General features: G+C 36.7%; 2 protein-coding genes across 3 annotated transcripts in view; both read left to right on the top strand.

Annotated features, from left to right (window-relative positions):
• The first annotated feature begins 1995 nt into the window (after positions 1-1995).
• Positions 1996-32654, top strand: TMX3 (thioredoxin related transmembrane protein 3). 2 transcript variants are annotated; one of them, XR_012633127.1, is made up of 16 exons: positions 1996-2088; positions 2390-2444; positions 6725-6764; positions 8007-8130; positions 11095-11140; positions 12625-12705; positions 14101-14200; positions 14451-14528; positions 16725-16791; positions 20280-20378; positions 22257-22314; positions 23158-23211; positions 23539-23595; positions 27104-27233; positions 28678-28838; positions 29710-29772. XR_012633127.1 is itself a non-coding variant. In XM_074899294.1 (16 exons), the coding sequence occupies exons 1-16, from the start codon at positions 2043-2045 to the stop codon at positions 29974-29976; spliced, it is 1371 nt and encodes a 456-aa protein (XP_074755395.1). In that variant the 5' UTR covers positions 1996-2042; the 3' UTR covers positions 29977-32654. The 2 variants fall into 2 exon arrangements, 1 of the variants encoding a protein (XP_074755395.1); XM_074899294.1 differs by having other exon boundaries at positions 28770-28838; positions 29710-32654.
• A 25625-nt stretch (positions 32655-58279) lies between these two features.
• Positions 58280-60948, top strand: part of LOC141956668 (protein-glutamine gamma-glutamyltransferase 5-like) — a 10639-nt gene continuing 7970 nt past the window's right edge. Inside the window, exons 1-4 of the mRNA XM_074897473.1 lie at positions 58280-58478; positions 59419-59537; positions 60043-60171; positions 60424-60601. Of these exons, the coding sequence (XP_074753574.1) occupies positions 58280-58478; positions 59419-59537; positions 60043-60171; positions 60424-60601 (625 nt within the window). The remainder of the gene's footprint in view (positions 58479-59418; positions 59538-60042; positions 60172-60423; positions 60602-60948) is intronic.

Below are 60948 nucleotides of genomic sequence, written 5' to 3'. Positions count from 1 at the left end.
GAACGATATAAAATGTTCCTTTCTCTTTAAAAGTTATTTAAAGCCAACCGTGAACTGGCTGAGTAAGAGAATTTTTAACAGTTACTTGGCTAGTCCCATTTTCTCATGTATGGATTTTCCACTAAAGGATTGATGGGGTAAATTGTTTTCATTGTCTCAGTCTAGACAGCAGCTAGATTAGGATCAAAACAGATGACAGCTCTTATTTGGTCAGGCATACAGACACCACTATACTAACTGTGGTATACAGAAAATGAAATGCTGTGGAACAGAAATTCTCTGTATTCAGTGAATAATTCTCATAGTTTTTATCCAATCCAGATGTTACTAACTTATTAGTTCTCCTATTAATGGGGGCACGGAGAGGAGGAAAAAAAAAAGTGAAATAGTCTTATCAAGATGTGTAATGCTGCATAATCTTTCAGTCAAGTGTGGGTAGGAAAAAGGTACATGAGTCACAGGCCAGAGTCAGACACTTTTGAATTCTGGTGAGAGCTATCACACACACCCTCATGTCTTGACCTATTTCTCAGCCAATAAACCTGTGATATGGTAGTTGGATTTTCCAAAGAGCTGGACTCTGGGGATCATTTGATGAATCCAACATGCTTACACCCACAAGCATTAAGTGAAGGGGAAGTCTTCACCAGGCCATGTATGGCCTAGTGAGGAAGTTAATGAATAGTTCATATGTATGAACAGTTCATATGTATTGCTAGAGAAGAACATGTATCTACATATGTGCAGATATATGCATGTGTGCACACACACCAGAGCCACCCAAAAGTGAGGCAACTGCAACGTTTGCTGCTTTTAGACCCTATCATTAGAAGAGACTTGAACACTTAAATCAGACGAACTGAACTGTCACTGGAAAGAATCTATCCTTCTCCAACAAAGACCTCAAACACTGGCATGTACAGCTGAGGAAAGTAACTTCAGTATAGAGATGAAAAGCGTATGTAAGAACGTACACTGAAAGAGTCAAACCCGCAAGGAATAATCATAGAATCACAGAAAGGTTGAGGTTGGAAGGGACCTCTGGAGGTCATCTGGCCCAAGCCCTCTGCTCAAGCAGGAACACCTAAAGCTGGTTGTTCAGGACTACGTCCAGGCAGCTTTTGAGTATATCTAAGGTGGGAGACTGGTGGGCAGTGCTTAGTCACCCTCACAGTGAAAAAGTTTCCTGACGTTCAGGGGGACCCTCCTGTTTCAGGTTGTCCCCGATGCCTTTTGTTCTGTCACTGGGCACCACTCTAAAGAGCCTGGCTCCTTCCTCTTTGTGCCCTGCCTTCAGGTACTTACACACCTTAATAAAATCTCCCTGAGCCTTCTCTTCTCCAGGATGAATAATCTCAGACCTGCCTTAACTAAACTGTTTAAAAAAGGTTTCTCAGCTGGATTATTTGCCCTTCCAGAACCTGCAGATCTGTACGGAGACAAGCTACTTGGAGATAGGAATGACCATAACAGGTTTCAAAGAATGAGGAAAGCTAAAGAGAATGATACAGACATTAAGCAGCAGGGAGCAAGACCGTGCTTTTCGCAACCGTGCTGAGGGAGGGTTGCTGAAGTCGCAGTATCAGTAAATCGTACAGGATAAGCTCTGCCCACGGAAGACAGCTGGCAACATGGCAGGTGGTGCGAGTTTTTCTGCTGAAACTCACTTTCCAAGGAACCAGAGCATTTATTTTACTGAATGAGAGAACCTGCCGGGTCCCGATTCTGGAAACCTCTAGGGAGATCACAACGTCCACTCATGCCTCGTCCCACCACCACTGCCCCCTTCACCCCCCAACACCTCCAAGGGCACCTTTCGGCTGCGCAGACAGCCGCCACTCAGCGAGGCACACGCCGCCCTCGGGCCGGGCCGGAGACGCCATTACTCCCCCTCAGGTAAAACCGCCACCACGTCCGCCCCCCCCGCGCGCCCCGCCCGGCCCGGCCCCGCCCCGCCGCGGCCGCCGCGCCTGCGCAGTGGAGAAAGGTCGCCGCCGCCGCGCGCCGGTTCCCCTTCCGGCCGTGCCGGGGCTCCTGACAATATGGCCGCGGCGGGCGGGCGGCGGCTGTGGCTCCTCTGGGCGGCAGGTAATCGGCGGGCAGCCGCCAGCCTCTCCGAGCTGTAGCCTTGGCCCGGCGAGCGGGGCGGGGAAGGGAAAAGCGGTGGGCCTCGGAGGCGGGAGAAGGGCTGGGGGGGTGGCGGGCAGCGCTGCGGCGGGCGGGAGGGAGGTGCGGGACGGCGGGGAAGGCTTGGGGCTGTGGGAAGGCGTTGGAGGCGTGAGGGGAGAGGGGGGAGGGCGCGCTGGCGGTGAGCCTGTCAGCTGGCGTGGGTGAGCACCCCCAGTTTGGTTTGGACATCGCTCACGATACGCTTTTTCTTATCTCGCAGTGGTTGCACAGGTGGTGGCACCAGGTGCGGGTTTTGTGGAGGATCTAGATGAGTCGTAAGTACTGGGGTGTCTTGCCTTACTAAATATTGTTTGTCTTTTTGTGGGGGGGATGACCCCAGCCTGACAGCTTTGTGCAGAGTGTTGTTGTCAAGAAAGCTACGCTGGAAAAAGTGTTTCTCATAGCAGGAATGGCAGAAAGATTGTGGCCCGTGTTAAGTAGCTGCAATTAATGAAGCCAAGGAGCGCTTTCATTTTGCAGTTGCTTTAAAGATGTTATTGCAGGTGCTGTTGCCAAAAACATTCTTAGGTTTCCCTGTTCTTTCTTTCTTTCTTTTTGGTGGAGTAAATGTATGGGTGGATTGATGCCTACCCCAGATAAAAACTGATTGCATTTAACCAAATTCTCCATTAGCTTGCTGCATAGCTGTCACAGGGAGTTGGGAGAACGAGTGTAAGTGTGTTCATGCATGGCCAGAAACGGAAGAGAGGAGGCCTGTAGGACCAGTTCATGGCTGCTTGAAGTGCCAGTTATATTCCAGTGTAAAAATGTGCTTTTGCCACAGATTTAGCTCTGAGACTGTGGTGGTGTTGAAATGAATAGTCCTGCCCTTAACTTGGTTTTGGAGTGTTATTGTTCATGTACTGCCTTGCTTTAGCAGTTTGATGGCTGTGTACTTGCAGTTCCCAATAAAAATGAACTTTCCAAATTTTTTTTTTTCAAATCAGCAGGTTGATCTGAAGGGCTACAAAGCAGCATGAATATTAAAATTGAAATAGAATTAAAATAGAAGGTATAGAACATATACTAGCTAGTAGAGGAGGAGAAGGTGGCATTAGATGGCTGCTTTATGATAAATTGAAACCAGTCAAAAGCAATGTCTTAATGAGGGTTCTGCCCATGATAAATTGCATCATAGAGCTAACTAGTTAGAAAACCATTCATTTTTTAATCATGTTGCTTATTCAGCTAGAGCAGATAATCATAGGAACAAATGAGGTGCAGTGAAGTTATGGGGAAAGGAATGGGAATGTATGGAAGGGATACTGAAGAGAAATAGATCGGCATCTCTGGTGTTTAAAGTGCTGATTTTCAGAGAACGTTTCAGAAATGCACCTTATATTTTCAGGGACTGAAGATAAAGAGGCTAAGTAAATAAAATAGCCTATATCTGTGCTCCCGCATAGTGTTTCCATATAATTTTTCCACAGGGGTGAATTTAAATATAATTGCTGTTTTGGAGTGAAGAAGCGTAATTCTGTAGTTGCGTAACTTTTTTGAAATAGCAGATAAAAGAAAATCCTGTTTTACAACACTTGGATTTTTCAACTCCAAAACTACACAGATGCCTGTATGTGCAATTGGAAATAAGAATTAAACGGTGAGTTGTTCAGGACAGGTCGGGGGGTTTTTTTTAGCTAATTGGCAAATGGTGAAAAAAGTCAGGAAAACAGTTCTTTTTAAAAGCATTGGGAGCAATGACTGGCAAATGTTTCAAGTTTTCCCTTTTATAGATACCTAAACATCATTGAGTTCTTGCTGTTGCTGAAAACTTTGAGTTATATTTGAATTGTGTTAGCTGCAAACAGTACCTGCTGGCACAGGGTGCAGGTCCTTTTCCCAAGCTTCCAGGGTGGTAGGAAAACAAGTAACTGAGGATTGCTAACAGAGGTGAAAACTACCAGTATCACCCAACTGGCCTGTGGAAGGGATGCAAAATAGGAACTGTGGTTCTTATACACTTATGCTGATCTTAACTGCTGGCTGCCTCAGATCAGTACTTATTTTGTGACATTTGCTGACTTGTTCCTGCATGATAACAAAGCAGATAAATAATCTGACAAAAAAAGGAAATATTTTTCTGTCTGTTAGGATGCACTGGTGGCTCAACCCAGGATCAGAAGCATCAGAAACAGTGCAGGGAGGTTGAGAAGGAAGCAGGGAGGAATAGAAACAGCAGCTGGGTTGGTTTAAGGCCCTTGGAATTGAGGCCTTGGTTTTCAGTTTTGTTTCATGCTGGTTTCTTTTAACTGCTAATGATTAGCTGAGGTGCATGGACTAAGTGGAAGTTGAGGCAACATTTGATCAGGTAGTGCCAAGTGTTGAGAAGTTGTACATGTTTGAGACAAATAATTTTGATTCAGGGATATGCAACATCTTATCTTTACACCAGTGTGATTGTGCTTCTGTCAGCCGACAGAGGATTGTGTAGGACAGTTAAAAAGAGACACTGAAATTTTATACTAGAAAATGTATTTACAGGGCCCAGAAACAGCACCTTCACAAAATGCTTAAATACCCATTTGTACAGAGAGTTCTGTTTTTCTTCAAGAGTATGTTGAACTTTCTTAATATAGTCTAATAATTTAATCACTGACATTACCAAAACTAGAACATATTTAGATAGTTGGTTTTTGCCACACTCCAGATTTTTGTTTCTGTGTAAGTTGATTAAATAGCTTGTAAATAGCTTAAAATTTATTATTGTAAAAACTGCAGCATTTTTTTTATAATCTCTTAGGCCAAAGTTACTAAATTCCATTGGAATGTTCAGCCTCCAGACTTTTCCTTTCTTTCCTATTTTTCTTTGTTGGTTTTGTAAGCTTTCGTCCTACCTTTGTCGGTGCTTTAATGTTTGCAATCTCCTGTAAAAGTCATACTGTATCAGGGGGAGGAGAACAATTAATTGTAAATTCTTTTACAAACCAAGGGTGGTACACTAAATTAACAGCACAGCCAGGATCTGCTTTCTGCCTCTTGCATCATAACCAATTATTTGACGTTGTTATTGGAAGTTGGAGCTTCGTTAGAGTTCTCAAGAGATGCCAGGTTCTAACTAGTTTTTCCATTAGTTCTGTAGCACTTAGGGTGGTGAAGTACATTTTTAGTGAGGTAGTCAATGAAGCAATTTTGAGACTTAAAAATGCTGCTTTCCAGTAGCAGTTTTAGATTAGTCACTGCAAATACCTTTTCTGTTGTGCAAGCATTGCAACTTTGGTATGCTATCAGTGAAACAAAAAAGGCTTGAATTTGCCAGTGAAATTCTGCAATTCTAAGTTTCAGACAGTGCTGTAATTAGATTATATTCATGATTTCTGAATTATTTTTTTCAAACGGTAGGCCAGCATCAGCATTAGTATTTCTTCAAAACCGTTATGGACCATCACAAATCTATTCAACTTTAAATAAAATGTAGTAAATATTCTCTGACTCTGCTTACTGCCTGTGAGCCATTTATAGGCATACTGCATATTGGGAATTGATGAGTTGAGCTATAACTTCTATTAATTAGATCTTAACATAGAGTGTAGATCACACACTGTGTAATCATATATATATTCATCTTCCGCTATAATGGTGTTACAGTAAGTATGTTGTGTAACGTATTTTATAGCATATGACATTATTCCCCCAGTTCTAGTCACTTTTATGAAACCCATCTTTTAAAAAAAATTAACCTTATATTAAAATTATTGCTTATTTAATTCTCAACACAGAAATAGTTAAGCAATGCAGTAATTTCTATGATCTTGTAATGACAGTAGTTCAGTGAAATGTGTAAGCAACATTTCAAGAAGTACCAAGAAACTTTATCACGTTCTGTTTTTGTTTTAGGGGTTTTAGCATTTAGTGACAGATTTACAGTTTATAAAGCTGTCAGTTCATTAAGATGTTATTTGTCTAGCATTAAGAGTATTCAGTCGTACCTGTGTATCTGTTTTTTGTCAATAACTTGAAGATTTTTATTCCAGTAAATTGGTTTCTTGTGTGCACCTTTGATAAAAGCATAAACTGACACACTTATAGTAGAACGTTGAAGGACGTTAAACTAAAATTGATTTGCTTGTTACTATTAAAGATAATTTAGTTAATCTTAGCTTTACTGATTGTAGAATAACTGTGTAAACCAATGCTCTAAGGGTCTGTATTGATACATAAAATTTCAACTTTTCTAAACTGTCTACAACAGTATTTGATATAACTAGAATGGCTGCAAAATACTTCTTCCCTTTAGATTACATGTCCTAATCAAGTATCTTTTGTGTGTTTTCTGTTTTCTTACTGTTTTTCTGTTGTTTTTTTTTTTTTTGTCTTGGCAAATAGTTAGCGAAACCTAATTGGTACGACTGTGTATGTAGTATCATGTCTAGGGGCAATCTTAATACTGGAAAATACCTATTTCTTCCTTCCCTCCAACCCCAAAGAAAGAAGCAAAACGGAATTCTTTTATCTATAGTTTTATACCCACTTAATTGTAGACTGCCTGTTTCACACTTCACTTCCCATGTTCATTTTCAAGTACATCATGTATTGATTTCATTTTTTCCCCTCCTAGGTTTAAAGAAAACCGTAAAGATGATATTTGGCTCGTAGATGTGAGTATATGAGAAAAATAGGAAGACCTGCTAGTGGAAATCAAAACATAAAATGTACAATGATACGCTCTGTAGTAAGGCTGCTTCATTGTTTGGAAAATTGTTTGTACATGGTGCAGAAAAATTGCATGACAGTAATTCTTCTGACAGGATGATAAGCAATCTGTCTGTACTGTTCCGGATGAACCAGGAATTAGACCGAGTACTGGACGCAGACAGGCTTCATCCTGTATTTTACAGTCCTTAAAGAAGGAAAGCAGATTACCTAATACAGTCTGGAGGTGATCACCTCTGTTCAGAATTCTGGTTATACGAGCTGATTTGTTTTCTAGACATTTAGCACTACAGCATCACATATATGAGAGACTTCTTTTACCTTTCTAACATATTTGGAAAGGTTCAGTGCTCCTTATTTCAGAGGCAAGGAATTATTAAAAAGATTGAGCTTGTTTGGGAGTGAGATAAAATTATTTTTAGCTCACCCAAATACAAACAGTAATTCCCAAATTGTATAATTCAGATTTGTGATTTTTGAGTGGGGGAAACTATATATGCTGATTCAGAATTGATCAGTAATGTCTAGGAAAACAAAATCCAACTTTGTCAAGTTGTGACCTGATCTTGTTATACAAAAACATTGATATCTTCCCTAATAATTTCACTGAGGTGTTGCATCAAGACATAGGCAGAAAGATGAGGCAAAGTCTTGCAATTCTTGGCTGTGAGAAAACAGGATCAATTTTTCAGTGTGCTTGTATAAAAGTAGTTCCTGAAGAACTGAAACCCAGAGGGCAGCTCGGGGCAGTATGTGTACACACACATATATATTGCCCTTCCTTTTAAAGAATAGTGTTCCTCTATTGGCAAATAAATTCATATTCCTGGATGGATTGATTACATGATCTTTTAACTTTCAAAAAAACTGGAAAGTATTCCAAAAGAGATTTAAAAGAAAAGGAAATTTACCACACAGTCTATTTTTAAATAAGAAATTGTATAATGGTAGAGCAGTTGAATGTATTCTTTGCAAACTTGTGCTTTCATGTTAAAAGTAGCACTAATTCTGTTTGTCACTTCAGGTTTATAATTAATTTGCAATTTTATTAAGACTTAGACCACCATGACTGGGAAAAAAGCTTTCTTAATATATTTGAGGGTTAACATAGAATCAACTTCTTTGAATTATTTCTCTTCATTAACTTCTCTTTTTTTTTTTTAATATCAAATGTATTTGCTTCTCAGTTTTATGCACCTTGGTGTGGCCACTGCAAGAAACTGGAACCTGTGTGGAATGAAGTGGGTATAGAAATGAAAAACATGGGCTCTCCAGTAAAAGTTGGGAAGATGGATGCAACTTCCTTTTCTAGTAAGTATGGTTTGGTTAGAGGTAATTTCATTACAGCCTCTGTTTTGAAACTGTTCTTAATTTTTTTCATTAAGTCATTGTTATGTTCTGTATCATAGCAAATGTATGCAAATGGTCATTGGAGAACAATTTCCCAATCTACTTTCTAAAAGTGACAACGTGCTGTGGTATGCAGTTTTTATCACACTTGTTTCTGCTTGTTTAGGGAATTATTCCTGACAAACAGAAGGTAAAAGCTTTTCAAAGATCTGCTTTTGATAGGCTGCTTAGAGCACTATTATACAAGCATCTTTATGTGGGGCATCTCTTGACAGCATCTAATTTCAGGTTTCTTGTATTACTGTTGGACAAGTTCTTGTGTTCTTGCTGTTGTTCTTTTCAGGTGGTAATCAGTCCTTAACAAATTACACCAAAAGTCTCCTGAAAGTCGCTGAAGTCATCACATCAGTATTGAGCCAATTTCTTCCCTATTTCTCTGTAAATGTCTTCTTGAAGAATCAATTTCAGCTACTTTAACGCTTTTTTTTTATGATGCCTTTCATATGTACTGACCTTTTCAGACAAAACCAAAAACTTCAGGTATTCAGAGAAGCAATTTGAGTAGGCATGAAAGGATTGTTGCATGCTTAACAGTATTTTCTTAGTTTTAGCGTTGTTGTCTCTTATAATTTCACTTATGTTGATGTTGAACCAGGAGGATATTTGAGAGAAGGCGTAGGGAGCAGTGGGGCCCAAGTGAAATCTGCATGTAATAAAAACTCTGTTAATATATGTGATGCTTTCAGTTAATACCCGTTAAACCTGATTATTGAGGATTGATATATTTGCATAAAATATTATGCAGAATACTTTTTCCAGTGATATTACAGTTTTTCTGTGCTTATATATAGCAGAATTTGGTCTTTTGAGATCAAAATGATCTTGTCTCAAACACCAATTTATTGTATGTAGCTTTTTCTGTAAAACCTTGTAAGTTTGACCTCATGTTTCATCTTAAAGATACTTATTTACTAAGGAAAAATAAGTCTGGAGAATTAAAAGTTTTGAGATCTTGTAACCAGGTAACTTGAAAATCGGGAATGTTTTTCTTCTCAGATTATTACCCGTTTTATGAAGAATAGAATCTGATATAAATTTTGAAATAGTTTCATGCTTTTATTTTGAAAGAGGAAACTTTCAGCATCTGGATATGAAAAGTTCAGTCAACTCTGCTTAATGTCTTCCCAATCTAAAGATTCTCTGAAATCCAAGTAACTCAGTCTCGAGAACATCAGAAGGAAATGCAGCTGGCCACACTTGTGTAACGAGGAAGGAGTATGAATGGTTGGCTCTGCATACTTTGTGTTTCTAATAAAAATATGAGGTGGTATGAAAAGTCTGAACTATAGGTAGCTTGTCATCAGGGAGCTGAGATCACAGCTGAACATTTTAAGCATCCAGTAAGTGATGCCTCAGATTGCTGTGTGGAATGAGGATACAGCAGTTATATCAACAGAACAGGTACCTGGTGTGGTATGGGTTGAATTTTCATAGGGGTTAGCCTCAGAAGTCTGCCTCTGTATGTGATCAGAGTAGAACTATGTCACACCTGGGGCTAGCATAATTGCTGCTGCTTGCCTGTACTGCATTCTTCATACCAACAAGTGAAGGTGATGATGTAAATACATCGTTTCCATGACATTGAGAAAATTTTAGTAACTCCATGGCTGGGATATTTAAAAAATTATATTAAAAAAGTCTTGTTTTGTAGTTCTCCTGACTCTGCTCAAGAGCTGTACAAGGAGAAGTTAACTGCCTATCAGCACCTCTTGTGATTGAATGTTCTAATACACATTTCAATGCGTTCTAGTTCTGTGTAGTACAGCTGTGAGAGAAAAGGATCAGAAACAAATTGATCCTGTAATGCATATTTCTTATATCAGTCTCCTTTGACTAAGATGCTGGTAGGTGTGCTGCTAGTTTTATTTGTAGTTCTGTGCAATTAGGGTTTTGATCTGGGCAAACAACCTTAGAGTCACAATTTTAAATGTTATTCAGAGCTGTACACAACTCCTCCCACATCTGCTCTGACATGCGGTTGGTAGCTGCAGAACGCTTATATTAAAAGGATTGAGTCTTGTGCATTTTGAGTGTAGAGGTTGTTCTTCAGTAGGGTATTGCACAAATATTGTCACAATTTTAGACTGACTTTAGTCTTTTCTGAAGACTACTTAGTTCAACTTTTGGAATGCTGAATTGACTGGCAAGTGTAGTTTAAGCTGGCAGTTGCTATGTTCACAACTGGAAGGGTGATGGCAAATTGTACCCCTCTAATCGATGGAGCAAGATACAAGGTTTTAAATAAATGTGAGATCGGGGAGAAAGTTTTACAATTGTCTTTGCATTAGTAAGCAGCAGGTAAGTAACTGATTGATGCTAAAATGTCTTTGTGATGAAGTTGATGACTGTAGACATATACCTCAGTAGAATATGCATTAAAAACTTACTTTTTTATAATTACTACAGTATGACACTGCACTTTTGTTGTTACCTGTTACTGTAGCATGAATAGTTAATTGTCTTTTATATTTCTTCTAAGCATTAGTATTTACAGCTCTACGTCCATGACGCTTAATTCTTGCCTCTGATGTTTTCAGCCAATCGTATGTGCATATTAAATCCATACTACTTTTCGGTGAAAACTGACCAAGCATGTCTGTCTGGATGATTCTCATGCCATTTGACTTGTGGCATATGAATTGAGAGTCTATGCTGGGACCCTGCAGTACCTCTGAAAGAGGTCCAGAATTCAGTGGTGTAGCTTCATAACAGCAGTTTCTTGAAAGCAAGTAAAATAATTCAAACTGAACCAAGTGGTAGGTTTTTCATTTATTTATGTGGCTGGAATAGTAAACTGCGTTTAAAAATTAAGGTAGGAGAGCAAGAAAGTCTTGGTTCACTTTGGCATTAACACATTTCTTTCAGGTATTGCATCTGAATTTGGAGTGCGAGGCTATCCAACAATTAAGCTGTAAGTTGATGCTTCCCATTGAACGTCTAACATTTACCTATTGTGCCACTGATTTTGTTAGAGTCAAAAAAAAAAAAAAATTCCTCTCCACCTGAAAAGCCTCAAAACCGAACCAAAAAAAATTATTTCACCATCTTGTTTTGGCATTATCTTTGACTTCTACTGGACTGTTTTGCTTTGAAATTCAGTAATATCAAGCATCTTTAGAAACAGAGTTCTTAATAAACTTGGAATTAATTGCCATTTTCTATGCAACTTTGTAAAAGTGTGTGTATATATAATTATATATTTCAAATACATATATTAAATTATTAAAGGGAATTTCATGCAGCAGTTGATTTGACACATTTAGAGTGATTCAGGCAATAAGTGCATTCCTGAGTCTTCTGTTAACTTTTTGCAGGTTGCTGATTGCTTTTACTTATTTTTAATTACCTCTGTCTTCTCTTCCATGTACCTGAAAGTCTTACGTAAATGATAGTAGTGGTTACTATATAGGGTGAAGTGTGAGAGAAGTTGTTTGACAAGAGAAGTATATGTAAATTTTTTTGCTTCACACAGAGGACAAAATTTATAGGAAAATACCAGTCCATATTATTATGTACTTTTTTATAGCTCATATAGTGTATAGTTAAATAAAGACAGTAATTTTGAGTACTTTTTACTATGAACATACAGGGTTTGTTAGCAAGTTTTTGTTTAAACAAATACTATTTGTAACATACAATAGAACTTGTCAAGTTAGTTTTCTCAAAAAGGGGGCAGAGATGTTTGGCTTACTTATCTTTAAGGATGAAAAACTTTATTGGCATATAGAGGCATAGAAAATTTGGTTTATGTTTACTTCTTTTCCTGTGAGTTCCCTAGACTTAGATGGGTTCAAAAAAAGCCTGTTAGAATTAGTAAAATTGCCTTGAATATTCTTAAAATGCAAGCATGCTGCATCCCCTGTCAGCAGAGAACAGTAAACTGGCCAACGCTTCATGAAGCTTAATTAAACACATGAATTCAGAAGGTTTTGCAGGTCATTTGATACTTCTCAATTATAAAAAAAGTATTAAAGAAGTGTGTATATTTGTCTTTTACAAGGACTAATCCCTGAGCAGTATAAATGCTGAATGTTTGGGATTTGGTTTGGGCGTGTGGTCATGAGCAAATATTCCAAATGAACTGTGTGTTTGCAAAGTAAATGACTGCTGTCATTTAGAAAAAAATAATTGTAAACAAATGTTAATAATTTTTATAAGTCAGTAAATCGGATATGGTGTAAATAAGTTTTTATTGTATAATTGCATTTTATTGCATTGTTGTGTTTTATATTTTGTCGACCACCACTTCTACGTGACTATTTGAAAAATTACCTTGTTTATCACTTGTTAAAAGGTGACTATAATAAACTTGTGAAAACTGAGTAATTCTACATGCGCAGATATAGTTTAGTTGATTTCAACTCTCTTCTCTTTTTCTCTTTCCTATTTATTTAGCTTAAAAGGTGACTTGGCATACAACTATAGAGGACCTAGAACCAAAGATGATATAATTGAATTTGCTAATAGAGTGGCAGGGTAAGTATACTCTTCTGTCAGACTGGTTCTGTTGACTTAAAACCTCTGTAGAATTTTGAGGTGCGTCAGAAATTAAATCTATTTTGAAAAGAATGAGACATTGACATGAAGTGAAAAACTCAGTGCTATACATGTGGTTGCCCATGAGACTGTTGGTGAGTGGCATGGAGAAAGTAAGTAGAGAGTGGCTAGTCACAATCCCTTCTTTACAGTGCAAGAACTAAAGGCTTCCCAAATTAGTGGAAACTATGAATAAATGAAACTCATGGAAGCTACAAACAAGAATACTGGCCTAAAGGTTGGCTGACAGATAGACATCATTGTTAAGGTAGAATCTGTTTAATACTCTAAAGTTATTTTGGAAATACCAGTTTAATATATGCGTGTGCATCTGAAAAGTTGCAGCAGTTGGTGACATAAGGAAATTGCTTTTGCAGAATTGTTCCCAACAGTTTCTGTTGGCTTTTTCTGCCTTTCCTCCTTCCCTACAGTAGCCTGTGGCCTCAAAATGTTACAGACAGTAATCTTCGGGAAGAAAAAAAAATCTCATTTCTTTCCTTCATTCTTAAATATAATTAAGAAGCATTCATGTAGATACATAAAATTAATTATTGTTCAGAATTCTGTAGTTTAGGAGTATCAATGTTTTCTAATAATTTACCGGAATTTTGTAAGATTATTTTAAGACCACATTTCTAACTGCTGTGCTTGCATTCAGAATTTTATCTTTCATATGAGTGAGACGTTATTGTGACTGGGGAGACCTCATTGTGGCCTTTCACTGCATAAAGAGGTCTTATAAGAAAGTTGGAGAGAGACTTTTTATCAGGTCTTGTACTGACAGAATAAAGGGCAGCGGTTTTGAACTGAAAGAAGGTAGATTCATATTGGATAAGGAAGACAGTTTTTTTGCTGTAAGGGTAGTGAGACACTGGAACAGGCTGCCCAGAGAAGCTTTGGATGCTTCCTCCCTGGAAGTGTGCAACCTGATCTAGTGGAAGGTGTCCCTGCCCTTGTCAGGGGGCATGGAACTATGTGATCTTTAAGGTCCCTTCCAACCCAATCTGTGGTTCTGTGTCTGGTAAATGGCATGCGTGTTTACATCATAGCAGCATTTTGTACTAAGATATTAATTTCAAATTTAAGTGTGCTATTTGAGGAACATAAGTTAATTTAGGGGGCATTTTTAGGGTTTTTTGCTTTTAGTTGAAACTTTAATAAGAAATGGAAAAAATTAAATGAATTTGCATATGGGAATTCAGGGTGGTTTTTTTTTTTTTTAAAAAAAAGCCACAAAAAACTGCATGGTGTTTTCTTGGGAATTTTTATTTGTTTGGGTTTTGCAGCTTGCAGAAACTGAGATTTTTCTTTCACTTTCTTTTTCTTTCCTCTCAGACCTCTCATCAGGCCACTTCCTAGCCAGCATATGTTCGAGCATGTGCAAAAGAGACATCGTGTACTTTTTGTGTATGTTGGTGGTGAATCTCCTTTAAAGGTTTGAAGCTTGATTAAATAAAGTTACTTCTTTTGACTATTCATAGATGTAGTTTAAAATATCTTCTAAAAGACTGAAGTGCATGCTTTTAATATTCTCATGGTTTTTTACATTTATTGAACTGTTTTTACAATCTTATTTCATAACCATATTTTCTAATTTCTCTCTGAAGATAAAATATGTCACAAAACTTTCATTTGAAGCCTACGAAAAGTTGAGAAATTAAAAGACATTGTTTGTATTTTTTCAGGAAAAATACATTGAAGTTGCTTCAGAACTAATAGTTTATACGTACTTTTTTTCTGCCTCGGAAGATGTGCTGCCTGAGGTAAGCTGTTCCAGTTCCTACTATTTTCAGAAATGCTATCGTTCTCCTCAAATATATAATTCTGCTGTTTTGATGGCACAGAGATGGCTTCTTACTATGTATTTGACTTAGATAAATTTCAAACTATTTACATGACTGAAACATTTAGATTTTGAAGTCTGTATGGGCAAAGAATACAAACCGAGAGTCAGTCTGTCATTGCTTTATATTGGCCACATTACTTGTTCAGTCGTATTAATAAACAGGAGATATGCGGAACTCAACATCAGCTGTACAGCCTGAGCAAGAAGGTAGATAATTTGAAAGCTCTTGTTCCTCCTGACAGCCCTCTCACAAGCCACTTTTATGAATAGTTTGAAGGTCTGTGGCATGGAGTACCACTGGTACCCTAATAAAAGTTATTTTCATACTTATATCCTAAAGTTATTTTCACCCTGTGCAGTACAGCTGATCAAAACATTAGTCTGCCCAGGAATCAGTCGATCAGTCTACTCTCTGCAGAATGCTCATGTGGCTCTTTGGAGGATTCTGTAACAAGGAAATTATTGGCAGTTAGTCACAAGGGTGGAAAAAATTGCTACTACTGTTGTTAGTCTAACCATTGTTGCTTATGTGTTGAAGCAATATCAGGAGGATTTTTCATTTATTGTTAACTCCTAGTAGGACCTAAGCCTGCTCCATGCCTGATAATGCATGACTTTGAAATTAGTTTGGGATTAGCAGGGTGAGAGCTAACATAATTTAATTTTTTAGGCACCTTCATTTGCCAACATCATAAGTAGAACTGACCTCATTATAAATAGCGTATTGTTAGATTTCCAGAAGTCTTGTATCAAAAGCCACCTCAATCTGAATATTGCTGTTTGCACTTCATCACCAGCTGAGCAAGAAAAGTACTGTTCGCTCATGTAGTGGAAAGAGTGTAAAAAGGCTCAAACTCTCTGAGATTCTCTGATGACAGTGATGTAAGCAGTCAGCTGTTATATCAGCAGCCACTGAATGTAATTTGTCACAAATGTCATTTAAACTGAAGTAGTCATGGTATGCAGTATTCTATGGAGAGAAGCAAAAATGTTATGTATTTGTTGCTATTTGGAATGAGGCTTTGCATGACAGTATTCACTGCTAGACTTTGTTTCATCACCTTGGGTAATGTTATTCCAAGCTTCAGGCATCTTTTGCAAGCCATAAGCTGTACGTAGTCATCTGCCTTTTAAAGATGCTAAACTATGTTTTGGACAAATAAGAGAAGAAAGCATCATCTAGAATTACCTTCTTGCTCATTCATACAAGCTGTTACGTTATAAACCTGCTGCTTTTACATTTAGATGTAAAGATAATGTAGGATGATTAAGAAGGCATGTCATTTGTAAAGCGCTCATGGTATTGTTCTTGTTTCCCAAACATACCAGTAAATTAGACAATTCAGTCAACATCGTCATCAAAACTAAGCTCATGATGCAGTCCTTTCTTAACTACAAATGCTATTAGAATTTTAATTTATGGTACCAAACAGTAAAGAATAAGGAGCAGCATTTCTTCTGTGGCAGTTTAGTGAAAACATGAGCTGAATAAGATTCTTCTAAACTCCAAGAGAAAGGTTTCTACACCTTGTATTTTTTTAGGGTATGTTGCTGACCTAAACAGGATATTTAGGGTGATAATGCGGGCATTCGTTGTTCTGTTTGCCCAAATTAGGAGTATTTGCAGCCCTGTCTGCTGAAGCTGTGTCTTTATATTGCCATTAGCCTGAACCACAGGAAATAGCCCAGATTTAGTGGGACATGCTATCAATGTTACTGTTTAACTTGACAATATTGTGTCCATTTAGTAGAAGTATGATGGGTATGCTGACAACAGCACAAATTGGGAACAGAGAGCATGATTGATAAAATCCGTGTTACAATCTCCTATCTAAAATTCATGTCCAATCAATAAAATATTCTTCATGCTACTGCAGATCCTAGTAAAAATCCTGCTTCATTTATGCTTTGTCAGATCTGCTTCTCAAAAATACCTTTATGTTGTGTTATTTTTTTTAATATGCGGAAGCTGATAAATCTATTTTAGTAAGCGTAGACAGAAAACATTTAAATGTATTTTGAGATTTTCCCCATGAACTACATTTCCATGTTTTAAGATTGTTTAAAAAAATCTTGTAATTTTCCATGGATTAATTGGAACCACTTCTTTCAGTATGTGACATTGCCAGAATTGCCTGCTGTTGTGGTCATCAAAGATGGAACTTACTTTGTTTATGATGGTAAGTAAAAGTGGACATAACCTTAAGACAAGATACTTGACGCATATGTGGAGAAACTGGAACAGTTAGGATTTTTTTGAAGGTTGTGTTGTGATTCTGGGCAATTCCCCTATTTTATGATAAATAATAGCCCCTTCATGAAGAAGTAGGGAGAAAACCAATTAGTTCTTACGGAACAAAATGCATTTGAGAAGGAATTGGTTTTAGCAATACTGAATTAGAAGTGATGATGTTTGCTTTATGTTATCAGTAAGATGTACCTTCTAATGTTGCTTTGCTGTTGTTAATGCACTTGTAAAAGTTACCCCTTCACTCACTGTCCAAATTCATCATATACAAAAGAGAAGAAAACTTGCTGAAGAGGAGTCACACATGAAATGAATTTACAGTTCCAATTAATCAGATTTTCTCTTAAATGCTCTTCCTGACAGTCACATCTGTCTCTCACAAGTTAACTTGAATTTTTTCAAGTGTCTACTCTGCTCAGAGATTGCATAAAAGGGTCTGGTTTGAACTTTTTGTGCCTTGGCAATACTGACCATGTACTTTCTTAGTACAGCAAGCCTTGCTTCAGAAACTTTGAAGGAACAGGAGACTGGTTCTGCCTTTATTCCCAGTATTAAAATTTTGCGGGCCTTAAATGATGGCTTTGAGTATTATGTGACTTTCACATTTGTAATGCTTGGCTATTGGTAGTGGGAAAGGATCAGACAGCATAACCTCTCCCTATGTAACTGGTGGAGTGTTACTGTGCGTATGTAGAACGGTTGACCATTCAGTCTGATCTCCTTTTCTGAAAGCATCCCTTGCAGAGACATTAAGGAGATGTTATCACTGGAGCCGTTGATACAGTTTTAGGCTGGATAAACTGGCTTGTTTGTGTAGGCTGTAGAATGGTCACCTAAACCCAGTAGTGCTTCATAACACCACTGACAGCAGTACACCTGCCATTTATATAAAAAGTGTATATCCATATGTGTGGGTATCCATATATAAGTGCTAGATTACACTTAGTCTGTACTGTAAAGCCCATGCTTTATAGTCTGTTAGGTGCACAATACACACATGTACTTATATTGCATATCATAGGTTGGCTTATAGATACACAGCTTATTTACAAAAAACATCTACTCTGGGTTTAGGTTGTTTTAAATGCAAGTTTTTACTTTTAAGTTGAAAACATATTACTCAAAGATTATTCTGGTGTTTAAATTTCTGAGGATCATGAGTACCACAGCAAAATACTCCAGATGGGCCGTGAAGGATTTTCTTTGTGATTTCATAGAATGGCTGTACTTGTCTTCCTTTTCAGTCTGTTGCCTTACCAATCATTCTCCAGATAAAAATTCACTCTATAGCTTCCTTGATTTGTATTTTTTTTTTTTTTAATTTTTTAAATGGGCTTGGAGAAGTAAAGCTTGTCAAAAAGAAACACTTCTGAATTGCTTTTTGCTGTGTGGCCTGCTTGCTTTTTCCACGCTTTTCAAATCAAACACAAAGCTTGTAATAATCCAGGTTTCTAATTTACTTTGTAAAAATTACACTCTTTTATAATATACTAGCAACATTATTGCAAATCAAATAAATTATGAAGTATAAGAGACTGGAAAAGGTTGTATGTGCAACTGTTATGACTGGGCAGAAATTTGAAGAGCTCACTATAAGAAAAAGCTTTTTAGTAAAATCCCTTTCAGTGCTGTGGCCTTGTCTGCTATGTGTTTTGGTTTTTCTTCCCCCATACTGGGGGAATGGGATGCAGATTTATGTGAAGCTTTATGCTTGGAATTGTTTGCTACATTCTTAAGACAATTCATTGTTAACTTGAAGTTATTGATAATTCACTATATAAAATGGGATTTAACACAAATTTATTTAATGTGCATTTATATGTGTGTATATGTTTGTATACTTTTTTTACTTGTGATTAAGATGTAATTATAACAGTGTTGGTGGTATGTGTTGGAATTTGATTCTTTACATGTTAAAACATCTAGCATCTGAAACTGTCCTTCAGTATAACTAATTCTGAATTATATGTAAATACTTGTTCATTTACATTCACAATACTATTAATGCATCTACTTTTCCTTGATTTCTTTCTATTTAATTTAAGGAGTCTCACAAATAACTGATTTTTTAATCTCTTTATTTGCCTTGAAACTTGATGCTTCCCCTTTAAAAAAACAGGGACAGAAACTGTTCCTTTCTGCACTGGGTCAGAATCATAGAATGGTTTGGGTGGGAAGGGTCCTTGGGGAACATCTAGTTCCAACCCCCCTGCCATGGGCAGGGACACCTTCCACTGGACCAGGTTGATCAAAGCCCCATCCAGCCTGGCCTTGAACACTTGCAGGGAGTGGATGCCCTAGCTTCTCTGGTCAACCTGTGCCAGTGTCTCACCACCCTCACAGGAAAGAATTTTTTCCTTGTATCTGAACCTACCATCTTTTGGTTTAAAACTGGTACCTCTCAACCTATCACTACACTCCCTGGTAAGAGTCCCTCACCGTCTTTCCTGTAGGTCCCCTCTAAGTACTGGAAAGCCTACTGCTATAAGGGGTTTCCCCGGAGCCTTCTCTTCTCCAGGCTGAACAACCCCAGCTCCCTCAGCCTGACCTCATAAGGGAAGTGCTCCAGCCCCCTGGTCATCTTTGTGGCCCTCCTCTGGAATCACTCCAGCAGGTCCATGTCCTTCTTATGTGGGGGGGGCCCAGAGCTGAACAGGTGGGGTCCAACAAGAGCAGAGTAGAGGGGGAGAATTCCCCCCCTCGACCTGCTGGCCACACTTGTCTTGATGTAGTCCAGGATACAGTTGGCTTTCTGGGCTGTGAGCGCACATTGCTGACTCATGGTCAGTTTTACATCCACTGATACCCCCAAATCCTTCTCCACAGGGCTGCTCTCAATCCACTCATCGCCCACCCTGTATTTGTGCTTGGGATTGGCCTGGCCCATGTGCAGGACATTGCCCTTGACCTTGTTGAACTTCATGAGGTTTGCACAGGCCCACCTCTCAAGCCTGTCCAGGTCCCTCTGGATGGCACATCCCTTCCCTCCATCATGTTGACTGCACCACACACCTCTGTCATCAGCAAAGTTTCTGAGGGTGCACTCAGTCCCCCTGTCCATATCACCAAGAAAGATGTTAAACAGTACTGGCCCCAACACCAACCCCTGAGGAACCCATTTCTAGAACAGTATTGTTATCCTTGCTTTGGGAATAAATAATCATTAAATCAGCTTTTTATGCTTTGCTATAAAACAGTTTTTGTTCAAGAATTGGAAATAGTTTTAGAATTTTCAAAACTGAAATATCTAGAGATGTGTGAGATCTTGTTTAATAGAAGGAAAAAGGGGAAAGAATAGCTTTTGCCTCTATAGTACTGAGAGAAGTATATCTGATTGTCCACCTTAGAAGAATTAAAAAAAAAAAACAAAAAAAAACCAGAAGATTTTTTCAATGCATTCTTTTTTTTCTCTTTTTTTAGAGTATGAAGATGGTGATTTGTCTTCCTGGATAAATAGAGAAAGATTTCAAGGCTATCTCCATGTAGATGGCTTTACACTGTATGAACTTGGAGATACAGGTGAGATGCTGCTACCACTAAGCTTTTTGGCATGTCTTGTATTTAACACTAAGAAAAATTATAGACCACTAAGAATGAGTCTTCTAAACTTCAAAAATTAATTAATCTCAGAGTTAAGAGTTGATAATGCCAGTCTTTCTGGTGTTGGTGAGACTTGTCCTATTGACTAGAGGCTTTATCCAAAGCCTACACTAGTCCTTTCCTCACAACATAAAAATTAGTGTGTTTAATGCTATAGTATTCACAATAAATTAGTAGGACTTTAAAGAGCAGCTGAGGTTTTGCATAAATTACATTTAACTCTTGGAATACCTACAGGGAATTTTAGGACTAGATTTAGAATTATCAAATACGAATGGGTTTAGATATGTCTTGCATCTCATGGGTTCAGATACCTTTCAAGTAGATATGTTAAGGAAGGGAGGAGAGGATGTACTAAATTGAACCTATCCTCAAATGCTTTAACTTTTCTCTAGTAATCTTTTTTTGCAAGCCAAATGAAAGCTTTGCAGCCAGGTGACTTCTAGAATAGGCAAATGACACGTACTCTGAAGTAGCAGAAGAAAGTAAGTGTTGATTTTTCCAGGCCAGGATACTGTATAATCTACATAATCTACGTTTACAGAAGTGCTATTACAAATTGTTTAAAGGTAGCATATTTTGTCCTGTTACGTTTTTGTCTAACAATTTCTCAAATTACTATAAAATAAAATAATTATGACTTCATTAATACAGTGGAGAAGCCATCACTTATTTTTAAGAAGTTTATGTATAAATACGCAGTACCTGGAATTTATCTATGTCATCTTTTCCAGTCTAAAAAGTAGCTGTCTGCTGGTGTAGGTAGTGGATTAAGGTGTGGAAAGAAATGGGGAAAAGTGAGAATTGAGGCATGGAAGAAGCAGGGTGGGGGGAAGAGCTATAGCTATTTCACAAGAAAGTCTGGGAACAAATCATTGTTCTTGCTGTCAGAACTCTTCAGAATTACTTGAACAAGAGTGAGGTGGTTGGGGGGGGGGGGGGGGGTTTGAGGGTAATGTTTCCTATGGCACAGTGATGGGTTGGCATTGAGCAATAGATTGGCTTGGTAAGGAAGTGAACCATGGCGCCTAGAGACACTTAGTGTTCTCCGCTCTGGATGCTTCAGTTATTCCAGCTAATGACTACACTGTTAACAGATCTGATTTTCTAACAGGGAGTGCTTGTTCTGGAGAACCTGTGTCCAGCTTTCTAAACATATTTTGATCTGATACATCTTAGGAGTCTTTGAGTTTATTTTATTTTTAATCATAAAAACTTCACAAAGTGAATCCTGAAAAGATCAATATATTCTGGTGTTTGGTCTTTAAGCTCCTCTCACAGAGGTCTGTGAACCAAGTTGTTTTTCTGATGTAATGAATTCTGGGCTCTGCCAGTAAATTTTCCATTCTTTTTTCCATAAGGATAATACTCCACATTTTCAGTACTATTAAAAATAGCCATTACTGTATCCATAAAATAGTGATTCAGTCACTTAGAATCAGCTTGTAATTTCCATTATATAATAAAGGTTTCCATCCTTATTTAGGTGTATGCAAATATGCAGCTTAAGTAGGGAATTAATTTTTATCTGTGTTTTTTCCTCCCTTTTAACTTCTTTCTGTAGGTTGGCTTTTCATATAATACTAGTGGTGCGGCATTGGGCCATATCTTAATTTATTTTCAGTAGCTTTAAGAAAACCACAGTTTGGTCAGCTGGAAAAGGCTATTTGGCATTGAGGTTTATACTTAAAACTAATTCCTGTCTCTGGAGAGTATCTGATCTAGGTCAGAGTATTTCCTATCTGAGAATGTGTGTTTCTTTTTAAATGGTTTCAAGTGGTTTATTTCTTATTTTAGGAAAACTTGTGGCTATTGCAGTCATTGATGATAAAAACTCTTCAGTGGAACATACCAGGTACACAATTGAGTATTGGTGACACTGTGGGAGAAATGTGCTGGTACAGCATAAAGAACTTCGGAAGTTTCTTAAATATTAAGAAATGCCAGGTTAAATTAATGATTTTAACTCGGGGATGTTCTCTAATTTATGACTTTGGCCTACTGAATTTACCTAATTTGTGGGTCTGTGGAAGCATGTGTGAGTTCAGTGAGATGATGGGAGTTCTTGTATCGCTCTTCTGCTATTTGTTAATGAGATCACAGGAGCAAATGGTGATCGCATAGCTTTTTAAAGCTATTGTATCACCTTTTAAACACAGACAAGAGTATCTGTCTTCAGATGACTTTGAGATAAATTTAAACAAATTACTGTTCTTCAGCTGTTACATTAAAATTACTTTAGTGATGCTTATATAGTAGTTGTCTGTGGAATTTCTATTAAGAAGGGGCGTTTTCAGTTGGATTGGAGTTTGCTGAAGAGACTGAGAGGAACAAGACCTTCCCCTGTCCCTTTCTGGTTGCTTACATGATTAGACTAAGAGAATATTGTTCAAGCACTGTGTATGCTGTTTTCCTGGATCTCTTTGGATTTTCTTCAGAGTCACAGTGCTGCATCTCCAGAAGGCAGTAGATGGGAATGAAGCAGCCTGACTTGTCTGTCTCTGTTTTTCTCGTGTTAAGACTGTGGTAGATAGCCTTTCAACACTTAGAAACCAAGCAAGATGAAAAAGGTCACTTTTGTTAATGTAATCAGGAATTTTTTCTGCTGATCAGGTACTATTGGGGAAATCTCAATGTTTATTGTTTATATTCTAACAGAATATATCCTGGATTATCAATGTCACTTTTTTCCCTCCAGACTAAAATCTATTATTCAGGAAGTTGCTAGAGATTATCGAGATCACTTCCACAGGTAGGCGCACACAGTACTATGTTACCTTAAATGAACTTGTGCATTTACATTTCTGAGACAGCAGTCATTGTTTTGCTACATGAAAAATGTTATAGTGCCTGCTTTTATATTCATATACTGATATTTAATAAGACCATTCCATTAACTGAGTGTGTTTTGGGATGCTGTCTTGTAGATTGTCAGTTTTTGGATTACGTTGCTGAGTGTGTCCTCTCATCTTCAGTTACAGGAAAAATATTTAAGGAATATTTTAAGGAAATATTTTAAGGAACTTTTGCTTGAAACCCACTATTCTGTTTTCTTTCTCATCCTGTTTTTCACTTACAGGGATTTCCAGTTTGGCCATATGGATGGAAATGATTACATTAATAGTTTGCTAATGGAGTAAGTAAATTCTTCTTTGACTATTCTTTCTTTTCTTGTATTTGCTGCTAAGTATATTTAATTCAAAAAATCTTATGAAAAATTCCTGCCTTTCATGGGTTAAAAAAAATAAAAATCGCTGTCCTCAGAATTCAGCATGTAACATAGTATCAGTAGTTTGTTAAATTAAAAGGCGTAATTAATGTTAAAGTTTGGCTTACTGATAATGCTGACTAGCAAAGCTTATCTTTTAGGTCTGCTTGGTTAACTTCATTGTTAGAACTATGCGGGGGTTTTTTTCTTAAATTTACAGGGTGCTAGACAAACTAAAAGTTATGTCAATTTGTAACAGGAAATGTAAGTAATGGTTATACATTATGAGTTTTATTTCTGGAGAGGCACATTTTGTTCTTGATGCATTTTTAAGACATGCATAGAAAAATTCTTCTGCAGAGAAGCAGCATAAAATGTATGGAACTTTCTGTCTGTACTTGATATGTACCTGGAACATGTTGAAATACATAAGTAGTTTAACAAGATGCTTGACATTTGCCCTTCTTATGATGCTTGTCTAAAAGTGCATAATCAGAGATTTAAGTTGCTTGGCATTTACAGTTCACTAATTGTTCTCCTCTGACCTTTTTGAGTGAAAGAAGGGAAAAATGGGTCAATATGCTAGCTCTCTAAGTGTTCCAAACCCTTTCCTGGGAATCAAAGCATGAGCAAAGCATCTGTTCATGCCCCTGAAGGTTCTAGGAGCTTCATGGGGACTCGATAGTCACAAGGTTTGTATTTCTGTGAAATGTCTGTAGATTAATGCCTGAATATAATTTGTCTAAAACTAGCTATTTCTCAATTGAAACTGAGTGATGTGATTGATCTGGTGATTTATAGCTGCCAAAATTGAGACCTTCCTCACTTCATTAATTTCTGCTTCTGTGCAGCCTGACTGTCTGCTGAGCTGTTCCAGCCTGTTTATCTGGTAGAAAAGTGTTTATTTTTTGGTTGGTGGTTTTTTTTTTTTTTTTTTTGGCTAAGCAAGTAGGGGAGTTTTTCTGCTGATCCAGCAAAACCTTTAAATATCTTCCCATGTATTCGTCTGGTACCAGAACTGATGTTTGAAGAAACAGGGGAGGGAGATGAGGTCCCTGAGAGGAAGAAAATTAAGGGGAAGAAGACAGAAATGCCACTTAAAGTGTTAGTGATCTAGTGGCAAGATCTGTTCAGCTGGATTGTTTAACTTAATCTGCAAAATGCCTGATTTTATAATTTGTAGTATATAGGAAATTGCTTTTAGAGTACTCATAGGCTTTTAAGTATTTCCTAAACAGAGTGTATACATTTCCAGCAGAAGTGGAAAGCAGCAAAAGAATTGAGCAAAATATGTTCAGTGTTAATAAGTAGCTGCTCTTCATGTGGTTACTTGAATAATGTGTGTAAAACTGCAAGGGTTTCGGTTTTTCACTAGATGGCAGCAAGTGGAAACAGAAAAAGCCTCCCGAATAGCAAGAAATCTATTGTAGAATACTTCTTTTCCTGTGCTAGATGCACATATGAACAAATCCTGTTTCTTTACAAAAAGCAGAATGTTGTATGATTCGTGGGGATAGAAGTAGTAGTCCCTCATAGAAGTACACTTATGAGCTTGGCTGTAGCTCCATTACTGGGCATCATAATTTATATGTTTCTTTGGCAGTGAATAAATGTCCTTTTGTTGGATTAAAAATGGTATAGTTAAATCTCTGTTTTCTTTTTTTGTGCGTAACATTATGCATTTTACTGAAAGCAAAGACACATCTTTGTGTAAGCTAAGGTATATAGCATCACTGGAATGATAACTATAGGTGTATGCACAGTATTAATTCCTCAGCTCTTGGAAGAAACATATTAAACATGTTTTTATTAATCTCTGTACAGTGTATAACATTTGTATAGGGAGTTTATCTTATAGTTGGTTGTAGAGCAGCTAAAAGAACCTCAGTTGCCAGACTGTTAAATGCAATAGCAGCACTTTTTTGGTGGGGGAAGGGGTTCTTTTCTGCATCAAAGTAATAAAACTTGTTCAGTTTTGGCTGGGATGAGGTGTTTTGGCAGAGTTTGATAACTTCTTACCAGGCACTTGTAAAAAACCTGACTGTCTCCTACTGACTTGTTCTTAATAGAAAGAGAATAAAAATGCCAAGGGAAAATTGTGTGTTGCAGGTTGTCACTATTGACAAAATTTTGTTTGGTTGATTTTTTTTTTTTTTTTGTTGTTGTTTAAGGTTCCTTTGAAAGGTTGAAATTACTTTATTATCGCTGTAGTTGGCCTTAGGTTTTCTGAGATGCCACCATGCTTTCAGCTTGAGTACTAGGAAGGTGGTTTGCACCTTAAGACCTCAAGTATTCGGCTTCCTAGGAGTTTAGAAAATTTTCATGTATTAAAGTTATTCACTTCTAGGTTTGGAATTGAATTTAAATTAAACAAACAAACAAAACACCTAAAATGTATAAGAAAATGTAGAATAATTTCTATGACTTGAAAGAAAAATGGAATCTGGAGTAAATGCTAAACAATATTTTCATTAAATAATTGGTTATAGATTGATAGCCACAGTTAAGGCTCAAGTATTACATGGATTACAAATGTGCATAGATGGGGCACTATTACACAAGGGTAAAAATGTAGAAAACAAAGTTTGCATTGCTTCTGCTGTGAAGGAAAGCCACCTGGTATTTAAATTCATTATTGACAGAACTGTAGAAAATTAACAATGAGTACAGGAGATGTTTCACCCTATTTAATGTATTTTAAATCTTTCTTGTTGAACAGTGTACTTGTGCAGTATTAAATTTTGCTAAACCTGATCTAATTTTGAATTTAGGGCTAATTTGAACAGTAGATTTTAGTGGTTCATCTCCAGAGATAATTTCTAACCTTTTTTCTTTATTTTTTTTTTCCCCTCTTCATTCTGTCTGAGTCTGTGGTACGAAACAATATTTACGTGTGTGAAGGTCAATTGCCGAGTAATAACTGTTTAAAAACTGTAGCTCATCTGCTGTATCTAAAAGAGATGTAGAAAAACTGATTGGTATGGCTTATTCTGTTGATTTGACAGGTAGAGGTTGATTGATGGAACTGATCAGTTGGACCATGGCTGGATGGAATTGAGTTTTTGGATTATGCTTCTGCCTTTGTGCATTAAAACATTTAGTGTGTTGTGCTAATAGTATATTTCATGTAGAAAGCAATTCCCTATGATCTGTTACTAATTGGCAAGTCATAAGGTACCTGATTTGCAGTCACTATGTGTATATAAAATGCAGTAAACTTCAAATAATGTCACTGACACAGATGTGAAAGAAAAAAAATATTAAATATATGCTTGTACTGTTCAGGTGAGTCTCTTCCTCCTTCCTCTTGCATATAAGGAACACTCACAAAATCAAGATTAGTGGATGCCCTTTAAATGATGTAGGAATTATTTGAATTGAGGTGTTTTACACGGTAGTTCTTTAAATGTATAAACTGTCTGTTTTACGTTTCCAGTGACTTGACAATCCCTACTATTGTTGTATTGAATACCTCCAATCAGCAGTATTTTCTGCCAGATAGGCACATTGAGAACACAGAAGACATGGTTCAGTTTATTAACAATATCTTGGATGGTACAGCTGAAGTAAGTCTTCATTGTGACTTGAAATATGTTGGTTAGTGTTTATTTCTTTAGATGCTAAAGTAGGGAATAAAATTTGGTTACTCTGATTGTTATGCTGTGTGGTTGCCATCTTCCTGTCCTGTGTCATGTCTTGGGTGCTGTCAGTGAATATATGATTGTGAATTCTTGAGGTGTGCTGTTGCTTGCTGTTCTGACTGCAGAACCTCTTGTAGGAAGCAAGCTTTTCTCTGTTTATAGCATAATGTTAGTGGACTTCTTTTGATATTCCTTTTAGTGGTGTCACTGGTAAATAGAGAGGTTTTTATTAAAGTGGCTTGCTTTAAGTGCATTTGTTTTAAATTTTTCTTTATAGTGCATAGTTCAACTCTACCCTTCCTTTTGGGCAGTAAATTAATGAATTCAATAGCCTGATAAATGATAGGTTCAGGTTCAAAAAACAGTGGTGTACTTGCTTTGCATATTGCAAACAGGCACAAGCTTCCCTCTCTCTCTTGTTGCTCTAAAGCTAAAAATGATCTGACTTTTGTTAAAAACAACAAAATTGATAAATCCATCCGGAATTGATGGCTTGGACAATTTTTTAATGTTAGCAAAACAAACTCAGGTTTGCTTATTCCCTCGGTGTACTGTAAATTGAGCAGAAGGCTATATTTTGTGGATGAGGAAGGAGATCATGGATCAGAGCCTTCATTTGTACTTAGAGGGCAAGAAGGCTTTGCCACAAAGAAGGACAGTGCTAACAAATCATTTAGCTGCCTTCTGAGAGAAGCCTATGTTGGTATAAGCCCCGGTTCACTGTACGTTGAATGCTTACTACGTTAGGTGAATCCCACTTTACATTATGCCAGCAGTTTTGGATAATCATGTGGTAATGACAAGTAGATTGTTTCAGACATATGGGGTACATTATTTAATATGATAAATTGACATAATAACATAATATAGGTGGATTTGCCTACTGTTCATGACTTTACCAGCCATGCTTCCAGTTGCAAAGTGAGGGGTATTCATGTAACTTACTTGGTGATTCTTTATTCTTTAATTCTCACTTTTTTTAATGCTTTGTTAATTGAATTGAATTATGTTATTGACACCTGTTTGACTCTATTTAAATTTATCTTTCTGGTTGAAACTACAAATGAAATTGGTTTCTGACTGTTTTTTAACTTTGAGGAAATTTGCTTGTGATGCCTTGTGGTTTTTGCCATAATGTCACTTAGGTCTTCCTACCTTTTGTTTGCAGTATTTCAGCTAGGATGATTAAAGGTCTGTCTGAATTCCCATCTCTGTATGTATGTGAGAGTGCTAATACAAGACAGATAATACAGGATGTGACTTTATGAATTTTTCATGAGACTATTGAAATGTTTATCCATGCTTGAGAAGTTGGAGTGTCTGGGCATCATGAGATGCAAGAATAATTACTTTTCATTTCCTTCTAAAGGGACTTAAGATTGCAAGGTCTGAAGAATGAACTTTTGGAATCATAACTGAAAAGTGTCAGCAGTTTTGACATGGTTCCATTTGAAATTTCAGGCACAGGGTGGTGATGGACTTCTGCAGCGAATCAAGAGAATAATCTATGATGCCAAATCCACTGTAGTGGTAAGTTTTATTTTTTGTTAAATTAGATGGTGCCCTTGTCAATCAAGATGCAAATATTTTCAGAGGGTTTAGAAACGTTTTTATATAACTTTGCTTACATTATATGTATTGTGTATACATTATAGGTATTTATACATTAGATTTAAACCATATAAACTTCCTGATTATGGTTTTTGTTAATATTTTCCAGTGTGCTAAATATTCAACATATGTTAGTTTCTTCATAAATTTATCATCTTTCTTATAGGTTAATTATGCTTAACTCAACTTTGTTGGGAAGATGTATGCAAATCCATTTCTTCGCTTACCCCTACACAAGCAAAAAAACCCCTGTGCTGTGAATTTAAATTGAAATTGATGTGTTTTTGTATGAGTGGCTTCCAAACTTCTGTGAATGTGCAACATTTAGCCATCAGTTTATGAAACCAAGTCTGTTCCTTCTGTGACATTAAACAACTCTTCAGTAGGAAGCTGTCTAATAACAGAATGTTTCTGCAGATCTCTTACTGTTCAAACTAAGTTTTTGGGAATGAGATACAAATAAGAGATGAAACTGGTTGCTCCAAAGTGTTATTTTAACACTCTTAGAACAATTGTTTCTCAAGCTTCGAATAATGGATAAAATATACAGTTGGCATGTTAACTATCTCAATGCAACACTATAATATTTGAACTTCTAAATCTTTTTTTATGGAATTATAGTAGGGATTTTTAAAATGAGAATTTATCCTTTCTAAAAAAAAAAACCCTGCAAAAAAACACTGCCATTTTGAATTTTTCTGAATAAATTCACAGAGTAATAAGAGAAGTAATACGGTTATCTTGTGTATTCACTGAAAGTGTTTTTTACTTCAAATTTGTGTTTCAACAGTCCGTGTTCAAGAGTTCACCACTTCTGGGATGCTTTCTCTTTGGGTTGCCCCTGGGGGTCATCAGCATTATGTGTTATGGAATCTGCACAGCTGATACAGATGGAGGGGTAGATGAACATGAGGCAGCTAAAAAAGAAAACGGTGATCGGGAGCTCACAGACGAAGGCAGTGAGGAAGAACAAGAGGAGGAAAAGAATGGAAAATATACAGGACTTTCAGATGGAGAGCTTAAACAGAAAGACTTAATGGAAAAGAAAAAAGACTAACTTGTTTAGCAAAAGAATTCTCTAGAATTTCCAAATAGACTTATTTATTGAAGGTAGTCATTTATTGATGATCTTCATGAAAAAGGACCTTTTTGTCTGCGTTATGGTAGTTCTGACTTGCATGTATTATAATTTTCTTGGAAATTGACATAAAAAAAAGTCTTTCATTAACAAAGAGCAGTTTGAAGAAGTTTGCAGGTACAACTGTACACCGTTTTTTTTGAGTAGTTTTGAACTGTTCATTTCCAGAACAGTAAAATGTTATTTGACCTTGGTGTATGTGATGTACTACTAATACAGCCCAGCTAAACACTCACTCATTTAAAATTAAGGCTGAAAACTGAGGAAGATTAAGAAATCTGTAAAGTCTTTCAGAGCCTGATAGCTAAAGACAACTTAGCATTTTCCGGGAAGTCATGTGTTCTACCTGTTGCACATTATTTTAGAAAAAAACCCAAAACTTTTCTGTTTTCTCAAGTTAAATATAAATTGTTAGGAATGAGAGGACTGTTTTACCATGTAATAATATAATTATTGGCAGTCAAGAATGTTTACCTGATACAGGATGTGGGGGTTATGCTAAATTAAGTCTTAGCGCTTTAGCAGCTAAAACCATCAGAAAACAATATAAACCTTTTAGAACATGATTGCCTGTTAAATTGTTTTGTATGAGTGCTTACACAAATTTACAGGGAGATGATGTTTAATTTTTCTGAATCCACAGTACAACTTGGTAGGGGAAGACATAAACACACTCCATTTTGCATAACTAATGACAAGCTTTTTGAATGGTGTAAATTTATTTTACAGTTTTTAATTAGATTGTTAAATATCTTTTGAGGTAGTTGGTGGTGTTAACTTTTGTTTGAGACTGTTACCTACTCAGAAAGAGGGTGTTAAAGGAGCATAATATTAACATTCATAGCGATTGGTTAGTATAATGCATTTTTGTTACCTGTTTAATCCTAAAAGTCACTTTTAGTACAACTCTGTGGCTGTGAAAAGGACTAACTTGTGTCCAGGGTTGTAATCTTCAAGGATAAGCTATGAAGCAGCCTTTGGTGTCAGTGTCATGGAGAGGACCACAGAAACAAAACTTAGGTTGCTCTTCCTCTTAGTATTCATGCTGGGTTTTTTTTCTTTCTTTTTTTTTAGGCTATATAATCTGTATAATACAGATTATAATGTCCTCCTTATAAGGCAGCTTGATCACATAAGAAATTACTATGCTATAGCACTAAATTAAGGAACTTAAAATAAAAACTGTGGATAAGCTTAAATAGACAAGTTCTGCATTTCAGTCAACCTGATGATGATAGAAATCGTAACCAGGGAAAGTGTATTGCATCCTTTTTCCTTGTAGGAAAGAAACTTGTTCCTTCTATTTAAGTCGCTTGGTAACAGCTGGCTTCATGTTGCAGGTCAGAGCACAGTAAAGAGATGCCTGACTTTAAAGATTTTTTTTGTTGTTGTTATCAACCTATATAAGCAATATATTAAGGAGATCCATTTCTGATTTTGAGTCTGAACTTCTTTAGGAAGGAGAGAAAAAAAAAAAAAAAAAGAGTACATAGAATCCTGAGTAGCAGTGTCTGATATGGGTATTTTTCCCTTTTTGTTTTCTCCTTTTTCCCTCTATGAATTGCCTTTTTAAATTTTTTTTTGTCATTATAGCTAGTTGTATGTAGTGACTTGAGTTTTCTTGCTTTTTATTTTGTTTTGGTTATTTTTGGCAGAATCTTTGAGGTGTAGTTTTAGCATATATTTGAAAAGTGAGATGCTTAAAAATGTGTTTAGAAAGTTTTTTTTTTTACATGGTGTAGAGCTCTTGAGTTGTCTTTTTTTTTTTTTTTTTACATCACTTAATGACAAGCCTGTGAATTTCTTTGGACTTTAGCATGACTCAGTGCTGATAGTCAAAATGTAGGACTGTTAAGGCAGTAATCTGATTTCTTCATTTGTCTCTTCTTAAGATTTCAACTATGGATTAATTACATATTTAATTTTGTTTCAGGCTGGAAATGTCCAGCTTTTGACTTAAAAAACCCAGAAGCGTTCACTGGAACACTGCTTTTCCTTCTATGGTGTGTAATAAAAAAAATAATTCTGAATTCTGCTGCACTGCTAAGAACAGTTTCAACTATGAGCCTTTATTTTTGTGGATATTTTTGTTTGTGTTTATAATCAGTAGTAGCCAAATAACTTGCTGAGAAATCTTCTGAGATTCAAACTTGAATATGATAAATACTGTGTAAGAAACGGATCATGATGGGATCTGTTAAACCCGTAGCACTTAACTGGTAGAGTTAGGAGGAAAGCATGTGTCTGGGTCACTTCTGAACTAGTATCAATCAGATGTGTACTGAACTGTTAAACTTGAAATGTACTGCCATGTTCACAAAATCTTCTCCCAGCTATATTCAACAAGACGCAGGGAAAACATACAAGTCATATACTGGGTGTCAGAAATGATGTGAAATTAAGGGGTTTGCTGTGGTCATGCAAGTAATCTAGAATGCTGTCTAGTGGGGGGGATCTGGCATTTTACTTTTTTTCTTCAGTCTCTAAAGGTTTCTTAAAGCAACTTCACTGTAATGACTTTGAATTCACAAAATAATGCTGCTTTTTTAAGTCAAGTGTAACCCTTTTGTTTTTCGGTAATAAAAATATTTAGAAGAGCTTGTTTCCTTTGCTTAATTTGCACTGTATTAACCTTAGATACTACACATTGTGTAGGAGGCTGTTTCCTGGGACACTCACTGTATGCCTGCTTTAGGCCCCGAGTAACGCAGAACAGAAATGCAGCTGGTAGCTTTTAAAAAGAAAAATTAGTCCATCCTGTCTGATACCTTCTTGCCAATATTTTAAAAATACTCCCTAAGATGTAGGAGTTTATATATGCTTGCCTCTTACTTAGCGAGCATCCTAGCAGTATAAAACAAATGCATTTCTGAGAAAGAAATTTTAAAATACCAGTTCGTTCCACTAGCATACTCTCAAATTCTTACAAGAGTTTCAGTGTCAAAGGGAGCCAAGCTAAGGCAGACTGGTCTAGTATACATCTCCTTCTGGAAGAACTTGAGTAGCCTGGACACCTGGATGTGCGCAATCTGTTACTGCTTTATTTACTTGGGCTGCTTTAACACATACTGTCCACACTGTGGTGCTCACTGCTTAAAGGATGGAATGATTATACTCTGGTAGATCTGATGTGCTGAAGATGGCACAGAAGTGCCTCGTTTTCATGAAGTATTTCAGTAAAAGGCTTAGTTTACTCTGTTTTGGCCCAGAGCTAACTTACCCTGTTGCTCTTTTGTCAGCATGTTTGAAGAGGAGTGGGCAGGCGGAGAGTTGTTCTGATGACAGCCAGAAGCCCAGCTCAGTGAACAGTGCAAAACCAGAATGTACTTCCCTTATGCTGTTAAAGTCTCATGAGACTATAGATATTTCAGGTTGTATTATGCTGTGATAGAGTGGTACTGGCTCTCAAATCTTCAGAGAGCAAAGCAGCTTTCTGCTGTTTTATTCTTACGACTGAGGACATTGCCAACAGACTGAATCATGCAGATGTTACAAGTTATATCGCTGTAACTGATGAAGACAATTTTGACAATACTGTGTTGAATGCTTTGTTGAACTCTTTAACATGCAAAGTTTTTGTAGTCTGCCTAGGCAGTGCACACGTTCCTGTAACAATTCTCTTTGGTTTCTAAAATTTTAACCACTTTTAAGGATTACTGCCACTATCCTGTATATCAATTTACTGACATAAAGCACCATTTAGCAGCTGATGGGAACTCTCCTGTTGCTAGCAAACTACCTTCTGCTTATACACCCAAAGAGTATATAAATGTTTGCAGTTGTTCAGCAAGGATAAATAGACTACAAATATTTTACATAAAGCATTTCTGAATGCAGTGTTGTGGCTTTTAACAATAAAACCCGAAAGATCTAGAAGGTCATTTGAAGAGAAGCAAGGAAACCTTTAAGACGAATAGTAATGAGAGGAATAGTGTTGCTTTGTATCTGTTTCCCCATAAGTTTAGATTGGAGAAGAGAGAAAGCATTGCTGAATGAGTGTGCAACTTGACATCTTACTTGTACTGAAAACAGTTTTGCTTTTCTCGTGTGTGTTTCTGTCACTTTCATTCATTGAATGAACTCAGCAGCCCCAGGGGCAAGGTTGGCATAGTCTTCAGCTGGATTAATGAGTGTCCTGACCAAAATGGTGGATGGGTTTAGGCTGTCTTGAGTTAAAAGACTGAAACTTTGGTAAGCACTAAGGCTGTCACATGAAGGGGATAAAAATGTATAGACAGGAGGAATAGGAATGGGAGGAAGGAACGGTGCAGGGCCATGTATTCTCATATCTTTGTCTTGTTTTGATATCGATGAGCTACACTTAACATACATGCATAGCTAGTGGGACTTTAAGTCTTTCCCAAAGAAACTTACCTTCACTTACTTTACAGAGAGGCTTTGGCTGGATAAGCTTGCCTGACAGGGTGAGAAGCATTAGTACAAGATCAAGATTACTTATGGATGTTTTTGCTGTTTCTCAGCAGAAGTATACACTCCAAGTCATTAAAAATATCGTACTTTAATGTTCATCATTTGTTTGAAACAAAACCAAAAAAACAACTCTTTAATCTTAGGTTGCTACACTGCTACTTTAAAGGAATGATAGAGTATATTTCAATCCTTGCATGGGTGGCAACTGTAGTCTTAATGCTTCTGGAATTAGAGATCTAATCAATAATGTAGGGTTTGTATTTTCATCTTAAATGTTTGGGTTTTTTAAAATAATAATTAAAACCAACTGCAACAGTTGCTGCAATTTCATTCTTTTTACCTGAATAGTAAATGTTGACTCGTAATCCAAAGCATACAATGTACTGTTCATAGACTGTAAAAACTTTAAGTGACTCAAACGAAGACGACTTTTGGGACTTCAGTACCTAAGTTTTTAATCCCCTCCCAAAGGATTTTTTTTTTCTTTTATCATTGAGTCATTTTGACTTAGATCTGACTGTAAATTTTTAGTTAATATTTAATTCTTTTCTTGGTATGCTTCTCTGAAAGAATTTCTGAATCTCCTGACAGGCCGCTGTAGATTACAATTTGAAATGCAGATGGGTGTTTTGTATTGGCCACTGGCTAATTTTGTTTATTTCCTTATTGCTTTTGTAACATATGTCATTTTTTCACTTACCTTTGCCCATTCAGACAGTTGAGCTGCTTCTACTTAGCACTTCTTGCAGGATCACACAACTCACTAAACATATGCTGTGGTCCTCAGGTCTATGTTAAAATTTATTAGATAACGTTTTTTAAAAGCAAACTGCAAATCAAACAAAAAAAGGATAACACTTAGAAGCTGTCAAAATAGCAGAGTGTTTTTGTAAGACATTTTTGGAGATTCTTTTTGACAAAAACATTTAAATCTTCAAATATCAGTAACTTTCCTGTCCCTAAACAGAACATTTGTTAGAACAGGAAGAGTTATAGAAAAGAGGTGGTCCTAGGGTAGACTGCATCTTAGGTAGGGGAAGGCGTGTAGATGCTCTGTACAGAAACAGAAAGTTTATAGGAAAAGAATTTCCCGTTGAAGTAAGCGATCTTTTATGTAAAGTGGAAGAAAACTAAGGCTTCCTTCTCAGTCACTACAAAAATTAAATTTGAGTCTCCTTCCTGCAGAAGATGGGAGAAATACCTGTTGGCCCAGACAAGTCCTTGACAATGCATCAGTTGCTCCTGAGTTGGAGAATAATTGCCTTCAGCAGATTTATCATTTAATAGCTATGTCTGAGTCTCAGTGGAGAAAATAATTATAAATTAGGCTGTGCCTTCATGCAAAATTAAGCTTTATGAAAATAAAAAACACATGAGAGTCGAGTTAAACAATACTGTGGTGCAAATCTTCCCCCTTCTCCATTTTTAAAAAATACAGATTTTAAAAAAAAAAAAAAAAAAAAAAATGCAGAAGAAATAGATATTTTTATTCTTCATGGCTCATCTATGAAAGCCCCGGTTTCTTCAATCGTATCCTAAATGCCACGGGTTGCAAGAGATGATGCAATATATTGTGGCGTTAACTTTTTAAGATCTACCTGATTTTACTGTGAAGTAAGAAGTATCAAAAGGCTTTCTGAGTGGGTTGAAGGAGAAGAAGAAGTATTTCCTAAAAGGTAAACATAAGTATTGTTCTGTGTTGAGTGCCTCTGACAGACAGATGTACCAGAATATGAAAAATACTCTTTGCAATGGATCTTTAAGTAGCTGGGAGCTTCTTGTATCACATTGTCATGATTTAAAATAGAAGCATTTCTAGCAGAGTGCAAGTAAGTAATATTTGATTTTTAGAACAGGATTCAAATGCAGGTAAGAATCTTGACCTGAACATAGCATATTTCTATTTTTATACCTTGCATCATGTGTGGTTATAGTTTAAGTGGTCTTTATTCAAAGGAAAAGCTGTCAGTGTATTCATGTGAATGTGCTGGGTTTTAGTTTCCAGAGAGCACCTGGAATTCAAGCATAATGCAGAAGCATGGGGTTCTTTCAGTGGGCTATAACTCTGTCTCAGTTGTCAGAAATCTAAATGCGAAGACGTACTAGAAATAAGACCTTGAGTTGCTCACTTAGCTTTGCAAAGGCTCAAGCCGTGTGTGGAAAGCTAATCAAACACAGGCATTGTGCATTAGCTAATGGAAAATGATTATCTATGGCTTAATCCCAAGAAAGAAGTTGTAAGCCGCCTTTTAGGTTTGTAAGTAATGGTTATGAGGTGGGAGGAATTTTTCATACTGATATCCTTAACTGTTTCATTCAAAAGGTATGATCTTGGCTATAAATGTGCAGCAAGGCTCATAGAGGAAAGAAGTTTGCAATGAGGGCTAAAGGCATGATCTTGAAATAAGACTATTCCTTGTGTTAACGTGCAATGGAGGCTGGGAAAGTGTTATAAAGGAATTGCATAATTCAGTTATGAAGCTTGTAATATTCACATTCAAACAATATGCTACTCTTATCACACCAGCCTTCTTAAAAGACTGTTAATAAGCCTGAGGTTATATCAGGATATGATGCACTGTGTTGGTAAGAAAGAATGAAAACTTTCCATAGCATGGGCAGTTCCTTTCCCTTCTTCCCTTTAGAGGAAAAAATGCCTCAGTGCAGACCCTTGCTGTGAACTAGGACAGCTGAGCTCCAACACCTGTTTCTTTTCGCCCATCATTTCTCAGGGGCGGGAGGTTGACCTCAGAGAGCAGTGGCTCTGGTAGCCTCTGTTGCACACTTGTGGGTTAGCCCCGGTGGTTTTCAGAAAGAGTCGGAAGTTGGTCGCAACGAACGTGGGACTGAGAAATGGGAGTAGCAGAGACTTTAGGAGTCGCAACTTTGACATGCAGGATGTGTGCTGCTGTAAAGAGTTTTAATGACCATGTGAAGACACAGGGGAAAGGACTCTTTGAAGGTCGTCATTGCATCACTGTCATGATGTATCATAAGGTAAGGAAGAATACATGAGGTATAGAGGTGAGCAGACACAAAAGCCTGTGGGGTGTTTCCTCTGCTCAGGCCCATGCATGCTCTTTTGAAACTAAGGACAAGGCCACTCTGTTTTGGGGACAGTGAGTTCATGCTCATAGATGTAGGTTGGTCTGTGCCTGTTGCTCCTTGGGCAGTGAACTTGCCCTGTCATGTTTAAATTAGAGCGTAGACATGCCATGGAACATTAAGCTGTTTCTGGCCATCTTCCTTTGACGTGGAGTGCAGTTTTAGGCAAGTGACTTAGGCCATAGTTTCATTATACTGCAGCTTTAATGACAGTACTGGCTTAAGGAGTTTGTATCCTCATGCGTTGGTATGCTGCCCTTCAAATTATGGCCACACAAGCTGTTGGAAAAGCAATGCTATAAGTGAATAAATGAACTGATCCAGGTGAATACAATTCTTTGAACAGAATGGTGTGCCAGGGTATGAGAGAGCAGTAAGGGTTTGAAGGCAGCAGCAGAGTGGGAAACTTTTTAAGGATACTTCATGACAAGGTAGCTATGCTGACTTAGGTATTTATTTTGTCTGTTGCTTGCTTCCTGCAGGAAAGAAAGGTGATTTGGTCAAGTCCTTACAGTTAAGAAACTGTGGGTTGCCATCCCATGATCCCTCTTTCAGTAGTGCAGTAATCGTGTTTATAATGTATCTTAACCTTTTCTTGCTAGGAGACAGTTAAAATGGAAGAGGAAATATCTTAAGTCTTGTCATGTTAGTCAAAATGCATCTTGCACAGAATATAACTAAGATTGGGAAGGATGCACTTCTCAGAGTGTAAATATGGGCAATCACTGTCATAGTGATAGTGTGACTCACCAGGTTATACATACAAGCCACAGAATGCTTGAAGTCTGATTCTGGACTCGGCAATCCTTTTCAGTTGTGCATGACCATCTATGCAACTAACTAAGAAACAGGAGCTACATCATGGAAAAGGACAGGGGTTTCAGACTTGCATTTTAGGAGAGGAATAAGTACATGAATTTTAGACTAATCTATCTGGCATGTAGCGATTGCAATTTTTTTGGTGGAATATTCCCAATAAGAATTTAAGAGCTTTATGAGGTAGATAGATTTAAGAACTCACTGATGACTTAAGATGTCAAATGAAAATCCCAAGTGTCTGCAATACTTTATTTTGGAAGCACTTTTACCAAGTTAAGTGAGAACACTGTGGTTGTAACCTTGGAGAAACAGAGGATAGAGTACCAAATGCTATATATATTATGTTCCTAGTAACCTGACAGAAGAGAAAAAGGCACCTTTAACCAGCAGTGGCCAGAGGTGTGTGCTGACAACTAACAACAGCCTTGACCACTCCTCTTGGCTGAAAAGACTGCTTTCTTGGTCACCTGCCTATTATCTCTGTGAACTTACTCAGTTTTGTTCTTCTTTACCCCTTTCCTCTAATTTTAATTTTCTTTCTTCCTTTTGTATTGTACCCTCTAGCTCTTTTACCATCTCAGTTTCTCCTGCCCTTTTCCAAGCTTTTTTTGATTCTCCTTTCTTTCCCTTCCTATATATTAGCAGTCAGAAATATACAGAAAATACCAGATAATGATGAAACAATCTGTAGATACAAATCTTCATTCAGGCTACTGTGTGACCTCTCAGGCTGTTTCATAATAATGTTATTTCCTTAGTGGCCCAACATGCTCAATATTCTGGTATCTTACATAAGTTTATTCATTAATTTTGAGTGGCTGAGTTGAAATTAATAGGATATTTTATTATTAAAATAAGGGGAAAGCTTGTTACAGGTAACTTACAGATTTGAGATTTAACAGATTTATATTCAGTACATAAAACATCTTGGTTTTGAGTCTTCCTCTTGAGAGTTGTCACATTTCACTCCTGTGTTTAGAATTTTTTAATTTTGAATTTTTACTACAGTTAATGAAGAATTTAAGGCTTTCTTTCAGTGAAGACCATACAGATAAGCATTTGCTGATTAATTTTGTCTTGACCTCAGACAATAAACATGGTCTTGCAAATTACTTCTTTCCCTCTAGCCAATTATTAATTTATGTGGTTAAAATACTGTAGATACAAACTTACCTGCTATTCCCGTTGTTTATATAGTTAATCTTTGAATCAGCAGTTGATGTCTGGTTAATAAGAGTATGGATGCAGAGCATGTATTTTTCAGATTGAAAATGCAGTGATTTTTTTTCAGAGGGCTTTTCTTTCTTCTGTGTCTCCTGTTTTTATAGTTTTGAGTGAAATCCAGAGAAAGTAGATAATAATGTGATCTAGAAGTGAGTCATTTTAATGCAATGGTACAAGGTCTGTGGAAAACACAATGGTTACTGTTGAAGAACAGTTGGTATGTTTGTTCTCTTGGCAAAACTATTTAAACTCAGCATAACTTGCGTTTTTCCAGAATGCTATTATGGCACTCTGATTCTCATCTAACTAAGGTGTATTCATGGAGACATCTTTCTCCTTCCTCTTCTTGTTAACGTCAGTATCAACATAGAAACAAACTACTGGGCCCTATGCAACTGATAAGGTGTGTGGATAGTTCTGGTAACGAAAATATCTCATTTTTCTTGTTTTAGACATGGCCAGTGCTTCTGTAATATTCAGAAGAATAATTCCCAAGTAGTCCAGATAGTTTATGCTTGGGCAGAACTATAAGATCTTATGCTGGTTTTAGCTGGGATAGAGTTAATTTTCTTCATAGTAGTTAGTATGGGGCTGTTTTGGATTTGTACTGAAAACAGTGTTGATAACACAGGGATGTTTGAGTTACTGCTGAGCGGTGCTTACACAGAGTCAAGGCCTTTTCTGCTCCTCACACCTCCCCACCAGCGAGCAGGCTGGGGGTGCACAAGAAGCTGGGAGGGGACACAGCCGGGACAGCTGACCCCAACTGACCAAAGGGGTATCCCATGCCATAGGACATCATGCTCAGCATATAAAGCTGGGGGAAGAAGAAGAAAGGGGGGGACGTTTGGAGTGATGGTGTTTGTCTTCCCAAGTCACCGTTACGCATGATGGAGCCCTGCTTTCCTGGAGATGGCTGAAAACCTGCCTGCTGATGGGAAGTGGTGAGTGAATTCCTTGTTTTGCTTTGCTTGCATGTGTGGCTTTTGCTTTACCTATTAAACTGTCTTTATCTCAACCCATGAATTTTCTCACTTTTCCGATTCTCTCCCCTAACCCACTGGGGAAAGAGTGAGCAAGCAGATGTGTAGGACTTAGTTGCCAGTTGGGGTTAAGCCACAACAATCTCCATGGATTCTTCAAAGCTTTCTACCACTTTAGTTTATTACCTTTTTGCAGGGTAATATATATATTTTTTTAATTGCTTGTTTGTCAGTGGCATTGTTAGCAAACTTCTAGTTGCACAAGTTCTAAATTTCTGTGCAGCCTACAGAAATGGAACAAGAAAAATGATGATTTGGCAAACACTTTCTTGTACAATGCAACCCTCAAACATCACAAGTTAAAAGTTAATTTGCCTGTGATTATTAAAGCTTAGGCATTAAGACTGCTAGTCAGTGTAATTTCTAGTATCAGTCTGATGAAATGAGCTGAAATGTTTGCTTTTTATATGGTGCTGTTTATGCTATGCTACAGCTTGGGTCTCCCAGAAAAAATTGCATTTGTTTGGTCCTGGGGCACCATAGTAGGGGTCTGAATGTTTGAACAATGGTATCTGGATAAGAAAGACTAAGGTAATACTTAACTTTAACAGAAGTTGATCTACAGATTGTTCAAAGCAAAATAACCTCTCCCTGTCAACTCTGAAACACAGCTGTAAGAAACATAATTCTAAGGTAATTTACTTCTGTCTTGCTGCTTTTATATTCCATTGACTATCGTGTTGTTCAGTACCTTTATGCTGTTCTAGAATAACTCCCTGTGTAATGATAAATAACTAAATTTATAATTTTATAGACTTCATGTACACAGTCACTATGAAACATCTTTAAATGTGGACAGTGTAAGTATAAAAACAATTGAACTCTAAAACCAAGAATCCCAGTGAGAGACAAAATATAAAACTTCAAAATAAACTTATCATTAATAAAATAAAGCAGAATTCCATGCCTAGATCACATAGTTGTTAATAGATCACACAGGTAACAATGTTAATATGCTTATTTAAATTAATATCTATGTCTTTTCAGTTTCATATATTCACACAAGAACAATATTAAAGAATTGTTTAATTATCCATTCTTTAAGTCTTCTGAGATTCAGGAAAAAATCACAGTGATGAATAAAAAGCGAAAAAGATTATAACTGTCAATCATTTGTATAATTCAATATTTTAACAGCATGTGACTCAATTACTGGGGACTTTAACAGAGAAAATGTAGATTGTCTTCCCTGGAAAATAGATTTGGAATACCATGGGTGGCCTGTTCCACAGAAAATTAAAATAACATCTCTGTAGTTAACACTATGCATTTTTCAACAAAAATTAAGACAGTTCTGGACAGTTGCTTGTGAAAACAGACCATGGAATTTAATTGGGATTTCAAGTCTTAATCTTCCAGCAGTGCCTCTTTGTTAATATGGTAATATTAGTAAATGTCAAGTCTCTGAACCTGATTCAGTGTGTTAACATAAGATCTTAATAATTAACAGCCTAATCCAGTTGTCCTAGTGCAAGGCCACTGGTAGTCTCTAAAACATAATTACATATTTAGAAATAATTAAATGAAAAAAACCATAGTGTTTTTCAAAAGAATTTTCAAAAAATAATGTTTTCAAGTCTTTTCCTTTAATGTTTTCTCTTTGTAAATGTTCTAACATGTTCCCCTCATGATCCCAATCACTTGGAAAGCACTTTGTGACTCATTAGTTACAACCAACTATTAAAACCCAGGAGTGCATTTTAATGCTTTATATTTGAAAATAATTGGTCAACACAGTTTAAAATTCTAACATATATATTTGAGAGAAAGATGACTGTCCATTAAAAGCCCCTACTAATCAAAAGAGAGACAATTGCTAATTGTCTAAATACTAATTATCTAAATACTACAATGAATCTTGAGTTTGTTTCAGCTCTAAAATAGTTTCATGCATTCTGTGTTTAACTGTTAGAGGTTTAAGTTAAAGTTGTAATATTAGTTGTAGAGCTAAGCTATCAGCTGCAAACCATTTATTTGAATTTCATGAATAAGTTTACTAAAATTCTCTGATTACCATCTTGAGCTGCCTTTTGAGTAATTCAAAATAATATCTTACTGTAGATAGGTAATGAATGCATGCAACTAAAATAGTGAATTTATTTGAAAATTACTCTGTGCTGTTCCAAGTAGGTTTACAGAATATTGAGGATGATGCCATTTCCAAACTAAAAAAACAAAACCAAAACCAACCCTGTTCTGGTTTCGGCTGGGATAGAGCTAATTTTTTAAAGTTTTTTTTCTCTTCCTTCTTAGTAGCGAGAACAGTGCTGTGTTTTGGATTTAGTATGCGATTTGGTATGAGAAGAATGTTGATAATACACTGATGTTTTCAGTTGTTGCTAAGAGATCAAGGCCTTTTAAACTTTCTATGTCCTGCTAGTGCGCAGGTACATAAGAATCTGGGGTGAGCATAGCCAAAACAACAGATAAAACGGTCCATTGGAATATTCCGTATCATGTAACATCATGCTCAGAATATAGATAAAAGTGGATAGGGATGCTCACTCTGGCTTCTGAGATTGTGGTTTCGGGACTTTCTTTTTTTCTGGGATCACTGTCCAGGAACAGGCTGGGCATCAGTTGGCAGATGGTGAGCAATCACATTGTGCATTACTTGTTTGTATTTTCTATTATTACTATTAACCTTGTTATTTTCATTTTATTTCAATTATTAAATTGTTTTTATCTCAACCTATGAGTGTCCTTACCCCTCCAACTCTTTCCTCCATTCCCTAGGGGTGGGGGAGAGTGAGTGAGCAGTTGTGTGCTGTTTGCCTGCCAGTCAGGTTTAAACCACAACACCCCAAACCAACCCTAATTATTTTTCTGGAGTATTCGACTACTGAAACTCAATGTATTTATTTTTACTGTTGTGGCTCATCCATGAATATGCTCTTTTTCTCCATGCTGGGATACTCTTCAATGTCTGGCTTCAGGATAGAGGCAGCAGAACAAAGTGGATTATATTTAGAAGTTGATTAGTTTCAGTATGTTTTTCATCATACTATTCTACACAACTGTAGTTTGTGAATATATGCATTTCTAGTATGAAAAGACTTTGTCCTGATCTAGAAACATTTCTAATGTGTTACACTATGAAATTGTTACATAACTGAATTTCTGGAACTCATACATCATATTTTCTACTAAAATGCAACTTTTAGAGCTGCCTGCTAACATTTTTTTGTTAATATACTTCAAGACGATGAAGTGTGAGCTACTTTTCACCCAGTTTTCCAACAGTACTTTTAAATTTCTTTTCTGAAAACTCAACAGAGCAGTATGTAAGATCTTTAAGCTGTCTTTCTTCACGAAAAAAGGGAATGCCAATGTAAAGGAAACCAACAGTCTTAGCTGCTTGGGTGCTTGAATACTGTTCATACAACTCATTTTATATTTGTATCATGCTCATAATACATAAATGTTAGGTACTTTGGCAGTCTGATCATGAGCTGTATATGATTTTCCTGTAGGAACTGCTGGAAAGACAATACAGACTTTTACAGTAGGTCTTCCCCCCACCCCCCACCCCCCGGCACGGTATTTTCTATTTTCAGTGCTTATTTTCTGTGCCAGTTTCACTAATAGGGGGGGAAAAAAAAAAAAAGATAAAAACCTATGAGGTTTAATAATGCACTTGCTGAGGTATGATTACTCTTTCCCAATGTCTTTTGAAATTATTATTAACTAATTAATGGTGGACAAAGAAGTCTCCATAAGATTCAACAGTCTGCCATATAGAACTTGGCTACATATTTACACTTATGATTATAATGAACCCTTTTTATTGCATCATGGTATTTTTTATAAAAAGCGTTTACTCCATTTGTGTTTAGATTACCTTTTAAACGCAGTGAGAATTTAGACTTAAACTTACACTTAGCATTAATTTCTTTTATAATCATTAGTCATATGGGTTTTTTTCTGTTTAACGGAAGGGCTTTTATTTTTAAAAAAAAAATGTTTAATCTGTTTAAATTTCTCTTAAGGGTGGGAAGAAAAAGTCACAGTCAGGTTAATAATATGTCTGGTGCTGTTTTTCTGTTATGTTCTGTCATTTTTTACTTGGTCTTATTATTCTTATTACTCCAAGAATTTCTTAATATAGTTTTCAAAATGAACTTGAAAGAGTGGAACCTGAGTGTTTCAGAAAGTTAAGTGTTTAAAATGCCAGATATAGCTAAACTTCTGTAAGTTTTATATTGTATTGATGGATTGTCAGAACAGATACTTTTCAAAGGTCAGTACAGTAGCAGAAGACAGATTTGAATACAGATTTTTCATGGTATAAGCAAGGATTGATATGTAAGCAAAATTAATTTGTATCAAGAAACACTGAAGCACAGGAAAGCATTATCTAATTTTCAGCAGATTATAAATTACTTCAAAACAAATTACTCTGTTTCATAACTTCATCATGGTTTCCCCCAAATGATAAATATAAATTGAAAGCGTATGGGGAAAAATCATGGGAATAATATATTTTGGTCAAGGAAATAGTCAGAATGTGTTGGATTTACTTAATTAAAACATCTAATAAATCATTTTTCAATGTGGAAAATCTATTGCAACTTTTTTACACAAAAGGCAATGGGAGAGTTAGGCATACATTCAGTATTAGAAAAGACTAGAAAAACGTATAGCTATCCTAGTATAATATATAATATGTAATTTATGATACATATTTGTCCATAAAAATAAAAACAGTTAAAGAAAAATAGTGTCATAATAACAAACCAGTTCTGAGTTCCAGATCAGCCCTGATGTTTTCCTAGATTGGAAGCTCTTTGATGTTGTAATGAAGGCAGTGGAATTTCAGTACAAATATGTAACCTGTTCTGCGAGAGTGATTTGTTGACCATGGTAAATGACAAATGTTAGATAGACATGCTCTTTGAGGTGCTGCTAGGCCTGTTCCTTCTGTGCATGAGGCTTTTATAAAGTGTTCACTATTACTTATACACAGCTAAATGGGAATATCCCTATAATTACCGTTTTGTTTGTCAAACATCAAACATTAAAAAAAATATGTATCTCTGGTTACTGTGTTGGGATTAAACCATGAGCTGTGTGTTATTAGCTTGCTTGTAGTGCCTCATGCAGGTTGTAACTAAGGTGCTTATAAATCTTGCATAATGCCCTAACACATTATTGCTCTAATCTTGTGTCCTATGTTTTAAAATATTTTACTGGGGTTTTGTTTAAATTATATTGCTGTGGGATGTTATCAGTTTTAAAACTTTTTATATCCCAGTCATGAGTAGCAGCCATCACACTTTTGGAATTTCTTCAAAGTGGGCAAAACATGCTTCAGGAATATTTACAAACCTGCTTCATCAAGGTGAGGTTGATGAAATATGTGTTGCTTTGTGTCTTAACGTGCCTGTGGTTTGTATGCAGTACATTGGTTGACAAATGCAAAACATGCATTGCTATTCCTTGGAGGAGGAAAACCAAATACTTGGAAGTGGAATAATATTCAATAGATTTAATGACATTTACTTGTTTAAAAAAAAAAAAAAAAAAAAAAAGTTAATGTATTTGGAAAAGTGGAGCATTTTTTAATTAAACAGTAGTCTTTCAGTCCTGTTTTACCGTGTCCTTCACAGTTTTTATGATGCTGATATGTCCTGTGTCCTAAAAAATATTTTTCTGAAGAAGTTCAAATTTATCAGTAAATGAAAAAAAATGGTTTTCATTGGAATATGCTCACTCATTGGGGGAGGGTGGGGAATTCACAGAAGTTGCTGTACTTGAGCTGGAAAAAAGGAGAGAAAATAAAAAAGAGGTGCTCATTTAATTAACGCTGTGATTTTTTCACCTAGATGGTGGAGAGAAGAAAACTTTCCCGTAAGGGCTTAACAATTAAATCACATGTGGTCTGGAAGATATGAGTTAAAGTCACACTTACTCTGTTTGGTATGAAGTAGCTTCTCCTGTATCTCTGGAAGCTGGTTCCCCTAAGTCCCAAGAAAATGTTATTGTAGTTGGTACTTTTGTTATATACCAGATTCCGTGTATCACTCGAAAAACTCCAAAGCAGGTGCCGGTTACCCTTGTAGTGTTAATTGAAAAATAATAAAAATAATACTAAGAGCTGGTAGTAATTACTTTATTTAAATGTTATTTGACATTAAGATAGTAAACAAAAAAGAACTCCAGGTTCTTGTTAATTAGGTACTTGTTACCTATGTACGTAACAGGAATGATTCTTCTTTTCAGTGCAAGGGAGCAGTGATACGTCACACAGGAGGTCTTTCATTCCTCTTGGCAATCAGTTCACACTGGTATGTGAGCATTAAAACTTGGTCTGATTAGAGAAAGGAAAACTGGTGATGATTCCAAGGTTTCAGACAGAGGGGTATTTACATGCCTGTGCTCTTAGGTGTTGATTTTAATTATTATAATAATCTTAGATACATGGTTGCTTTTTGTATTAGATGGTCTTTGACTCTCTTTGTTCCATGTAATAAGGATAGTCTAATAAAGATGCTTTTACGAATCAATAAAGGAGGAGAAATATGGGAGATTTGTACTTAAGTATTACTAATATTAAATAACAAGAATGAATTCTCTGTACTTGTTTTCTTCTCCAAAGAAGGATGAAAAAATTTAACTTTTGCATCGTCATGCTTTCTCTTCCAAAGGAAGATGACAGAGTTTGGAACTAGTGCACAAGGCTGACGGCAGCCACTATCCACACCCTTTGCTATTTTCCCTTTAATGATTTACTCTTTGGATGATCATTAGCTGGAAAGAAAAAATGTTTCTCTAAGCATACAAGACAGCCAGGCTCATATTCCTAATTACTATCCTTTGGAAAGATGACAGCACATTTTACTGTAATTATTGCTCAGCTGGATGTGTGCTTATGAAAAAAGAACTCATTTCAAATTATTGTATAGGATGTTAGGATGGCACTCTCTAATGTGTGGTGTTCGAAACCAGCAAAGAATAGACTTGATATTCTTACTGATTTCTAAGTGTAGCAATATTACTTGCAATAGAGCTTGTGAATATTCAGTTTCTTTGCACAGAAACTGAGAAACCTGATGTTATAAAAAAAAGTTTTAAAACATAATTGAAGGCAGGATTAGACAAAGACATTACTGAAGACAGCTGGATTTGTTTAAAAGGCAGCAAAACAAGGTTATGGGTACTGTAACTTCAGCATGCAGAGAATCCATGCTGGCATGTAGTAAACTAGCCCAAAGCGTTTTAGTATGTCCTTAAAGTATAGTCCTATTTAAAAGCTGACTAGAAAAACTGGAAGGTGCTGCTTGAAATATGTGATACCTGGGTGTGTAGATGTGTCCCTGCTTATTTTCATGATGCAATTAAGTTGTCATTCCACTTTTTTTTTTTTACTGGGTTAATGAAGTATTCTTCACTTCTGATAGCAAAGTGCCAAGAAGTATGAGCTGGATTTTCTTTCTGCGTATCAGCTGAAAACTGGACGGTTTATGTACTTAGGAATACATCAGAACAGCCATAAAAGTAACTGAAAGCAGAATCTTACCCTGGATTTTCTACTGAAAATGATTTAATATGAAAAAAAAATCAGCATCGTGAATTTTTGCTCAGATGTGTTAGGTGAAGAAGTTGCCTGTGTATAATGGGGAGCAGTATTTAGCCAATCAAACCTGAATTACTGGTCATCTCGATATAAAAGGATTCATATTCTGTCCTATGCCATTCTTTTCTATAATGTGTGAAGGAATTTCATGAAGAGTTGTGAAAATAAGTTGTCCATGCCAATTTTCAGGATAAAACAAAGCATGGCTAGATGAAACTAGCACCTTACACTAGTCTTAACTTAGATTATTAACTTACTTAAAATTCAGGCCACTGAGCATAGTGACATTATATACTGCATCCTGCTAAGAAAAACCAACCAACCAACCAAACCAGATATGTTCTTTTGAACTCTCCAATATCTTTTGGTAGTATAAATTGATGCTTAATCAAGAATAACTATACAGTGTTTTGCCAAAACATTTGCACTGTGTGCTAATACAGCTTTTCTGTGTCTAATGCTTACTGAAAGAAAGCTGTATATTGAATCTAAGTTAAGCTAAGATAGTTCATTTTGTTATGATATCTTTTAATTTTTAAGATAGTAGCATCTCTATGGCTTTCATAGAATATGTTAAGGACTATTTTACTTAATAAAGCTTAATAAATATAAAATGAAGTGTGAATCAGAAACTGTCGTAGAAAAGATAAAATACTATGTACTGGTCTTGTTAAAATTCTGATTATGGCCATTATATATTAAGGTGCTAAATGACACATCAAAAATCATCTTGCCAAAAGGCAGAGATCTCAAACCAAGCCAAGAATGTTTATTGAAGTAAAGCAAGCCTGACTCAGCAACTTCTAGTAAAGGGAGACAAATGCCTTCAAAGAAAGGTGTTGGTATTTATACCTGTGTTCATGCAGCTGTGTTTGTAAAAGAGTTGGTAGTATTACTTGCTGCATCATTCTAAGATTATGTTTGTACACCATGTTTGTACAGGAGCTGGAAGTATTTACTGCTTCATATGGAGAGACATCAGCTGTCTTCATGCTAGTCCTGGCTTATGTTTTGACCTTTCATACATTGCCACTAGTGTTTGAGTTGAGCTGCCTGTTCCTTATAACACAGTAATGAACTAGAGGTAAAAATCTGTTGAAAGAGCAGAGTTTGAGTTGGATGAACAATCAGAAGTGGAATGAAGCATATTACACATTTAAAACAAACCCATGAAAATACTTCCAACATGGGGGTCAGTAGCTATTGCTTTGGGGTGTGCTATTGCCTGCCTCCATCTAAACCAGTTCTTCCAGCTCCCTATCTCTCTTTGACACTTTTCATTCTATGTCTTGTGCTATATTTGTACTGCTGAAAACAGAGCTCCATGTTTCCCTAAAACCAATTGCTAATCCCCTACTATTGGAAAGACTCTGAAAGCTGAGGCAGATACCAATTGAGCAATGTTATTGCCTGGTGTTCCAGTAAATGTATTAGTTTGTCTGCCCAAACCTGCTGTCTAATCACTCCTGAATGAGCAGAGAAATCACCAGCTATCAGGCCTGATGATAAAAAAAAAAAAAATTAAAAATTTGCAAATGAGTTGGAATATATTTGTTTCTTTCCCCTGCTCAAGTATGTGACATTGGAGCCTACAAGTTACTATGCTGTTTCTCATTGAAGGAAGTGTGTGTCTGTATATATATATTTTAAAAAGAATAAAAATTGGGGTTTACATTTCTGATACATGGAGTCTTTCTTACTCTTCATACACAATACTATCTTCTTTATATACTATGTTGTGTATACATGTAAGATATCCACTACAGAGATCTGAAACAGACAAGAATTTTAAGAGTTTTTCTCTGTTAATTTTAACTTATGAGTCTTCTACTTCAACTGTTTGAAATGAAACCAAAATGTAACTACATATTTTTAAACTTCAAAATAAGCAATTCATGGGAAATTTTAGAAATCTCAAAAAAGTTATGTCAGGCAGGTGCTGAACTCAGTTTGTCAGAACCAAAATATTTTTTCATCTCTGTTCTTAACATTAGATACTTCCCAGGTAAAAGCAAGAGCTCTTTATATTGTAAATATCAGTACTCAAGACTCTTATTTTTTGCTGGGATGAAGATCTGTATCTTAGACCTGTGCTTCAAGATGTTGAGCTCTGCTCCTATAGAAAGAAATTTTAAGTGAACATCTGCAAAAAAGCACTAGAGGAGAAAATGGAATTTTTTTAAAACACCAAGGAGTCTAGGAGCCAACTTGCATTCTTCCAGAGTGCCTCAAACCTCCTGCAATGCAACCCAGTAAATGTCCCTCCTTGTTTTATTCTTTTAATTTACACTGCTCAGACTGAATCTTTTCCAATTAGCATTGCCTGTCCCTGTATAAGATCCATGGCATCTACTCCATTGCTTGCCCCGTTAGACTCGTGAGTTATAATCACAGACCTGGTGATTTATAGGATTCTCTGCGTGGGGAAGTTACTGCTTTGTGAGCTAAGGTTTGAATTTACAGTACTGCTAGCCTATTCCACTTCTGTTTTTAAATACAGTTGTGAACAAGCTCATTTGAAAGTGAACTTACAGTACTCAGAATAGGTTACCTGGCAAATTACTCAGCTATGAATTCTAGCTTCAGTTTGTGAAAAGAAGTTGGGTTTGGTTTAGGTTTATTTTTTGGTAGACAAAATTTTTCTTTTTATTGGAACTTATTAATGGCAATTTATGCAATGTTTATAGTTTTATTCTTTTAAGTTAACCCGGTCACTGTTGCTACTGTTATTAAGGTACATGAAAAAAGAGCCAATTGAAAAATAAAACAAAACGAAACAAAAAACAACTATGGAACTGCTGTAGAGCAAAGGTGAAGTACAGAAGTAAGGCCTACAGTATGACTCAGGTTAGCATTCTACCTGAGTTCTGTTGTAAATATGACAATATGCCTTAAGCACAGATGGTGTTGGTGCTTGCTCTTAGAGGTACACATCCTATAATTGACCTTTCTGCATTCTGCATATACTGCAACATTATAGGTGTGTGTCTTTCTCATCAGCACTGTGGATATTGGGGGAAAAAAATCCTATTAAATGGAATGAAAAAGTGGCTTGCACAGTTAATGGAAACCCAGTAAGACTAAGAGACAAGAGAACAAGTAGCTTCATCAGAATGCAAAGCGAGTCCTATGGACCAGCTTGGATGGGAATGCCTTGAAGCGGTTTTTGGTTTCTTTGTGTGAAGACTGGTGGTTTTGTTGTGTCAGAAACCACCTGTAATTATTTAATGCTACTAATTTCCTCCAGCTTCTAGAAAGACAAAGCTGCCATGTACTACTTAAAGCACACAGGCTTCTCGTTTAAGATTTCATTTGAAGCATTTCTTTGTCCTAATTCACCTGTAAATAGCATGTTGTAATACTTCTTACACTCAACAGAGTAGCTGCCAGTGCTTTCAGGTTCTTTAATGAAAGGCACCCTCACTGCAAATTGATTTATGAATTTTAAGAAACTTATGGGTGTGTTCTGTGACAGAGTTCATGTTACTTTGACAGCCTTCTGTCCTTGTAGTATAAAGCGTCTAAATGTCAGATGTGGAATCCTAACAAATGTGTGCTTATTTTAGCATTAATCTATGGCATCCATATATTTTTTTTTCTCTATGCCCTTTCCTTGTTAGATATGAATATTCCTGAACTCTTGGGAGCGGATAGCAATGCCAGTTAATGACTTCAAATATCCCAACTTGAAAGGTAACTTTTTACTCCATCACTCATTGCTGTTTCTACAAAATTGTAAGTTTGTTAATAAGGTGAACTCCAGGTCCAGTGATCAAAGAAATACAATTATATGACTAAGTGCAAAAAGTGGCCTTTAGGACTGCCTGTGGACACATGCTTAAACTGAGTAAATTTTTTTTAAAGCTCTGTAGTTACCCCAGTTTTCCACTAGATGACACTTTCACCAAAACACTTTAATCTCAATTGACATATTTTCTGATTCTTTCCTTTATCCCCTGTTGAGCTGTCATTTTGTGTTCCTTTTTCTTGAAAGGATTCCTTGGATGCTTGATTACTGTGACTTCTCTACTGTTCCCGAATATATTAGTGATACTGTGGAACTGCACCAGTGCCATTCACAGGTGTTCTTTCTGTGATTGCGGTGCCCTGTTGTTCAATCCTTGCCCTTTACTAGTGGCATAATGGGCAATTGAGAGCCATGAAGATTTCAGAGCCTTAGCAGGCATACCACTTGAATTATTAATGCTCATCATATGTCAGTCTGTTGTAATGCAAGTAATATTAAAAAAGAAAAAAAAAAAAACTACAAAAAAACCCCACCAAACTGTTGTAAAAGGTAAAAGTAGTCTGTACTATTTTAAATACCAATTACTCCAAAAATTTAAAAATTCCCTCTAAACTATTATGGCATAGATGCTTGTGCAGTAAGGGCCAAAATCAAGGTCTCTGAAGAAACTAATAACTAAATGGTTTAAATATTGCAAGTGCCTAAATCCTCATAAATGTGCTATCCTGCAGAATTTTCAGGCTTGCATCAGGCATATCAGCTTTTTTGTACACTTCAGGGAATGTTGGATGTGTAAGTAAGATACAGTAGTAATGTGAAGAGAACAGCTTGAGTGAACTATGACTGAAGTATTAGTAAAAAAGATGGAGGCAGAGGGGGAAAGCACCCCAGGTTGGGACCAAGAGACTATCAACTGTAGCTTGGCGTACCTTGCTATAAGGCAGGGAGGGGAACTGTTTCTATCCAGGAGGAGACTCCTTGGATAGAGGGCAGCAACCTGCCTTGGAGGTCAACAGTCAGGACACACCAGTGTTTAGACAGCCCATAAGCTGAGAGGCAAAACCTTTCTTTGAACCGTATCTCTACTTCTTCCTGTTTGTGCTCAGTCTTCCATGCCTCTTTCTTTAGTGTGGTGGCCCTGTTGCATGGACTACCTGAGTCCAACTCATATGATGCAGGTCTTAGAAGGCAAGAGGGGATAAGAATTGACTGAGAGTACCTAGAGAGCTAGTATGCTATGATTTTCTACCTTGTTAGAGTTTCTTACTTTAGGCACTTGCGACTTGGCCTTGAGTGAGAGGACCAACCAGTCTGATAGCTGTGAGCTGGCAACAGCAATTGGATGGCTTTGCAAACATGGATAGGCAAGAACTTGGGGATCTGGGAAGTTTTGCTTTGGGGCTGGGTATATATATAGTGAACCTGCAGAGACAGATAGGCACCAAAGCAGCTTCAAGCATCTAAGCAAGCATACTTACTAAAGTCAGTGACTCATATCCATACAGAAAGTGTTCCTCTCCTGATTCAGGCCTTTATTATTTTAAACTCTTAATTAAGTCTCTTTGAACCCACAGGTGTGGCCACTTACTGATGCTTATTTGTTTTCTTTTATTTGTCACAGGCTTTCCTTTACCAAAATATTTTAGGCAGGTGATTGAACTAGGTGTATTTTAAGGGATTTTAATTTATTTTTGGAAACTATGACCAACTTTGGTACTTTTCTGTTCTCTGGACACTAGTATAGGCATATGTTTATAGGCAGGTTTCGTATGGGTGGCTAGACCACTAACATTCCCATTTTATGGGTTGATTTAAAGTTGATTATGTGTTTATGGCTACTAAATAATTTCTTGTGGAATAGTATTGGTTTTAATTTTTAAATGAGTTGAAGTTTCATAGTCAAATAGTAAGAAAGCTTTTGGATATATGAGGAATTGATAAAACATTTTGGATTCACGCATTTTTTCATGTCTGCCTACTGACTAGCCAGATATTTACAAATTTCAAATATGAACACATTGAATATTATGTTCACTTTCATATGCACCAATCATACAACTATTTTAACCACTCTTCCAAACCCTCCGCTGATGTGCTGATTTTTTCTGTGCTTTAATTTCTGTGAAATTATTTCACAATACCTGAGCTGTTAAATTATGCTTACTAAGTTATTTCGCTGTTAGTTAAGTTGTTTCATTTTATGATTTCTTAAAGCACTGTCTAGAATCCAGGCAGTTATGCAAATCACTGAACTTCATTAATTCTGTTTTTTCTATATCAATGAATGAATTTTTGGGTGTTTTGGTTTTGGGTTTTTTTTTTAGTTTTAAGGGGTATTTTAATCCAAAGTAGAATAACTTGGAGAGATTCAAAGGATACCTTATGGAGTGAAGCTTGGCATAGAGGCCGAAGAAGGATAGGAAGCAGTGGTAGCAAATGCTTGTTCTGGTTTTGTCAGAGGAAATTTCAATCCATCTCTCCTATTTGCAGGCCAGTTGCTTCATCACTGAGTGTGCAAAGAGAACACTGTTGTAATTGTTTTGGTTTATTTTATTAAATATTTTTTGCAACCTAAGAAAGATAATAAATTTTTGTGTCAAAATATTTAAAAGTTTTCTCTTCACAAAAATTATTGAAAAAATCTCAAATATGTAATTTTGAGGGAAGGGAGGTGGAATAAGCTAAGAACCTAAAAAAATGATAGTGTGCTAGAACATGAATACACATAAAGTATAGGTAAACTTTGTAATCTTTAAATTAAATTTTACTGTCAACTTCTAAAGCATTTAATGTACGTCTTCTGTTTATTTTACAGTTTAGTTGGGAAAGTTTATAACTGTTCATTTTACTCTGACCTCCGCTTGGAAGCAGTGCTATGTAGACTTTCTGAAAGGTGGGATTTCTGCTTACATTATAATAAAAATGTCTACTGGTGATCATATTCAGGGAGTCTAAATTCAGCTTAAGTCTAGTGTTCATTATTGCTTTCCTGTAGGTGATTGAAGATATCTAGCCAAAGGGGAACAGTAGGTGCTGGGATTTATGGGAACTTTAAATGGGTAAAAATAATGGCTTACATCAAAATGTGTTTAGATTCATCCTGATCTTAAAATATTTTTGAGACATGGCAAGCTGTGGGATGTTGAGAGTACAGGTGAGGTACGAAGACCTCTCCCTCCCTCCAGCCGCAGGACTCTTCCTAATAATGCTGGAAGTTAAAATGAATCATTTATGAGCATCAGTAGACACATGGGTGGGGCCTTTTTGTAAACTGGTATTTTGTTGATGCAATATGTGTGACAGCCTTTTAGTTCTGAATATAAATGTTACTGAGAGGAAATTAGGTTGGTTCACAGAGGAGATCAGCCAGACCTTGCAGTGCATCTTGCTGAGGAGCAGGTACCTCCACCAGTACTGTGCTTCAGATACCAGTACATGTAGAAGAAAAATGGAAGGTGAGTGTCTTGAAACTTTACTATCACTTGACTCAGTACTGAAAGAGAAAATAATTAAATGGTCAGATGTAAGGACAAAAAAAATTTGTACATATTACTATGTGGAATCAAATCTAGGGATTACTTCTATGGTTTATATTTTATTTGTGGACTTAGCGAGAAAGAAAAAAACCAACTTCTGAAAAAAACCCTTTCCTTTTATAAAGGAAAAAGAGAGCTATGGAGAAGAATTGGTGAAAAAACAGCCAATTCTGAGAATAAGAAAGAGCATGTAAAAGAAATACCTTTTATTGCTGACATAAACTACTAAGTACTAGTTTTCAGTATTCTCATGCTGGAAGCAATTATTTCACAATGGATACCTGGTGTATTCTCTCTGCAATGAAGGGAAAAAGTGAATTAATAGAGAAAACGCAGTGACTGGTATTGAAGACTGAGTTTCTACCAGAGAGAGAAACTCAGTAAGAGATGTGAAATTGATTAGCCTTTAGTATTTTCTCTGAGCTGCCTTTGCTTAAGAAGGCAATTGTTAATTCCTTTGTGATCCAGTTGTGATAATTAACTTTGATAAGCAAACTGTGGGCTGGCTTTAGAGAACTTCCCTGTGAAACATGTAATATCTCAACTCCCTGATGTTCTGGTTCAGCTGGATTAATGAGTGAATGAAGTGTAGCTGTCTGGGTTTATGAACGCCTCCAGAGGATAGGCGAGGATCTCTCAGGTTCTTTCAGTGTTCTTGACCACAGATGTTGGTCATGTGTGCTATAAGCACTTCTAATCCTTTCTGTTGAACCAGAACTCTTTCTTGTCAGCAGATACAATGCATTCATGAGCAATAATGGTGTAATGCATTTCCGTATATTTTGGTTGTGGTTGATAGTGTGCGTTCTTTTAACATGGGTAATGCCCAGGTTTGCATTTTCCTGCTGATTTCTGCTGAAGAGCTGAATGACCAATTCGTCACCAAATTTAAATAGTTAGATGAAAAACGAAATTATTTTAGTTCAAGGGAACAAATCAGAAAAAGATGGGGTTTTGTTCTTTTTTTTGTTTGTTCCTTACCCGTACTCCCCTCCCAATTAATTTTAATTATGATTTACTTCAGGCTGTGATCCTGGGAAACTCCACTGCTTTGCATTAACAGTGTCCCAGTCCCATGGCCTTAGCTAAGAGTCTCCTTTTATGTGGATACACCCTTGTTTCTGGATGGGAAAAATTAGTTTCCCCTAAATAACAACTCTGTATTCAACTTAGTGCCAACACAGAGTGTTGCATTGTTTGGCAGTTTTGTAGGTTTAGCAGGCCCAAACTTAACCTCGTAGAATTAAAATAATATACATGACTTCGTAGTTCAGTAAGCCTAATTTCCAAAACTGCTGAGAATCTGTGGCTTCCATTGTCTTCAATTAGAGTGAAACACTTTTGAAAATAAGAAGTTGTATGCAAATAAGTAAAAATCAGTGTTGCCACCCATCCTTCTGGCACCAGGATTTTAATTACCCCTATGAAATGAGTGATATCCAGGCAAGATACCTAAGGGGGAATCAGCTAAGAATTTTATCAAGCTAATCATAGTGCTTGGGATATATTGTCAGCACTTTTTTTAATGTCACAATTTGTGAATATTTCCTTTTGCTTTAAGTTCCTCAAAGATGTCTGAAAACCTTTTATGACTTTGAGAAATGCAGATTGAGACATTTTCATGCATATTTAACAGTATTTAAAATTGGGGGGGGAGGAGATTTATTCATAACTCATTTGGAGTGACACTTAGGCTTTCAAACACCTACATTTGTTATCAAATCTTTTATTTATCCAATTTATTATTTTATTCTATAAAAAACAACTCTCAACTGATAGCATGTGCAAAATGTTTGCTGTCTAGCTGTGGTTGAAAAGTAATTGTCTATAGGCAGCATGTTGTAATGTGGAGAGAATATTATAATGCAAAATCAATTTTGCAAGTAGAGATACTAATATCGTCCCTTGACATCAGGTATTTATAAAGCAAGAAGGCACTATATAAAAGATGTGAAACTTGTAGCACAGCTTTATAACTCAAAGCATTATATAAGTTTTCACCTGCAAACTAGAGAAGTGGTAAGCTTGCAAAAGGTACTTTTTGGACCTATGCCCAAATCTCAGTGTTGCTGATTTTTGAATGAACCCTTGAATGAATTTTTTAAAAGTTATCTCTGTCTTTCATCATTATCTCCTCTTTCATGTAATCTTCACCTCAGCCAATGATGGGAACTCAATTATCTGTTTTTCCCTTTGTGTTCCTTTCTCCATGCTGCAGTCATTGAGCTGGGAGAAGTCGACCTGAACTGTCCTTCCAACTGCCAGATTCATAATACCCATTTCTTTGGAACTGACAAACAGATAATAAGGAGAGGGCAAGCCTTCAGCTTCTATGCTCGCTTCCAAAATCGGGAATGGGATGACTCCGTGGACCAGGCTATTTTCACCGTGGAGACAGGTAGTCACTCTCAAACTCTGTAGTCTTTCCCAGTCCTTTGCTGGTAAGTAGTATTTCCCATAGTCTTCAGTGGCAAGTAGTATCTACTCATTCATCTTCTGTGTGAAGAGGCTACCTGCCCCTAGCTCAGGCAGTTCGGCTAACATGTAAGGCTTTCTCACTCTGCTACAGAAGTGGCAAGTGAAAAAGAAATCCACCCTTGGGAGCTTTGCATTGCAAAAGACAGCTAAGCAAATTACTTGCTTTTTACATGTGCTTTATTTAGTCTGATTGTAGTTGTATTTATTTTCCTGAAAAGGCCTCAGACCCTGTGAATCAAATGAGACAAAATGTACCTTCCCAATGGGCAGATGTCTAGATCAAACCTGTTGGAGTGCTTCCTACAAAGTTCATCAGCCAAAATGCATCAATATCAGCGTGTTTCCTCCCTCCAATGCCTGCATTGGCCGTTATATTCTCAATATGCAAATCACATCTTGTGGTCACACCTATCAGCGATGTCTTGGAGATTTTTATGTCCTTTTTAACCCTTGGTGTGCAGGTAAGAACTCTAGTGATCAGATAGTTTTAAGAAAAATGCTAGTGATGAGTAAAATGAATATATTTATTACTTAGCTGGTGAGGGGTGGAGTCACAGAAATAATGAGAAACAGGAAGGGATTTTGTTTTGTTATTTTTCAGTTCTTCCTCCAAGTTTAAGAGTGTCTTAAGCTGGTGTTTTGATTTGGTTTCTTAATGGTAATAGGGATGTAGTGTAATTTCCCTCCCCCCAGTTTCACAGTGGCTTGACAGGACAAAGAGCATTGGGAGCAAACTGAAATACAGGAGTTTTCCTCTGAACATCAGGAAACACTTTTTTACTGTGAAGGTGACTGAGCCCTGGCACAGGTTGTGCAGAGAGGCTGTGGAATCTCCATCCTTGGAGATATTCAAAAGGCACCTGGACATGGTCTTGGGTAGTTAGCTTCAAGTGTCCTTGCTTGAGCAGGAGGGTTGTATGAAACAACCTCCAGAAGTCCCTTCCAACATCAACCATTCTGTGAATTCTGTGGTATCACCATGAAATAATACAGTAGAAATACAAATTAAATTCTGTAGATCTGGTTCTGGTAACAAGCAATTTTGGACCTTGCAGAAATCATTACATGGCAAATATGCACATTGTCTGTGGTTTTGATTGGACCAAAATCAGATACCCAAAGCTAAGTGCACAGTATTTGACTCCTAGAACAGCTTAGTGTGAAGATAAATTGCAAGCTCTGTAATTCAGGTCTACTACAGCAGGGGAGACTTAATAAAGATAATATCTGCTTGTAAGTAGAAATGAATTGTCTGTGAACATTTAAAAATCCTGCACCCTTGAACATGTTTAAAAGTATAAATCAAAAATAGGTAGGAAAAGAAAGGGATCCAGTGAAATAGGAGATACAGAAGTGCTAGAAATGTACGTATTGTGACTGATATCTCTGCATCTTTTCCAGATGACCCTGTATATATGGACAACCAGGCCCATAGAGAAGAATATGTTCTGAATGAACATGGGATATTGTATGAAGGAGTTCACAAGCATATTACCTCTCGACCATGGCATTTTGGACAGGTACTTTCTGAAGACTTGTTTAGAAGTAGATGTCATCCATATGCAGATAAATGAATTGTTATCCATATATTTTCAGAAATGCATGCTATGTTATGGAGTGCGAAAGCTTTTTAGGACTAGTCCAGAATATGCATGCACAAAACAAAATGTTTGAACATATCACTGTAGCCCACACAACTGGAAGGAAGTCTTCTATAGTAAAATTAAGAAAACTGCAGCATGTTCTTGGAAAAGGTGAAGCAGAATATTGTTCTGCTGAAGGAAAATTATTCCATTGGTCAAACATAAACAAGAATGACACGTTTTTCCCTTTGGTTTTCCTTCAGGAAGATAGACAAAACTACGCATACCACTAGGAGCTATGCTTGATTAAAAAAAAAAAAAAAAAAGACAGGGGAGGAGAGAGGGCAGCTCATATGCATGAAAAAACCTAGATTATTGACAAGAAAGAAACTTTATCAATGTCAGAATACCAGGATACCTGAGTTAACTTCTCTTTCCTCAGTTTGAAGATGGGATTCTGGATATCTGCTTGAAGATCCTAGACATGGGTGCAAGTTACCATCATGGCTCTGATCGTGACCATTGCTGGCGCAATGATCCTGTGCATGTCAGCATGGTGGTAAATCATATGGTAAGACGTCTAGTGGTGTGTGACCTCTGAATAGATTGGGTCACACTTCATTAAATTATAGAAGGACAAATTGCACTGTATGCAATGCAGTGCGATCTAACACAATATGAGTAGCAGGGAAAATCCTTTCTGTGCTCAGACTCACAGGAAAAACTAACTTGTAACACTAATCTCTGATGATTTTGTGATATGCTTAGGATGTGAAGACACAGTCAGGTATTTGAAAAAGTTGTTTTTCTTTTCTCTTTCTAGATAAGCAGCCATACCACTAACAGTATCATGAAGATTCCAGAAAACAATGATTACCTGAAAGGAACAAAACCATTCTCCTGGAATGGAAGTGTCCCTATTCTTCAGCAGTGGTACAATGGCAGATGCAGGCCAGTCAGATATGGGTACTGTGGGTCTCTTGCTTCAGTAATGTGCACAGGTATGATATTTCAGTCTGCCCTTAGCTAGTTATCCAAAAACGAAGAGAGAAATCCAGGATCAAAAACCTCTGACCTTAAAAGCTACCAGAAGAATATATTACTCATAAGCATTTTACTATAAAAGAAATGGAATATATTTATCTTCTTATGGTAAGGCATGGCTCCTAACATAGTGTTTATTATCAACCTATTGCTTTCTTATACAGTGTGAAGAAAAGCAGTACTGTTTTTTCTGTGACCTTTATACCATGCAGCTCTCAATACTGCATCTTTTATTAAAACACAGATCAAGTGCAGCATCATTGAGCTGAAATTTATCCTCTGGGTGAGGTTTGAAGGATGAGAA

This window comes from Athene noctua, chromosome 2, assembly GCF_965140245.1.
Source record: "Athene noctua chromosome 2, bAthNoc1.hap1.1, whole genome shotgun sequence".
In the NCBI taxonomy this organism is placed as follows: domain Eukaryota; kingdom Metazoa; phylum Chordata; class Aves; order Strigiformes; family Strigidae; genus Athene; species Athene noctua.
This window is presented reverse-complemented; position numbering and strand designations above follow the sequence as displayed.

Excerpts from the sequence above, each read along its gene's own strand:
- TMX3 (XM_074899294.1), top strand. The coding sequence starts at position 2,043 with ATGGCCGCGGCGGGCGGGCGGCGGCTGTGGCTCCTCTGGGCGGCAG. Across the intron at positions 22,315-23,157 it reads TCTTCAGTGGAACATACCAG|ACTAAAATCTATTATTCAGG; the intron begins GTACACAATTGA and ends TTTTCCCTCCAG. Across the intron at positions 23,212-23,538 it reads TATCGAGATCACTTCCACAG|GGATTTCCAGTTTGGCCATA; the intron begins GTAGGCGCACAC and ends TTTCACTTACAG.